We start from the raw sequence: 61,887 nt of genomic DNA, 5'->3' as shown, positions 1-61,887 counted from the left end.
GAGAGTGTGAGAGAGAGGAAACCCATTGACAAATGAAAAATCAATTCTGCCCTTCATTATGTTAATAATGGCATACGGATTGACGGAGTTACTGATGGAGTGTACGTATATGAAATACATTTCATATTTGATGCACCAAAATTTATGTTTTGGAACTTGCTTAACTAAAATTTGTAGTGACCCTTACTTTGGGTACTATTCATGAATTTTTCCCTATTTCAAGTGTCAAACTTAAATTTTTTTGTTCCCCGCCTTGTTTTAATCTCCAAAAGACTTGGCCGCTTCACGAAAACAGGTTCCTGCAAATTTTAAAACAAAAATTTGAACACTGGTCATTTTAAGAACTGATGTCAATGATATATATTCAAATCGGTATTTTTTTAAAAGATGTTAGCTCACTTTTTTATATTATGTGCAAGTCTGACCGATTTAAATTAAGTGATGTTTATTAACATAATTCTAGTAGTGACAATTTTAAATACAAATATGTTTTTGACATTATGCTTTACAAATGTGTAAAAATCTCGTACAAAATCTTGTATGTTGTTTATTTCCTTAGAAAGCAACAAGTTATCCACCCAAAACGATGGAGCTAGCTCAAGGATACCTCCCAATTCTAAAGAGAATCAGAGCTACTCAAGTGGGCACAGAGGAGATTGAGTCCACATGACCCAAAGGCCAACCCTGATGCCAACCTGCCACTAGCAGACGATCTGATGTAAGATGAGCTGCACATCTTACTCTTATTTGAACTGAATGCTATTAGAAATTGCTTTAGACTAAAATGAACTTGGACGTCAGAGATTTTTTTATTTTTTTGAGTTAATTACACATAAGTGCATCTTTGATTGCTTTTTTAGCCATAAGGCCACCAACTAGTTTTTTCCCTCATAAGGTCACTAGACTAAAAAAGGTGTTATATTTTGGATATTAAAAACCTACATATTTACATAAATGTCACTAGAGTACAAAATCAACAATCATTCTCTCTCTCTCTCTTCTCCGGCGAGGTTTCCAGCCAACTCCAGCAAGTCTCCAGCGAACTCCGACCAACTTCCGGCGAACTCCGCGCGACCACAAAAGCTACTGTGGCTAGCAACAAAAACTACTCTGATGAGATTTCCGGCCACCTTCGGCGAGGTCACAAAAACTACTGTCACTACCAACAAAAGTTACTCTAGTGAGATTTCCGGCAACCTCCGGCGAGATAACAAAAGATACTATCATCAACAACAAAAGCTACTGTTATTAGCAACAAAAGCTATGTATGTGAGATTTTCGCTGAGATCACAAAAGCTACTGTCACCAGCCACAAAAGCTATGCTGGTGAGATTTCCGACGAGATCACAAAAGCTACTGTCACCAGCAACAAAAACTACTGTCACTAACAAAAGCTACGCTCTCCAAAACCAAAAGCTACTATCCATACCAACAAAAACTACTGTCACCAATATCAAAAGCTACTCTCACCAGCAACAAACACTGTTGTCACCAACACCAGAAAGTTACTCTCATCAGTAACAAAAGCTACTCTCACTATCATCAAAAGTTACTCTCAATAACGCCAAAATCAATAAACAAGAAGAACAAAAGCTACTCCTAGAGATTGAGGTCCAACAATGATATAATTATGTAAAAAGCTACTTTCATAGTTGTAAAACGCCACTACTATAGCTGTGAAAATCTATTACAATAGTTGTAGAAAGCTACTATCATTTTTCAGATGACCACCGTTGACGATTCTTATTGTCAAGCTCTACCACAGTACACTAACCATAGACATTATTTTGCCACCTGCAACAACAGACTTCATTTCAACCTTTTTCTGGTTGGTCAAATGATCTCGTGGTCAATGGAGACTTCACTACCCAAATTCACATGATTTTCAGAATCTACTACTGCAAATGCAAAGGGAAAGAATTCTGCAAAAACAAAAATACAACAAAACAATCAATCTTTATCAACTAGATAATCAGAAACAAGCAATCTAAAATATACTAAGATAAATACATAAAGCTACTATGACACATGTAGAAAGCTACCGGACCAGTAGTAAAAAACTACTGAAATTAATACTAATTGCAATAAAACCAACAGATTATCTATGTTGATAGTGTAACACAAATATCAAACGAGGAATGCTAGAGATACAAAATCACAACAAAAAGAAAACTGAATTTCATACAAAATCTTGATTTTTCAATTTGCTAAGCTATTGACAAAAGACAACTTAAAGTCAATCAAAATGCAAATGAAAAAGCTACTGACATCAGCTTTAAAAGATACTATCATAGGCATAAAAAATTACTATCATTTTGTTGCAAAACCATTATAACAGTTATAGAAAGTTACTGATTTGTAGTCAATCAAAATGGAAACTGAAAAGCTACTGATATCAGCTTGAAAAGATATTAACAAATCCATAGAAAGCTACTAACACTGTGTTGAAAAGCAAGCCACCCAAAACAGAGAGTGAGCAATTCTTACCAAGCAGTCAAGCACACTTGACTCATCTTACTCGATATCAACAGTTCGACCAAAGATATAATTGATATCTTAAAGTGCCAAAGTTCATGAGCACATAAATCAGCTTAAACCAAAAGCATTTCACAGTATTAAACTACCGCATTTAACTATAGCATTGTGCATAGAAAGCTATTACCAAATTCCAACTTCTACAGACAAGCCTCAAGTGCTAATGCAACACCTACCAAATTTCTTTGAATTAACCCTAATTCCTAAAACATATAAAGAAACATCAAGGAAGTTCAACTAATTCATCTATAGAAACCAGCTAATTCATAAATCAATTCAAAACTCTCAAGAATTTCATATTAGAAAAAAAGAACAAGTAAAAAATAAATCAACATGAAAGTAGACAAGTTACTAACATCAATTTGAAAATAAGTAACATAGGCATGAAGGAAAACTTCTGTAGTAATAGATGCATTTAGTCTGTACAAAGCTAAAATCAACAAAATCAAATTCAGTAGTGGAAACGGAAGCAGCATCAAATCAAAACAACTAAATTCAATTCTGTGATTGCACTAAGCTCCCTAATCACCTAACCAATCAGATTAGGTATTAATGAAAATTGAATCTCGTTCACCATCAGATCAATTTTGCATTTCAATTAAAGTATATAAAAGAAATGAATTTCATGGTACAGATCAAAGAGTGAAGAAGTTTACTTGTACAAGATCGATTACTGATCTAACCGAGTTGAGAGAATTCCATGCTTGGCGGTGGAGGGATCTCCGCAGATGACCCCGACTCTCAGAACTCTATAATTCTCCTTCTCCTTCTCCTCTTACTTGATCTCCTCCACCACCGCAGCTGCGTGGAACTCTGACACCGAGCCACTGATCGACGAAGCATGACTTCTGAGGCTCAGATTCACAATTGAATGCGACGGAGGTCATCAGGAAATGATTGGCGAGGAGAAATAAGGAGTGAGTGAGGTGGAGTGGTAAAGAGCATTGCCAAATTTAAGTTATTGTTCCAGATCGGCAATGCCGGAGAGAGCCGAGTGACGACGGCGACGAGAAGCGCGAAGCGAGAGGGAGAAAGCATTCTCAGATAAAACTGAGAAAAACGGGAAAGGGAGAGAGAGGCCTTATGATACCGAGGGCAAATTGGGCATAGCATAAAAAAAATCTTATGTATTTTAGCTCTAAAGAGGCCTTTGAGCAACTCCAACAACTTCCCTAAAAATGAGATTTTTCTCTATTTTAGGGAAAATAAGCCTCTTTTGCTCCAACAGATTCCCTATAACTATCTCTATTTTAGGGATAGTGAGGAAAGAGAAAACAAAATTCCTTAAATTTGCAGCAATCTCTAAAATTTTAAGGAAGAATTATGAAGATTTTAGAGATTGCTGTAAAGTAGGGAATCTGTTGAAGTTGGAGAAGAAAAATTGCTTAAAGATTTGGCTTTTGCTTCCCTATAATATAAAAATTATAGAGAACTTGTTGGAGGTGCTCTTATGAAGACAAAAACGATTAAGTGGCATTCTGAATAATTAAAGTTTTAAAATGACACTTCAGTGTAATTTTTTATTCTTTTTTTTTAGTCAAAAAGTAAAATTTGTATTAAATGACTCAAATGATCCACCACAATACAAAAGACCCTACAAAGTAGAGGCACATAGGCCCAACAAATAAGGCACATAGGCCCAGATAACAATTCAGGCTAATGCAACAATTTTAGAAATTTGTAACAATTTATCAAGGGTTATTATCACAAATGGTACCTGAACTTATCATCTATTTTATTGATGGTACCTGAACTTCAATTTTGATCACAATCAGTACCTGAACTTTTCGATTTCATTTTAAATGGTACCTAATGCCACATTCGATCACCATTCCGGCCAAAAAAGTCAAATCTAAAAAAATAAAAAACAAAAAAACAAGTTCAAGGCAAGTCTATTACAAAAAAATCATCACTATATATGATCGCAACCCTTGAAATCATCAAAAATCATCACTATGATCGCCTCCCATGCCGTTTTTAGTCGTAATAGTGATCGGAGGTGGCTCTAGGTACCATTTAAAATGAAATCGAAAAGTTCGGGTACTGGTTGTGATCAAAATTGAAGTTCAGGTACCATCGATAAGATTGAGGTATGGTTCAGGTACCATTTGTGATAATAACTCATTTATCAACATACATCAGGTTAACAATTTGCAAGCTAGTCCAAAGAGACATGAATCAAGTAAGGAAAGAAAATTTGGTGAACATGAGAATTTGGGTCCCCATTCCAAGTATAAGTGCAGGGGTTGATCCTCTTGAATATGGTAAATCTTTTGAAATAAAACCATTTTAAATTAAGATATGTTTCTTCTAACAACTATTTTCTCATGATCAGATTTTGTGTCCTTCAGGTTAATATAAATTACTCCTCATTGGCTACGTTTTTGAGTATAAAAAACAATGGCTGAGAAAGGAGCTCTCTTGTTTTCTTGTGCTATCCCCATTCTCATAGTTAGTATGAGCTTCATGTCCAATCCATCCTCAACCGCTGCTCCCAAGGCCAACTCTTCCAAGCCGTCTCCTCCCTCGACCTCTTATTCCGAAAAGGGATTCTCTTGCCCACCAAGACTCTCGCTTTTCTACTGCAGCACTGTGGAGACGCTCGGTCCCTCAGAGAAGGCAAATGGGTTCACTTGTATTTGAGGCTCACCGGATTCAAAAGCCCGCCTTTGCTTTTGGCTAACCATTTGATTGGGATGTACTTCAAATGCGGCGATGAGGTGGATGCACGCAAGGTGTTTGATAAAATGTTTGTGAGAAATTTGTACTCGTGGAACAATATGCTATCTGGGTATGCAAAGATGAGGAATCTGAAGGAGGCCCGGAACTTGTTTGAGAAAATGCCTGAGAGGGATGTTGTGTCCTGGAACACCATGGTGATTGGTTATGCCCAGAATGGGGATTGTGATGAGGCTTTGAGGTTTTATAGAGAGTTGCGGAGATCGTCGGTTGGGTTTAATGAGTTTAGTTTTGCGGGTGTTTTGACTGTGTGTGGGAAGATGGGGGAATGGGAGCTTATTAGGCAGGGTCATGGGCAGGTTTTGGTTGTTTGGTTTTTGTCAAATGCGGTGCTTATGCCCAGTGTGGGGAGATGGCGGATGCTAGGAGATTGTTCGATGAGATGGCTGTGAGGGATGTTCTTGCTTGGACCACACTGGTTTCGGGATATGCCAAATGGGGTGATATGAAATCAGCTAGTGAGTTGTTTGATCGGATGCTTGAGAAGAACCCAGTGTCATGGACATCTATGATTTCGGGGTATGCTAGGAATGGATAGGGGCATGAAGCGCTTGTATTGTTTGCAGAGATGATGCTGTTTCAAGTCAGGCCTGATCAGTTTACCTTTAGTAGTTGCCTTTGTGCTTGTGCTACTATAGCTTCACTTAAGCATGGTAAACAAATTCATGCCTCTTTAATACGAAGTAATTTAAGACCCAACATGATTGTTGTGAGTTCTCTTATCGACATGTATTCCAAATGCGGCAATTTGGGGGCCGGAAGGCAGGTATTCAAGCTCATGGGTGATAAGCAAGACACTGTGTTATGGAACACAATGATGTCTGCCTTAGCACAGCATGGTCATGGTACAGAGACATTGCTGATGTTTGAAGACATGGTCAGTTCAGGTGTAAAGCCGGTTAATACCACCTTTGTTGTCATTCTAAATGCTTGTAGTCATTCTGGTCTAGTTCAGGAAGGGCGTAGGCTTTTCAAGTCCATGACTGATGATTATGGCATTGTTCCTCATGAGGAACATTATGCATGCTTAATTGATCTCTTGGGTCGAGCTGGATGTTTTGATGAGTTGATGAACCAGCTCGAAAATATGCCATGTAAAGCCAGCGGTCAAGTTTGGAATGCATTACTTGGTGTTTGTAGAATCCATGGAAATACATAGCTGGGAAGAAAAGTGGCTGAACACCTTATTGAGTTGGAGCCTCAATCTTCTGCTCCCTATGTTTTTCTTTCGAGCATATACGCTGAAGAAGGTAGATGGAAGCTGGTAGAGAAGGTGAGACGGCTTACGGATGAGAGACATGTGAGGAAAGAGCGAGCCATTAGTTGGGTAGAAGTTGAAAGTGAGTGCATGCTTTCACTGTATCAGACCGGCTGCATCCTCTGAAAGAGGAAATATACTTAGTTTTGAAACGGTTAGCTGACCAGATGGAAGAAGATGCTTCAGTAACTAACGCCGAGAATTAGAAGTTTGATGACTTGTTAATTTGCAAGTTTGATGACTTGTTAATTTGCAAGGTGGTAAGGAGAGCAAGTGATAGTCTTTATCCATTCAAATTTTAAAATTTTGGAACATGATATTCTTAAGCTACAATTTCAGGTTTTTTTAGATTTGAATCTTTAGAATGAAATACATGTGATGTTTTCCCAATAATAAAAGAAAAAAGAGGAGAAGAAGCACATTGTGGTGTGGATAACAAAATTAACAGTCCATGAATAGATAAATGTATATTGTTGTTGAAAGGCAGTCTTCCTAATCTGAGTTCGTGACGACATGGAGAGTCCTGTCGTCGGTCAGGAAGAGATCTTTTTAATTTGGTCAAAGTACTTTGCTAGCTAAAGATGAATTAATCACGAAGAAAACTTGAAGACTAGTGCGTATTGCACAAAGAATTAAAGAAAATGGATTGCTCAGCTAGGACTTCTATCATCACCATCGATCTTCATATATTCAAATGAGATTCTGGATATAAATGAGTTTCTGGATTGTTAATTGGATTAAACATTTCTAACCTTCTCTTTTGCTTTCTATGTTTTTCTTTTCCGCTTCATGGATTTGCTTTGCCATGGTATAAAACATGATTTTCCCAATGAATGTGGGCATTGTTCTTGACGAACTTCATTGGCCGATTGGGAGATTTGGCTGAGTTGCATCAAAGTTGTTATTTATTTATTTATTAAATTTTTTTTAAGACTTATGCTTCTCATGGTTATTGCAAAACTAGGCAGGTTTTGAACAATTTGGGATTTATCTAGTGCAGCTGACGCAGGTAATTCTGTTCTTTCAATTTTAATCTAAATTCAAACTTCTGTTTTTCTCTCATCTACAAGAGTACAATTCAATTCATATCCATTTTTGCCATATTTTTCAAATAAATTTCTCGCCAAAGAGTAGGCCAAATGATATTGCAAAATTTATATATGACGGAATCATTGGCTAGTATAATAATTGAAGTTGAGGTTTGGTCATACGACTTAGCATGTGAGATTTGTTGGAGTGAGTCATACTTGCCTTATTTATGTAGATATTCTGTAATATTATGTGATTTGTAATATTCTGTAATATCTGTAGTATTATTAGATTTACTACTTGCCTTAGGAGTAGTACTTGCCTTAGTAGGCACAATTGTAATTTGTATATAATTCCTTCTTGTAAGGTGAATGATATATAAAAGTTATTCAGCCAAAATTATATATGTTAAAGTAAAAATGGATTGGAATTGGTCTACTCATTTCATTTCATAACCCCTTTATATAGGGAGAGAATTACAATGGAAAGAACAATTACAATGATGACATTAACTACTGATTGGTTCGTAATCCATGCTGATTGATGTTAATCGGTAATTGCTTGATTCTCTCTCCGTCAATCACTTTGACGAAGGCACACAATATGTTTTTCCTTTAACACTCCCCCTTGTGCCAAGTCAAAGACGAAATGGTGTATGAGTTGTTGCCTCACTAAAAACCTTGCCAAGTAACAATAAAAACCCTGTGGGACAAAAATACACCTTGGTCGAAGGAAAAGAGCACAACGCACCTTTTACATTTGAGTATGACATGTGTGTGTTAGACTCCCCCTGACGTCTACATCTCCCCCTGATACTTACATTAATCTAGGGAGCTTGGAAAGTCTTCGCATTCCTATGCTTTTCACATGTTTATCAAATGTGTCCTTAGGCAATGATTTGGTGAACAAATCTGCCACATTCTCCTCAGACCTTACTTGATTCATTTGAATCTTGAGGAGAGTCTGTTGTTGCTGATTGTAGGACAACTTTGGCAATATGTGTTTTGTGTTATCACCCTTAATATAACCTAGCTTCATCTGTTCGATGCAAGCTGCATTGTGTTCGTAAATGCAAGTAGACTCTTCAGTGGTAGAACTCAAACCACTAGTCCCTCGAATATGTGCAATGATAGTTCTTAACCATACACACTCAAGAACCGCCTCATGTAGAACAACGATCTCTGAGTGGTTCGAGGAGGTAGCCACAAAGGTTTGCTTGGTTGATCTCCAAGATATCGCCGTGTTCCCATTGGTAAATACATAACCAGTTTGGGAACGATATGTGGGTCAGATACGTATCCAGCATCAGCAAAACCGACCAAAACGTCATTTGACGTTTTAGTGTAGTGAGTGGCGTTTTCGCCATCAACATTTCCTTTAGGGATTGCAGTTCCATCTGCGGTCCCTCTTGTCTCTCTGTAGGGAAAGAACAGTCCCAAGTCAATGGTTCCTTTTAGGTATCGAAAATGTTCTTGATACCATTCCAGTGACGCTGCGTTGGCGCTGAGCTAAATCTAGCTAACAAGTTCACTGAGAATGCAATGTTTGGTCGAGTAAATTGGGCTAAGTACAATAATGCGCCTATTGCACTTAGATAGGGAATTTTAGCTCCCAACACTTGTTCGTCATCTTCCTTTGGACGAAATGGATCTTTCCTTGCATCCAAACTTCGACCGATCATGGGAGTGCTAGCAGGATGTGCTTTGTCCATGTTATATCGCCTGACTTTTGGACATATGTAGACTGGTGAATTAATATTCCACAAACTCGGTGTTCTAGTTCAAGACCTAGATAGAATCGAGTTTTCCCAAGATCCTTCATCTCAAATTCGGATTTCAAGTAGCTCGCGGTTTCTCTTATTTCATCAAGAGTACCAGTTATGACATATACTACTACAATTTGCAAATCCGGAACTTGTTTTCTTTATGAATACGCAGGGGCATAATTCATCGTTCTTATATCCCTTCTAATCAAGTAGTCACTTAGACGGGTATACTACATCCGTCTGGATTGTTTCAATCTGTAAAGTGAGCGTTTCAACTTAATTGCAAAGGCACTCTGTGGTTTAGAGTTACTTGACTTGGGTAATGTAAGGCCATTAGGCACTTTTCATATATATCTCTGAATCTAGATCCCCATAGAGATATGCAGTAACCACATCCATGAGCTACATTTTCAGTCCTTCAGAAATTACTAAGCTAACTAAGTAGCGGAACGTTATAACGTCCATTACAGGAGAGTATGTCTCCTCATAGTCAATTCCAGGGCGTTGTGAGAAACCTTGCGCCACAAGGCGAGCCTTGTACCTCAGGACTTCATTCTTCTCATTACGCTTTCTGACAAAGACTCATTTATGTCCTACATGCTTTACACTTGGTGGGGTTAGCACTACCTGACCAAATACCTGTCTCTTTGTCAGAGAATCTAATTCTACTTGGATTGATTCTTTCCATTTAGGCCAATCTGCTCTTTGTTGACATTTTTCAACAGAGCGTGGTTCGATATTATCGTGCTCTATGATTCCTTGAGCAACAGTATATATCATCAATGTGTATGGAAGATCTTTCTATCAACTCATAAGTACTCTCGTAATCCTTTGAGATTTCTTTGTTCTCTGGAATCATTTCAAACATCGGAGCGTTCTCCAGTATTGATTCATGGACATAACTATAATCAGAGACAATCTCATAAGAGGGATTCTATACATTGATGATTGGTTTGTGCCTTACTTACCCTCTTCTTCCTTGGGTGAGTGTCAATCGAACCAAGTGACCTCCCCCTCTTCCTTGGGGAGCCACGGCCTCAACCACACCTCCACTAAGTGCGGTTACAGTGCCTCTATCTACGGCACCGTGCCCCTTATTGGGGACTTATAACCTTGCAGGCACATTTGCAGCTGGTATATGTGATCTCGTCACTTTTACGATATCAGTAAACGCATCAGGCATCGAATCTGCTACGTTCTGAAGATCGATTATTCTTTTCACTTCACTTTCACTTTATGAAGTGCGAGGATCAAGATGAGACAGAGTGGGGACAAACCACGACAATTCCTGTCGTTCCCTTGGAAAATCCTTTTTCCTATCTCCCCCTAACGACGGGAAGACTGTCTCATCAAAGTGACAATCCGCAAATCTAGCGGTAGAGAGTTCGCCTGTCAAGGGTTCCAAATAGTGGATAATTGTTGGGGATTCGTATCCAACATAAATACTTAATCGTCTCTGAGGACCCATTTTGGTGCTCTGTGGGGGCGCAATAGGCACATATACTGCTCAACCAAATATGCGTAAGTGTGAAGTGTCAGGCTCATATCCAGTTACCAACTGGTACGCAGAAAATGGTTGGCTAGCTGTGAGTCTTAAACGAATAAGTAAAGCTGCGTGCAATATTGCATAACCCCATGCAGATATAGGCAGGTTGGTGTGCATAACCAATGCCTTAGCCACCATCTGTAGCCTTATGATGGTGGCTTCTGCGAGACCATTTTGTGTATGCACATGGGGTATAGGATGCTCTACATCGATCCAAATAGATATGCAATAATCATCAAATCCTTTTGATGTAAACTCTCCAGCATTATCAAGCCTTATAGACTTGATAGGGTGATCAGGGTGGTGAGCCCTTAAACGTATAATCTGTGCTAGGAGTATTGCAGCATTTCTTGTGGACAATAAAATGACATGCATGTGACCAGATTATCGAAGCATCCACCAGAACCATAAAGTACTTGAATGGTCTGCATTCTGGATGGATAAATCCACAGACATCTCTTTGTATCCTTTGTAAGAATGGAATGTTTTGTTTTGTATCTTTAGCATAGGAAGGTCTCGATCCTGTTTTTGCTAAAGAGCAGGCTTTGCAAAACGAGTGATGTGCCTTTGAAATAGTCAATGAGGCATAATGGGAGGGAGGTAGTGCTTCTGGTACTTCAGAAGGCAATGACTGCATTTGAGCAATACTAGAACCGACACCTTGCAGTGTGGCGGATTTTTCTCCCATTTTTCACTCGAAAGAAGGGATGTCCGTATGAGTTCTTGAAAAATACGGATCATCATGTCACGACCTCGGTGCCATAGGCGGTCATGCAAAAGCCTGTATGAGTCAGTGTCCCACATTTCATTGTTGGTGACAGTATAGGATTCAATGATCCGAATCGTAGTGAGGTACAGTCCACTAAATTGACTCATAAATTTCTCTAAGATGTGTTTCCTTCCACAGTCATTAGATGTAATATCAAGGTATTCAGTTCCATTCTCACGGTGTGTTTTTACATGATAACCGTTGGCACAAATTGCTTTGAAACATTAACAAGGTTCGATTAGCTCTTAGTGCATATAGAGCGTCTGTGACTTGAAATGTTGCGCCATTAGGCAGCAAAAATTTGGCAGTTCCTCGCTATTTTATTAGTTGTGATAATCCAATCATCGTAGTCACAGAGGAATTATAGGCTATTAGTTCAATAAATAATTACCTATTTCTTAATATTGTGTGGGTAGTCCCACTATCATCTAAGCACTCAAGTTCTCCTCTATTCATTCCTATAAATAAATGGGAGGTATTTAGAAAATATAGCTCATATTCTTTAGAGTATTTCTATTTGCGTAGAATGGTATTCTTTTCATTCTAATAATTTTTCTCTAGATGTATTGCTTTACATCTTTATAGTGCTATGTCGAACCATGTAAATATGTGTATAGTAAATAAATTTGAATAAATTCAGTGCTTCAGAATAAAATTCAAAATTTATTAATAAGCCAACGATAATCAAATCAAGGTCTTGTTCAAAATTCTTATTCATCAATCCATGATTGAAAATAAACTTTAAGACGAAACAATAGTCTAATTAAAAATGAGGCATTATGCCTTCACAACTGTCTTTGGAAAATAAAATGAATAAAGTAGATCAGTCAAGATTGAGAGCATCCATTGACTTAGCAAGTTCCTCTTTGCCATTGGAGTCTGCAACTGTAAGGTTGACGTCTAGGTCATGACCTCCTTCTTCTATATAGTGAGCCACTTGTTCTTTAGACTCTCTATACCTTTCGTAATTGGCTGCTACTCTGTTGCTTGCTTGGCAGTTCTTGTACCAATGTCCAATGACTCCACACCTATAGCATGGTTCATTGTCAACTCTTTCCTTTTGCATCTTGTTTCCATGATCCCCATGTCCCTTTCCATGTGGTGCATTGTTGCCACGTGGGTAGGGATCAGCACGTCTAAACCCCCTTGCATTGGAGTTATTTCCACTTTTCATTTTGCCATAATTAGCCTCGGGAATTTTCTTTATCCCAGTGGGCTTGGCATTGTTATTCAAGAGAATCTCATTTTATCTCTCAGCCACTTGCAGTAGCCTTATCAATTTATTGAAGGTTGTGATTCTTTTGTTGTCATAATCCAACTGATACTGGTTCGCTAGTATAAAAGCTGAATTAGGAAAAGTGGTAAGAGTCTTGTAGATCATATCATCTTCTGTGATTTCCCTTCCACAGAAATTGAGACGTGCCTTTAAGCGCAACATGTCCTTGTTGACGTCATTGACCTTTTTATAGTCAAGCAAGCGGATTCCATTCCACTGAACAGCCAGTCCTGGGAGCAAAGTATCGTGAATGTTCCCAAAACGTCATTTAAGGGTATCCCACAGTGCTTTGGGTGTCTTCAACTGAAGGTACTCCCAGCGTAGGCTAGGATCAATATGTCGCCTCAGAAAAATTAAGGCATCTGCTTTCACCTTATTAGATAGTTCATCATCTTTGGGATCAGTAATGGTGGCAGTGTAGTCTTTTGCCACAAAAGCAGTTTCCATATCGGAAACCCAACGATGGTACTCAAGTCCTTCTGAGTCCAAAATGTCAAACTCAGGTCGAGTTGGATTAGCCATCTACATAAAACAAGAGGGAAGATATAAATTACGCAGTCATAAAGACATCCACGTGAATTATTTTCCAAAAATATGAATTAGATTTCAAGACCAAGATTCGTAATGGTCACATTTTTTCGATGCTATGTGACAATACTTTATCACAGTAAGTATGTATTTATAATGCGCATGAACTTTCATTATCATGGCAATACACAATTCTTTTTGTATGGCATTCTAAACAAGTAATAATCATAGCACGTAATAAAAAAATAAATAAATAAATCGTAGCATATATTAAAATAAATTACATGGCATGCTCAAAGTTCATAAATATACAACAAATTATATACTACACATAATCATAGCAAATTATATAATAATAGCAAGAATATATCATGCATAAATTAAAATGTAAACAATAGTAAAGTACAAAGCATGCGTAGACATAATTTATATAAGCGTAAATAAAATAAAAACATGCTCAAAATTTCATAAATAATATATAACAATTTATATAGATATATATGGCATGCTCAAAAATCAAATATATAATCATGGCTTAAAGATAATTGTATAAAGCATATAATCTAACTAAACATGCTCGAGAATTTTATAATAAAAGCATATATAATAAAATCTAAAGCATGCTTAAAAATAGAAAAGATAAATCAAATTCACATGCTTGGTTAAAAAAAATAAAGAAAACATACTTGATTTCGATAAAACAATCCTAGCGCACGCGCGCGCAGCGATGTTTTTGTGCTTGAGAAAAAACTGGGCTGCTTCCTTTTTTTTTCAGCAGTGGGCCTTTTTTTTTTTTGGGCTGCAGGCCTACTTTTTTTTTTTTTTTCTTTGTCTGGGCCGCAGGGCCTCTCTTTTTTTCTTTTGTTTTTTTTCTGGGCCGTAAGGCCTGTTTCTCTCTCTTTTTTTTCGTGGCCTGTTTTTTTGTTTTTTTTTTTTGGATTGTTGGCCCGGGTCCTTTTCTTTGGGCCGGGTCACTATTTTTTTTTTTCTTCTCGTTGCGTTTCTTCCTCTCTCCTTCTTCCTCCGTTCTGGTTTTCTGTCTTCCCTTTTTTTTTTTTTTTTTTTTTTTTCTGGTTTACAGATGGTGCAGGTGGTTGGGCAGCGTAGGGATCTGCGGCCGGTGGCAGGGACTGGGTCGAGATCAGTGGATCTCAAGGGCGGCGTCGGTGGTCTGGGAAGCCGGTTGATCGAGTGGGCCATCGAGGTCGCCGGATTTCGATTTTGAGCTGAGTCAACGTTGCGGTCGAGGTGGGGTCTGATGCGCGCTGCTGGGATCAATGGACTGCTGGAGGAGAGGCCGGTGTGGGCTGTGATGGAGGTCGGTTTGGACGGGGCCGCGCCGGTGATTGTTGGGTTGCTGGAAGTACTGGTGATCGACGCTGAGAGACGAGGCCGGAGCCGTGCGCTGCTGGTGGGAGCCCGGACTCAAGTCTGGAGGCTGAGGCAGGGTGTGCAGCGCTGGACAGAGGCTGGGGGCGATCTGGGTTGAGGTAGAGATCTGAAGGTGAAGGCCGGTGTAGGGGAGAGGACCGGTGAAGGCTGGCGGCGGGGCTCTAGCCCGATCTGAAATTTTTTTTCTCTTTTTTCGACGGAAAGAAAATAGAAAATAGATTTTTTTTTTTTTTTTTAGAATTGTTGTTGTTTGTGGCGGCAGAAAAAGAAGAATTTTTTTCTTCTAGGGTTTTGATTTGTTTTTCGACGGGAAGAAGAATGAAACTAGAAAATTAGATTTCTTTAGCTATTGGCTCTGATCGTGCTGATAACGTGTTAAAGTAAAAATGGATTGGAATTGGTCTACTCAATTCATTTCATAACCCCTTTATATAGGGAGAGAATTACAATAGAAAGAACAATTACAATGGTGACATTAACTACTGATTGGTTCGTAATCCATGCTGATTGATGTTAATCGGTAATTGCTTGATTCCCTCTCCGTCAATCACTTTGACGAAGGCACACAATATGTTTTTCCTTTAACAATATCTTGTTTTTCATTATATTTGACTTGGTATCAGAGCAGAGATCCGATCCTGGACTCTGACTCATTGTTCTTTGATCCTTGACCCTTGTTCTTTGTGCTTGGATTTGTTCCTTGTCTTTTGATCATTTCATCACCGTTGCCTTCTTATATTTCCAAGTATTTTGTTGTTTTTCCTTCCGCTGCGTATTCACCATGGTGAAAGCTCCTACTTCTCTGCGTCCCTCTCCTCAAGGTTCTTTCCCCGTGTTCTCCTCAAGTTTGACTTGTAACTATTGCAAGAATCCAGGCCACATCAAAGCAAATTGTTACAAGTTGGTTGGTTTTCCAGCAGGCTATTTTGATAGGCCCCAACCTCAGGACAACAAACCCAAGGGAAAGACTGTTGGTCATCTTGTTCAAGACCAAGATTACTATGCGGTGACAGAACCAAATCACACCAACTTTGCTGGTAAGGATACCGCATCCGTAAGTTGCAGTGGTAATGGTAAGATTGGAGTTGCTTTAAAAATTTCTGGCTTTACTGGTGGCAATACTTAGATAATTGATTCTGGAGCATCTGACCATATGACCTATGATCTTAGTTTCTTTCTTTTCCTCAATCCACCCTCTATTTCCTCTGTTGTCAATGCCAATGGTGATTCTTTTCCTGTTTTAGGAATAGGGTCTGTTCGTTTCACCCCTTCTTTGACACTACATGATGTTCTTTATGTCCCTGATCTCTCTCATCATTTTATATCTGTGCTTCAGCTTAATACTCAATCTCGGTGTTCTGTAACATTTTTTCCGTTGTATGTGATTTTTCAGGACCTCCTCACCAGGGAAATAATCGGCAGGGGTTATCTGAGGGGTCGACTATTCCATCTGGATTGCATGTTCGCTGGAATCAAGTCGGAGAAGGCAGTCCAAGAAGCTTTGATTTCGACTGGGGTTACTAATCAAGTGGAAGAATTATGGCTATGGCATCGGAGATTGGGACATCCTTCCTTTAGTGTCATGAAGAAATCTATGCCATCCTTGTTTCTGGGCATTGATGAGTCTAAGTTGCATTGTGAGTCATGTGTCTTAGCTAAAAGTCATCGTACTAGTTATCCTTTGAGCACTACTAGGAGTTCTTTTCCTTTTGAGCTTATTCATTCTGATGTCTGGGGACCTTCCCATGAGTCAACCTTGTCTGGCAAACATTGGTTTGTTTTGTTTATTGATGATTATACCCATCTTACTTGGGTCGCTTTATTGAAACACAAATATGAAGTCTTCTCTGCTTTCCAAGAATTTTTTGCGCTTGTTCAAAATCAATTTGGAGCCAATATTAAAGTCTTTCGTTCTGATAATGGGGGGGGGGGGGGGAGTTTATCAATTCTCAGTTTCACCAATTCTTTCATTCTCATGGGATTATTCATCAAACTACTTGCCCTCAAACCCCTGAACAAAATGGGGTGTCAGAAAGAAAGAATCGTCATGTTCTTGACATAGCTCAGTCTCTTCTATTTAGTTCTCATATGCCTAAGTATCTTTGGGGAGATGCAATTCTCACTGCTTGTCATCTCATCAATAGGCTACCTTCCTCTGTTTTCAATCCCCTATGCTGCCCTTTCAAATCATGTGTCTGTCCCTTCGTTTTCTAATCTCCCTGCTCGTGTCTTTGGGTGTGTTGTGTTCGTCCATGTTCCTAAGAATCAACGGTCCAAACTCGATGCCAGGGCATTAAAGTGTGTATTTGTGGGCGATGGTGTTCATCAGAAGGGCTACAAGTGTTTTCATCCTCCTACACAGAAAGTTTTTGTTACCATGCATGTCACCTTTTATGAGGATGCATGTTATTTTTGTCCCATCAATCCTTCACTTCAGGGGGAAAAACACACTTTTTTGGAAGAGAAGTCTTGTGGAATTAAAATTCAGCCAATTGAAGCCAATGACACTCCTGCAGAAACAGAAAAGGCAATTGCCGAATAGAGCATTGCGAGTTCCAAAACAGAAAAGGCAATTGCTGAATCGTCTACCCTTCGCCATGCAACTACCGAACAGAGCGTGCGAGTTCCGAATCAAAAAATACAATTGCCGAATCGTCTACCCTTCAAGAAGAAGCTCATAATCACTCAGTCTCTCCCTTTCCATCAGTGGTGTCCCCTGTTCAATCTTCATCTGAGAATGCCAGCGAACACGACATCCAAAATTTAGCAGTTCAAGAAGGCCAAGCTCCTCCACCCCTCTTAGATACAGATAACCCTTGTCAACCAATCCCTGAGGAGTGTCCCAATCTTGAGGTTAGTGGTGTTTCTTCTAACTCTGATAATTGTGATAGTGTGTATGTTTTGCCTCCTAGGTCCACCCGTGGTAAACCACCTCGTCAATATGAATCAAGTTTAGATGTTAAGTCTAAGTATGCCATAGCTAACTTTGTATCCACCCACCGGTTATCCAAATCCCATGCTTCTTTTGTGAATCAAATATCCTCTGTATGTGTTCCCAGTAAAGAGTAGGATGCTCTCAAGTATCCCAAATGGTCTCAAGCGATGAATGAAGAGATGGAGGCATTGGAGAAGAATAATACTTGGGAGTTAGTGCCACCTCCACAAGGAAAGAGAGTTGTTGGATGTAGATGGGTGTTCACTATCAAACACAATGCAGATGGTTCAGTGAACAGGTATAAGGCAAGACTTGTTGCAAAGGGATATACTCAAACATATGGCATGGATTATGAGAAGACCTTTGCTCTAGTAGCAAAGATTAATACTGTTCGAGTGTTGATGTATCTAGCAGCTAATCTAGATTGGCTTTTGCAACAGTTTGATGTAAAGAATACTTTTTTACATGGAGAGCTATCTGAAGAAGTCTATATGGATCTACCACCAGGATATGAGGCAAGCACAAGAGGTAGATTTGTGTGTAAGTTAAATAAGTCCTTGTATGGACTCAAACAATCACCACGAGCTTGGTTTGGAAGATTCTCTCAAGCTATGCGTCGTTTTGGGTACAAGCAGAGCAACTCTGACCATACATTGTTTCTGAAACGCCGTGAAGGTAAATTAACTGCCTTGATTATTTATGTTGATGATATGATAATTACTGGTGATAATTCAGAGGAGGTTGAAAGATTAAAAGATCTGCTTGCATTAGAGTTTGAGATGAAAGATCTTGGTTCTCTTAAATATTTTTTGGGGATTGAGGTCGCCAGGGGGAGTTCAGGAATTTTCTTGTGCGAGAGAAAATATGTGCTTGATTTGTTGACAGAGACAGGAATGCTAGGGTGTAGACTTGCTGATACTCCTATTGAGCAAAATCATAAACTGGCTGAGTACCCTAATCAAACTCTGACAGAGAAGGCTCGCTATCATAGGTTAGTTGGCAGATTAATTTATCTCTCACATACTCGGCCAAACATTGCATATGCAGTTAGTGTTGTGAGTCAATTCATGCATAATCCAAGTGAAACTCATATGGAAGCTGTGATCCGTATTCTGAGGTATTTAAATTCCGCACCTGGAAAAGGCTTGATGTTTTCAAAGCATAATCATCTGGATTTTAGTGGTTATACAGATGCAGATTGGGCAGGTTATGTTACGGATAGAAAATCCATTTTTGGTTACTTCACTTTTATAGGTGGTAATCTTGTTACTTGGAGAAGTAAGAAACAAAAGGTTGTGGCTAGGTCAAGTGTTGAAGCAGAGTATAGAAGTATGGCTTAGAATTACTTTGGTTGAGAAATTTACTTCGCGATTTGGGATTTAAACCCAAACGAGCCATGGATTTGTATTGTGATAATAAGGCAGCGGTGGATATTGCTCACAACCCAGTTCAACATGACAGAACTAAGCATGTTGAGGTTGACAGACATTTCATTAAAGAGAAGCTTGATGCTAAGCTTATCTCTTTTCCGTTTGTCCATTCAGAAGAACAGTTAGCTGATGTTCTCACGAAGGCAGTATCAAGCAAGGCATTTCATGACTCAATTGGCAAGTTGGGCATTCGTGATCTGTATGCGCCAACTTGAGGGGGAGTGTTGGCGTGAGTCATACTTGCCTTATTTATGTAGATATTCTGTAATATTATGTGAGCTGTAATATTCTGTAATATCTGTAGTATTATTAGATTTACTACTTGCCTTAGGAGCAGTACTTGCCTTATTAGGCACAATTGTAATTCGTATATAATTCATTCTTGTAAGGTGAATGATATATAAAAGTTATTCAGCCAAAATTATATCTTGTTTTTCGTTATATTTGACTAGATTTTCCAATAAATGTGATGATATAGAGACCCTTCTAATCAATGATCCAGTATATGCTTTGTCAAATAGATTATGGTTCTCTGTCCTTCTGCACAGCTCTAGATTTGACAAAACATGAATTGCAAGCAATCCTTCGACTGGTGATATCAATGGAACCCAAAAGTCAAACAAATGTTTACTTCAACTTGGCGAAGCTTGAAACTTTTCAGGTCTACCAACATGGTCCATATATTTGCAAAGCCTTGTCAACTACCAGATTTGAAGGCATAGCTGGAGTGCAGCCTTGTTGGTAGTCAACTTCAATCACCAACCTTTCAGATAGTAAATGACAAACGGTGGTACAAAAAGAGCAATCGGATTTGGACACCGCAAAATGGTCTAGGGAAAAACCTATCATCAGCAAACTCAAGCATGTATCCATTAATTCCAGGTGCAACCTTGGACTTATTAGGGATTCACAGTCTGTCCCCAAGGCATGGGAAAACACAACAAGTGGTAAAAAGTTGAAAATAGGGTGAAGGTGGTTTCAACGATTTGATTAAGCTAATGAAAGATTAGATTACAATTAAAAACTGTTGTCACTCGATTCAGTATTCATGTGTTTACAGCTACTGTGAAAATGTTACTATATGCTCTTCCTAATGAATTCATGCCCTTTGCAAAGTCTGGATTGCTGGCACTTTCAGTGATTTGGTCTATCAAAGATATCTTGGGCCAAAAATTATATCTATACATGCAAGTACGTTGACAGAACTTTGATGCTGTCGTTGGAGATACGACAATTAGTACAAACAGGTCCTGTATGCTGACTTTAGTATGCCACATTGAATCTGATGTCGAAATGGTTTTGCAAGTTAAAGACACAAGGAGTGTTTCTTGTGAAGTCTTTAACATGGGGCCTTTGGCTGACCATTGTGATTTGGGTTCTTGAACATCAAATAAATGAAGAGATTTGTGGCTGTCCCTCAAACCAAGTTGGCACCAGCCTCTGGTTCCCTGCATTGTGGAGGGAGAGAGTAGTTAGCAACTTGGCTAGATCTGTGATCATGACTGTACGTTATGCAGCATATACTGCTATATATAAAGCCGCTAACCATAAGGAACTCCCTCTAGTCTAAAGAAGTATCATTTCAAGATTGTACATTGCCAGTCTTACAGCCTTGCTTGTCCACCTGTTTGAAACAGTTTATTGCATCCATTAATCCAAATTGTACTCGTAATTTTCCTCTGTTTCTATTTCTTATGCTTGTAGCAGAGGGACTCATCTAAGCTGAGCATTTCTTTTAACATCAGATTTATTCTGTTTTTCTTTTACAATCTCTCTCTCGAATACTTCAATATTATGTGGAACATAATTGATAAAGAACAAAATAAAACCAAAACGAAAAGTACGTATATCTCTTCAAATACTATATTACATCCAACCAGAACTTCATGCAAACTGGTGAGGAAGATGTTAGGCAATACACGTATTATGTCCAGCCAAAAGATGCCAAACGTATATGCACAGACAGGACCATGTCGCAGGTAACTTCTATGAACTTCTAGCAGTTGATTCCACTTTCAAACCAACATCAAACCATATTCCCCCTTCTTCTTGATGAATTCAAGTTTCATTAGTGGAAGTGTAAAGTGGAAAGTAACCCGATCAAGTCCACTTGAATTTGCACTACTCAAGGAAAGTTGAGGTAACCTTTATACTCATGCACTGCCTAGACCCTCACTATCTATATCAAATGGAATACCTTGAACATGCAGTGAGCATGAAGAAAAGACTTATACAATCAACCTGGCATGTGAAAGTCCTTATTGCCAGAAAGATCACCAGAATATAATGCAGAGGCAATGGCCATTCATGATCTGCAGCTCATTTCCAACCACGGAGAAGGTCCTTAATTAGGGTCTTTCAGAGCGGCCAGTGGTGGATCCCCTATATTTCTGCCAGTTTTACAATTCTTCAAGCATGCAAGTTCTGTTACCAATGCCACTGGTTTCCCCAGCAACTGGAATGTCAGAACCAAGCAATATATCCTTATAAGGAGACAGTCTACTGCTTGATTGAGTGGTTATTTGGTTAAACTGTTCCACATCTTGCTCATATATCAGACGGACTCCACACTCCTTCACCTTCAGACCCGGCCCTCTAGTTTCAAATAAGAACTCAAACTGACGGCAACTGTTACGCCACCACTCTGTACCAAAGTATTTATCACGAGATACACACAATAGCCACAGGTGATCAGACTCAACCTGGCAAAATTCTTCACTAAAGCGAAATGCAGGCTGTGTGCCATATTCTCTTCCATCGAGCTTCAGGCAACATACAAGATGATGTGTTGCATTAAAAGTCTTGAATTCATCTATATAAAGCTCATCCACCCGATGGTGCTGATGAAGTACAAAAACAGCACACAAAGCAAATCCCAAAAACCGACTGTTACACCAATCTGCAGGTAGAGGTACACTTAATGAACACCCAACACTCCGACGGCTGAACCACTTAGGAATATTATTTCCAGGAATTACAATTTGAAAAGTTTCCCTCTTACTAGAGATTCCCTGTGCAAGAAAAGAAAGGTTGTTAGTTGATTAATGTCCATAAGTATATCAGCAGAAACGCGTGCACACACAAACTTAGAGAGGGAGTACCTGATACATGAATGTCTTCAGCATTTCAAATGCTAAGTTATTGCATCCTTGATTGCCATTCAGATTGAAGCAATTGATGAAATTGAAATATGATTTATTTAATCTGTTCAAATTTGATGCATCAAACAAGTATTTCAGTGAAGTACAACCATCTGCCCTTAAATCTAGTCTACTATTTGATGGAAGGTCTGACAACTCTTGAAGTTTCTTGCAATTCTCCAAGTTAAAGTTCTCAAGCTTGGAAAGCAATCCAATGCCTGAAGGAAGGCGAACAAAATTGTTTCCACTTAGATTCAAGGTCACCAAACAGGGAAAGTAACCAAATTCATTGGCAAATGCGCCATCACCAAGATTGGAATTACTCAGGTTTAGATATGTTAAATTACACAGACCAGATATAGGCAAACAGAAACTCATTGGCTCTATATTCACTTTTTGCACCAATCCAGAAGGCAAGCACTTATTTAAAGATCCCCAACCTACTTTGCATCCATGAAAGATCGAACCTCTCACATATTTTATGCGATCACGGGTAGATGACATTTCTATTGCTGACCCACTATGCACATCAGTTTCCTCAAAACAGTCCATCTCCCCCACATTTACCTGATGTTTGCCGAGTTTCAAGCATCCAGAAATATCAAGATTTTCAACAGACTTCAATTGATTGATGGTGCGTGGAAGACTAACAAGATTTCTGCAGTTTCTTAGATTCAATGACACAAGGCCAGTCAGCCGTTCAATTGAAACAGGCAGTTCCTCAATGGCAGTCTCATCAAGACAAAGCACCAAGACACGTTCCATATTTCCAACAAAATCAGGAATCTTCTTAACTTTTGAGCATTTAGAAAGAATTAATTTTTCAAGAGATTCCATTTCAATTCTGCTTGGCAGACTCTTGAGCCTTTTGCAGTCTTTAAGATTCAGGAAAATAAGCTTTTTGAGAAATCCAAGGGATTGATGGATTCTTACCAAATGAGAACATCCTTCAAGATCTAAAGTCTCAAGATTCTGAACAACTGTGAGGTCCGGGGTCTCCACAATGTTTTAAGAATGGCAGAGTTTGATGAACTTCAACTTGTCGAAATTCTGCTCAAAAAATCGAAACAGTGAGCCACCACACAGAATAAACAATTTGATTCATAGAGATAAACAAGTAGACTATACTAATAGCCGTACCTTTGTTCCCTTCCAAAGCTGTTTAATGTTGCTTAGGCACAAGTTAAGTTCAATAAGTTCATTTGCTTTAAATTTGTTTGGGAGAGATCTTAAGGGACACCCAGTCCATTCAAGGAGTCTCAAGGAATTAGAAAGACAAGTGAGACCTTTGGGAAGATCCACGTTACGAATATGGAGAAGACACAGTTGAGACAAATTTGAAAAGGCTTCTGGATTCCAATGAGCCACTTGTAATTTAGTCAACTCCATGACCATGCCTCGGATTGAATCTGTTCCCTGATAATGAAAAACAAGAAGAATAGCTTAAGTATAGAACACAAAGAATACCAAGACCTAAGAAGATTACAAGTAAATCTGCCTTATTTATTTTCTACACAATAATTGAAGTGCAGAACACAAATAATAACAAGCTTATCTTTTACTTGATCAAACTCTTACCTTATCACTCTCCAGCACATTGTTGATGTCTTCATGAGACCATAATCTACTACGTTTGCCTGGATATGTAGGAGACTGTTCACGAACAATTTCCCAGCCCATTTCTTGTAGCAAATCATGCATTGACAGTTCGTTGTTGGAGATAGTTATGAGAGATCTATCAGCAAGAACACTTAAACCAATGACAGGGTTTAGCTGGCAATAGTCTAGTATTTGTGTCACACGATCCTTATCCTTCCCCTTGTAAAAGCAAGCAATATGTAGGAATATTTCTCTGTCTTTTTCCTCCAGTCCATCAAAACTAATCCGAAGCACCTCAATAATGCGTCTATGTGGTGTGTTCTTTAGCCTATCCATTACACTTGCCCATTCATCAGTTCTTCTACCAAATAGAAAAGAACCTAAAACCACGAGAGCCAATGGAAGCCCCTGAGCATACCCTGTAATATCGTAGCACAAATGCAAATAATCTTCTGGTGGGGGACATCTCTTAAAAGCCTTCAAACTCAAAAGTTGAAGTGCTTCATCACAGTTTAAGCCGTTAGCCTTGTATGTAGCATCAACACCATGTGCCTTTAACAACTGAAAATCTGTGGTGGTTATGATTATTCTAGTGCCTGGACCAAACCAGTTGCGACTTCCAGCCAATTTCTCTAATTGTGTCAACTAATCCACAACATCAATAACAACAAGCACCTTTTTTCTACACAACCGCCTTTCTATCATAGCAGCTCCTGTGTATTCATCCTCTATATTTTCAACTTTTGCCATCAGGATTTTGGAAAGAAGTTTTTCTTGTAGAGAAACTACGCCGTTGTTTTCAGACATTTCTCTAACATTGGAAAGAAAGCAGGTTCGGTCAAAATCCTGAGAAATTTGATCATGGATAGCTCGAGCAAGTGTTGTCTTACCTATGCCCCGCATGCCATGGATCCCTATAAAACGCACCCCACAAAGCTGTGGACATATGTACTTGCCCATTAAATCATCAACACGGGAATCCATTCCTATGAAGCCCTTGTCAACACTTGAAGATGTATACACGGACTTCTTTAGTATATGATTAACAATTTCCTCAATTATTTCTGGATCATTTCTGAGAAAATTTAGATAAAATTGTGAGTTAGAAACTTAGCAATGTCATAAGCGGCAAAAACATATTAGCATTTGGCAACGTTAAGTAAATTTGAACATCTGTCAAATTTACTGGATGTTCATTACTCTCCATTCGTATCCATCCCTCAATCAGAAAAATCAAAACCAACTTAAATCATAAATAATAGTTGATTTTAAAAGGAAAAGATTATCTTGCTCTGAAAAGGATGGTATGAGTAGTATGGAGGGAGGAGACTTACGAAAATCTCTTGGAATGCCAGCCAGAAAGATTGGCAACCTGTGTCAGAGCAGCTCTCCAGGCATTTATTCTGTCCTCATTCTTGCCATAAACTTCTTCATGTTCCCTTACTTCTACTTCTACTTGGCGTTCCCATTTGAGCTTAAACCTTCCCCTTTGGTGCCCCACATCAGAAGGATCCACCCACATGAAGACGGGGAGGACTTGTTGGCCCATCTCTTTCATGCATTGAATAATTTTGACGAGTTCGTCCAAGCACCATGACGAAGAAGCATAGTTGGGTGAAAGAATGACAATCGCAAATCTGGACTCCTCAATTGCAGCTAAAAGTTCAGGGCTAATGGATTTTCCTTTCTCAAGTTCTGGGTCATCCATGAAGGTGAGAATTCCTCTCCGGTTTAGTTCAGAATACAGAAGACCGGTAAAACTCCTACGGGTATCTTCCCCCTGAAACTTAGAAAAACATCGTATTTCCATTGACGACGAGAAGTGGTTGACGCCATCGATCTCCTAATCGGAATTGAATCAGAGTCGCCTGTTGTGTTGTTCACGGAAATAATCCAGCTAAAAGGAAATTGACATGGTATTTTGAATATCATATTCAACATTGTACTTTGAATATAATATTCAACATTGTTCTTTGAATATACAAAATTCTAGGGCTAAATACTGATTACTACCCTATAGTTTGGGTCCAAAATCAATTCAGTCCCTGAACTTCTAATTTCATCAAAAACACCCCTGCAATTTCAATTTTGATATAATAGGTCCAATTTGTTAGTTTTCCAATAATTGAAGTTATTTAACTTGTTAACGTGGCTCATATATGACCTATGTTTTATGATGTGGTGTGGAGGTGACCTGCATAGTCAATTTAGGAGTGAGTCCTACTATAAAATAAATAGTTTTTTTAGCAAATAATCCAACTATAACTTGAACTCATAACAGAATATTAATGAATTGGACCTATTAGATCAAAATTGAAAGTGCAGGGGTGTTTTTGATGAAATTAGAAGTCCAAGAACTGAATTGATTTTGGACCTAAACCACAAGGTAGTAACTAGTATTTAGCCCAAAATTCTAACATGGACCATGGTCCAGGTGGACCACGGTTATAATGGGGAACGCACACCATGCGCGGTCATCTGGCGAGTGAAATACTTATATGAAGAAATCTGACGTCGTGGGTCCCACTGCTTCAGTTAACGCGTCCGATTTGGGTCCCAATTCCATCCTCTTCCATCAAACCAGCACCTGCTCGATTTCAAAACCATAAACAGAGGTGATGATCTTCCCTATCATTAGCTGTCCAATCCATGTAAATCAACAACCCAGGACTAAACAACACACACCTAATCAGAACTAAATTGATTGGAAATTAATAGAAAAATTAGGTCGCGGAGGTGGCGCGAGAGGGTGAAGCGGAGGAGATCACAGCCGTCGGATTCATGGTGGTTGTGATGGCGACGATTGTAAATCCGGTCAGGCAGAGAAAGGGAGTCGAAGCTGAGATCGTTGTCGAACTGAACCGACAGGAGATGCAGGCGACGTTCTAGGCTGGCGGCGGCGACGTGGTGCTGTTGTAGACACATATGAAGTTGACAGAGAGACGAGGAGAAGGAAGATGGAGAGAGAGAGAGAGAGAGAGAGAGAGAGAGAGAGAGAGAGAGAGAGAGAGAGAGACCGATCGATGCGAGATCCACTTTTAGGCTGTACCCAACCCTATCACGTGCCTCCTATGTGGAGTATCCATCCACCAGTTACTGTTACTCAGCATAAACAGTCGCGGTTAACTAACCACGCGTGTGGCACACATGTCGAATATCAGCTTGGTGTAGTTGGACCTTGGTCCACAGAATACTCTTCGATGAATATAATCTTCAACTTGTCTATATCTTTTGTCACAATTTGTATGGATTAATTGTATCAAAAAATTTTGTATGGATTAAACAAATCATTGGAATTCTCAAAGTGATACATTTTCGAGGAGCTGTATATTCTTCTGGCTGATGAATGATTATTACTAGGGCTGGTCTCGGGTAAGCCCGGCTCGGTTTTGGGCCTAACCCGAGTTTGACCCGTATCTGTCAGTTAGGCCTAAATCTGAACAGAAAACTAGTTGTAAATAGAGTGGGCCGAAAATTCAGTTCGGCCCAGTCCAGGTTTATCTTAATTGGGCTTTTTTTTTTTCAACTTTATCGCCCAATTTTTACAGTTATATAAATCAATCAAAACATTTAAAACAACACCTTGAACATAAACAAACAAAAATCCATGGCTCAATTGGCCCAAATTGCCTGGAAACAAGTTAAACAACCATAAACAGTTTGGAAATGCAAAAAGCCAGAAACCTAGATCATTACAGAGCTTGACAAATCCGAAACAGTTAATCACTTAGTCCATTACAATCCGAAATTCAACAAACTTAGTTCTTTACAGATCGAAATTGAACAATAAAAGAGTTTCAAACTTTAAAAAAAGTTCTTGATCTCTTCACAATTTCTTCAGCTTCATTGCTTGGAGCTTCAGTTGAGGCACTAGTAGGAGTAGCTGGTGTACCAAGTTGAGGAGGAGGCATGAGAAGAAGCCCTGGTTGAGAAGACTCCGTCAGACTGGGTCTTGAATCTGGGGTCTGCGACGTAGACTGAAAAATGAACATAAACTCAGTTTTCTTGCAACATGAATTTCCAGCAACAAATTTAGAGTACCACAAAAACACTAAAACAAGGCAACACATAAATTGGTTCATAAACACGTAAGCTAGTTCGTAAACACAAAGACTTAAAATCATAAACTGGTTCATAGAGACAAACACATGTTGCCTCTGAAAATCACCTGGGCCTATACAGCCGAGGGATCAAGGAACAAATGTCCTTCTCGATGAATAGATTGTGGAGCGTGCCAGCACACGGCTAGAAGGCCAAGTGTGCAATTGTAGGTGTAGTGGATATAGATCTGACTTATCAAGCAATTGTTAGCCGAGGAAGGAACTTATTCTCGGCTGCGGTTCGATGCCTCTAGATTAAGGACTTGGTGGCTGAAAGTCGGGTGAGTTAGGTGCGGTCGTGAGAGTATGAGTAAATATAAGGTTAATAGCTACTATGCGACTATGAACAGTAAATAGCACGATCAAACAAGTAAAGCATAAAGACAATAAGGAGCAAATAAAAGTTAATAACAACGAAACTGAAATTTGGAATGGCTGAAAATTATCAACTATTGTTTGAAAGAAAACAAAGAGAACAATTCAAAATCGATACTAGGCTACAAGGAAAGTAAAGTAACTGAAATTGTAACTAGCAGAGCAAACTAACTAAGGAACAAGAGGAAATTCTACCTAAGAAAAAGGTAAGACGAAAACAAGAAAAGCTTGATGGCTTGAGTTTCTGGAGTTGTGTGTGTTGTCTTCTGTCAATGCGTCTATTTATATTGGCTTCTCTGTGATTTGAACTGATCTCTTGACTCTTTGAAGTTAAGTGAAATTTGGCCTCCTCTTGGCTTAGTGACTCTATCTTGCTTCGGCTTCAATACTTATTGTCGGCTGACTTGATCCTAGACTTTATCCTTATTGGCTTTGATGGACGTCATCAACGGCTGCAATTAATCTTGAAATAGACTAACTTGGATTGAACTCTCCTTATTAGATGACGTGAACTTCAAGTTGACTGAAATACTAACTCGATCAAATTTCATCTTTATAGCTTATCGGCCTCTCTGACAATCAACCATTATCTTTCTAAGTTGAGTTCGGATTGGAAACCAATTAGAGTATTGGCCAATGGGCTTTTAGAAAATAAACCAATGACTACGGGCCGGCCGATAACCAATGGCCTAACTTTTGAAACCCTTTATCGGCCTAGTTTTTATGTGACTTGTCTTGGACCAGATGAATTGTCCAATTATTCATCGGCCAACATTTCTGCCAATCGACCCAATTACTTGTTGAGTGGCAAACTGTTACTAGAAATCATTCAATAACTATGCACATTAGCTACGTCTGAGTGGTCATGCAAATGTAGGTACAAACATTGCTCCCCCCCCCCCCCCCCCCCCCAAGTTTCTTAAGCATCGGCGAATGTCACTGAGTGGTTGAGAAATTTAAGTCAACTTGGCCCCCTAATCGACTTCTGAAAACTCATGAGTATATGTCCCCCTTGACCTCCCCAATGATTGGAATATATTTTCCTTGTCGAATGAGCTTTCGGGAAATCAACTTGAGTGTTGAGTGAGTTGTTCATGAGTATGCCAATGAACCAACGAACAAACCAATCTGAGTAGAACAACATGTGAATGTGGCTTATGGTGGCCAACAAGTCAATAGATACAAGGAAGCCAATGAATATTAATATTCAAATCGGCCAACAGAAAAATAAATAAGCAAATCGGCTAACGAAAGCCAACAATTAAGTTACTCGAGCGTGGCCGATGGATAGAACTAGAGCTGGCCAACAAGTGAGAGTGGCCCATGGAAGCCAACACATGAAAAAATACCAAGAATTGGCCAACTCAAGTGAAGACACTACAAGAAAGCCAAGTTGTAGCTCATGTTGGCCAACACATGAAAAAGTCTCAAGGAAGCCACCAACGCTATTTTGGGTAAGCCAACACATGAAAAAGTTCAAGTTGGCCAATAAGTTCAAGTGAGGGAGAGTAGGCCAACAAACGACTTCAAATTTTAAGTTGGCCAATAAGTAAGAAAATCCAAGTTGGCCAATGAAAATAAAGTAAGCCAACAAGAACAAATTTTGAGTTGGCCAACAAAGAGAGAGGGTCAGCCAAGCATGAAACAAAATTTCAAGTTGGCCAACAAAGAAAGAGTCAACCAACTTAAGAAAAGCCAACCATTGAAAAGAAAAGTTGGTTAGCCAACTTAAAGAAAAGTTGGTCAGCCAACGTGAAGAAGAGTTGGCCAACTCTAATAGCAAAAACTTGGCCAGCCAATTACCCGTTCCCTTTTTTTTTTGAAAACTAGAATCCAATTTTATCCACTTCAGTTTTATTTTTTTTATTTTTATTTTTTATATTTATCCCTTCTTAGCTCCTCACGACCACACATGAAATTCCTCTCCTCCTTTCCAAACCATGAAACAACCTCTGTGAACTGAAGACTTCGAATTTACACTTCATATTTCCCTCAGACTCGACAATTCCTTCATTATGTGAACTGGGTAAGGAGGCAAATGGATCATCATGACCACGAAAGGTACGAAAATTTTTTAATTTCTTTTTTGACATTGAAAACCAGAGAACTCAGATCTAACGGATCTGAGAAATCTCCCTTTGCAGTTGTCGAACTTTGCTTCGTGTAGTCATCTCTCCTTTCGCAATTCTGGGTTAATTGCTTCTTCTCCCTTTTATACCCATTTGGTTGACTCAAAATTTAGTGGGTTCACATTCATTTGAACGAAATTGCAGGTGTAAATAGAAAACTCTAGTTTTCTCAAGCCATTTGGGTATCCCGCGATTGCGGACTGCTCAAGAACTAGCAACCCGTAAGTACGGCATTTGTTCTGTCTTTGCTTCACAAGTTCATGATTGAAAATTGGTAGAACTTGGCAAATCATGAAGTCATAATTCTCAAAGTTAATTATGTAATTTTGGCTTTCTGCACTTGAGCTTCTAATTTCCCAGAAAATCTACAGTATATCCCATGAACTAAATAAATGAGTTCATGCTTGCAATTAAGCTTTCGTTAATCCAAGTACATCCCAATCTGTTCTGCTCATAAGTTTGTCGGTTCAATAGTCAATGATAGGTACTGCAACTATATGATATCCAATATGTAATTATATGAATTGCTCTTTCTGTCAAGCTCTCAGACTTCGTTTAATGCCATTCTGCAAACAATCGCAGCTTTGAAGTTAATTATGAACCTATACATCTTTCACTTGTCTCAAGTTCCCAGATTTTTCCATTAATCAAAGATGACTTTTGACTTTTTTTTTTTAAAGACCATAGTCAAAGAATGTAGTCAGATTATAATTAATGCCACTTTGTGAACATGGTATCTTTTGACCAACTTCTCCCAGACTTGCTTTAATGCAATTAATCAAACATATTTTTTTTTTTAACATTGTATGCCCATGATGTCAACAAGAAACCAACGTGCAGATCTCAAAGCAGGCAAATTGTGAACATGCTTATTTTCTTCACTCAAGTCGGCATCATGTTATGGTTTTTGTGCCATTCATATTGCTTATAATCGTACATGGTCAGCTTTATTTTCCCTATCAATTTATTGTTTGCTTCATTCTGCATTTGTACTTCAATAAAAAAATTATCGACAATATCTTGGCTCATATGCATGTAATTTTTATCAACAATATCTTGACTCATATGCATGTAATATGCCTTTGCCCCCCCCCCCCCCCCCCCTAAGTGGCCAAGTTTCTTGATTTTCGGCGAATCGCACCGAATAGCAAGAAACTTGGTGTATACCGAGAAACCTGATGTGCTAACCAATGATGCTCCATATCTTGTAGGACTGGGTTGGCCAAGCAATGGCTGCTAAAGGAACCGCAGAAGAAAATTATGAAGGCAAACAAAAAAGTATTACCAGGCGCTCATTTGCATTCGCGGAGGCACTAAGTCAAGCCACTGAAAAGAATGCTTCGGCCTTCATGAATAGAATAACACAATGAGTTCTGAATGAAGGTGGGGTACGTCAACTTGGTCCAAGTTGCCATAGTGAGATACCGGCCGATGTTGAAAAAGTTTTGAATCAACAGGAAGTAGATGATTCTAGCTATTTCAGTGAAGGAAAAGCATGGGGAGCATGGGGGACAAAACCAGGAAAGTGGCCTAGTGAAATAGCCAATTGGATTCCTTGGGTAGAATGAGTTGAGAAATGATTTGGGGATGTATGGAAACGACTTGGGATTTACGACGCCATCAAGCTTTCCACCATTACTATTCCCTGTGATCGCCCCTTGCTGGCTGCTGCTATGTGTTTTTGGAGTTCGCAAACAAGCTCTCTGGAGCTTCAATTTGGTGCACTTAGTCCGACCTTGATTGATATAGCGGCCATTATAGGCCTGCCGCTCCATGGGCAAGTGGTGGACATAGTATTTGTAGAAAGAAAGTTTGACATTGATCGTAGTGGTGAGCTAAGAGATCGAAGTAAGGGCAGACCAGCCGTTGCCAATTTTAATACATGGATTGAGGTGTTTAACAACGGCTTGGTGAGGAAGTCACCTGATAGTAATGGCAGCCCGAAGGAGAAAGAGGAAAGCTAATATGAGACAATGGAAGTTACTCCTGTAGAGCATGCTGCGTTTCTTGCCTTTTGGATATGTAAGTTCTTAGTGTGCACAACTTCTAAAAAAGTGAATGTGGAATACTACAAGTTGGCTGAAGCATTAGCAAGCAAAGAAGTGCAAGAGAGTGATCCGCCATTAGCTCTTGGTCCATTTGTGCTCACCCACTTGTACAGATGTCTTCATCATTATGTGACTGAAGGAGTGAACCGAAATTGGCCTGGGCCATTATGGATTTTTCAGTTGTGGCTTCATACTTATTTCCCTGCATTCAGACAGCCAGGTATAGCATTGGCCGCAGACACCACTCTTGGACAACAGTTGGGTCCGCTTGAGTTATTACCTCATTAGGCAGAAGAGTGTTTTGAGATTTTGTTCAAGTGTCCAGAATTCTCTGCAGAACAGTATGCCGTTTGTTTCAACAGGAAGTATCCATCCTACCTTATCGTAGATATCAGCCAACACGCCTAAGAAAGCGAGACGAGATGGGAGACTGCGTGTTCAACTTGGAAGAGTACAATAGGTATGAGGGATCTCTTCTGGGGTGCCTTGTCTGGTAAAACACTCAAGTGTGGAGTGGAGTTATATGCACCATCCTATTTTAGTCGTCAGTTGGGATATTATCAAGCCATACCTACTCCGGTTCCAGAATCATCAAACCGATATAGTTCATTACGAGCCGTTTTTTCCAACGAGGATGACATTGAGCAGAATAATAAGGCGTTTGTGTACAACATGAGTTTTCCCATGAAGACAAGAGTAGCAACTAGCAAGAGTTCCTCCCAGTTCAGAGAGTGGTGGGCAAAACGAGTAGGTAGCTGTTTTAAAGATGGGTTGGTGTCAGCTAGGCGATCGGCTTTTGTAGGAAATCCATGGGCACAAGAGAAGTCGAAAGCTGTAAGGCGTGGTAAAATAACAAGCAAAGTTGCTAAAGAAATCCCAACTATAAGTAAGTTGTTGCCCCCCCCCAAGTGTACTTTCATTTATGCACATGTTTTTAGTTTGTTCACCAACTTGGGGTTTGTTGATTGTAGGTGGCCAAGAGTCTTTGATGAAGTGTACTAAAGGTAGTACAAAAAGAAAGGCCATCCATAGTGCGGCCACTGAGGCGGCCAAAGGTAGGCCGAAATCAATTTGAATTGCAGTCGGCCATTATGTAAGGAATCATGGCCGATGGCTAATGGCGTTTCTGTTTTGTCTCCTTTGAATAACAGATGGTGCCACCATGTCTTCAACGTCTCAATCTCCTCCAGCGAAACAATCGGCAAAAAGCAATTCTCTGAAAGTGAAGAACAATTGTGCGTGACCAAACGAAGCCCCTGGAGACATTCAAGGTATAACACAGCAGCATAGTGAATAATTGGCTATTAGCTTGAGTATAAATATGACATACTTTATATGATGAATTTGCAGAAGACCAACATCCAAAATGCCATTCCTAGTGAAACAGAGGAATCCGTGGAACTAACCACTGATAAAGATGGCCAACCAAGTAGTGACGAACCTGTGGGGGAGATAATTTTTTCTGAAAGAATGGCCAAAAGCAAAGTTGTGACAATGAATATGGAGGAGAAACTTGTGCTCACTCAAACTTCAACGCAAGCCAGTATTCCCTCCTCGTCGCTTAGTGAGAAGCTGGTGTTGGCTAACGAACTAGTAAGTATGTACCAAACATGTTTTGTGATTACTTCCCTTCTATTATGCTGAAGAACTGATTGTTAGTGGCTGACATTGTAGGAAGGTAATCAAGGGTTTGAAGCCGAACTTCAGGCTTTCATGAGGGCATTTTCGGCCGATGCTCTAATCCAACCAGAACGCTGCTCGGTCATTTCGCAGTTACCGACCGCTCAATTGACATCAAGGGAGGAAATTGATGGGGCTCTGAAGGTGGTAAAGGAAACGTTAGGGCAGCCATTAAAAGAATTTGTGGAAACAGGCCAACTATCAAAAGTGAAAGTGGCCATAGATTTGTTACTTGGAGCCAAATACTTTGCCCCTCCCAAGGTAGCCCTCATTGGTGAGAAGCTAGAAGTGTTGACCCAACAAACATCCGGTGTAGCTGGTTCGTACTAAGAAATAGAAAAAAGGAGACAACAAATCTTGGCTTATGAGCAAATGAAGAAAGCCTTGGTTCTTGAGTTTGGGTGGTGTATGGAACAAAAACAGGTTGTGGAGTCTCTTGAAGGCAAGATAAATGAGTTGGAAAGACAATTGGCGTCCTTGAAACAAGAGAGACAAGAAGTGGGGGAAAAGCTCCTTCAAAGGAGTAAGCAGTGTTTCCAAAGCCAAGGACAACTGAAAAAGATAGAGGCTGAATTGAAAAATTCCGAGCCTAGGTGTATGCAACTTGAGAGTGACCTTCAGGACAATGGTTGTACCTTGGGAGCTCTTGAAGCTTTATAGCCGAGTAATGATAATTGATGTATGTGGCTCTTTTGTCAGCCATTGGCCGGTGTTTGTAAACATTTGAAAGTTATGGGCCGATGAAAAACTTAATTAATTATTTGCTTGCCGGTAGATTATCATAAACATCGTTGGGTCATGGATAGATAATATCTTGTAGTAGTAAATACAAGTGAAGTATAATGGTCAAGCAAACAAACCGAAAATCTGATAAAAATAATCTTTTCGGCTTAATCGCATCGGCCAGAATCAAGATGGCCTAAACATATATACATTATAAACTAGTGGCCATCTTTTGGTTACACCATTATTCAGTAGCTCGCGCTTCCCACATTGTGGGATAATATTTCTTTAGGTTTTGGCCAGTAATGGGCATTGCGTGTCGTTTGCCATCTTTATCGCGCAAATGATATGCTCCTTTGCTGAGAACTTTGTCAATAATAAACGGACCCTCCCAATTTGGTGACCATTTTCCAAATCTGGGAACCTTCGTGCCGATGGGTAACACTGCTTTCCATACCAGCTCGCCTTCCCCAAAACTCTTGTATCTGCTCTTTTTATTGTAAGCACGGGCGACAGCCTTCTTTTGAGCTTGAAGCCGATCATATGCATCCAACCTTGCCTGGTCAAGATCCTCTAGTTCTTGAAGCATTGCCTGACTATATTCGTCGGCCGTGAGATTGTTTTGCATTGCGACTCTTAATGATCTGACTGTCATTTCCATTGGTAAAATTGCGTCATGTCCATAAGTTAGAGCAAAGGGAGTTGTTCCTGTAGCTGAGCGTTTGGAGTTCCGATAAGCCCATAAAGTTTCTGACAAAAGAATGTGCTAATCACGCGGATTTTCCTGAATCATCTTTTCCACAATTTGGATGAGGACCTTGTTTGTGGCCTCAGCCTGTCCATTAGCCTAAGCATAATAGGGTGTCGATTGTTGCATTGTAATCTTATACTCGGCCATTCGTTCGATGACGGCTTCGGCTATGAATACCGATCCTCGATCAGTTGTGATAGTTTCTGGAATACCGAATCGGTGAATGATATGCTGCTCAATGAATCTGATCACCTCGGCACTACTTGTGGAGGTGAATGGAACGGCCTCAACCCATTTTGTAAAGTAGTCTGTGGCAACCAGAATCCATTTGTGCTGTTTGGAAGATGGGGGAGAGATTTGGCCAATTATATCCATTGCCCAGCCCCGAAAAGGCCACGGCTTTACTATTGGATTCATAGGGAAAGATGGAAATCTCTTAATGGACCTGTGAAGTTGGCATGGGGCACAGCCTCGAGCATACTCAATACAGTCTTTAAGAATAGTTGGTCAGTAGTAGCCATGCCTCCTAATTAACCACCTCATTTTTATCCCAGCTTGGTGTGCTCCGCAAATACCCTTATAAACTTCAGCCATTATGAGTTGGGCATCTTCAGAGCCAAGGCAACGAAGAAGGAGGTCATCATCAGGACTTTTTCTTAGCAGTTCACCATTTTTAATAGTGAATTTGCTAGACAACATTTTGATTTTTTGACTCCCACCTCCATCAGTTTTCATCAAAAGGTGTTGGATTATGTAAAATCTCCAATCACCAAGTGGCACATCAAGCTCAAAAACATCAGCCGACATACCTCTCTCGGCCAAAGATGGCAACGATTTCCTCTCAATTGTGATGACTTTGGTAGTTTGGCCTTCTGGGATGCAGACACCAGAAGCAATCTGAGCCATTTCATTCGCTTCTCGATTGAGTTCTCGTAGTAAATGGTGAAATTCCACATCATGAAAACAACTAATCAATTGTTGTGCTGCGGCATAACAAGTGGCCAACGAAAGATTTGAACATCTAAAAACCTGGAGCATTTGATTGATGACTAATAGTGAGTCCCCAAACACCTTAACTATTGTTGCTCCAAGCTCTTCCAATACTTCCAGGCCAATTATTAAGGCTTCATATTCAGCCTGGTTGTTTGTGCAGTTAAAGTCCAGTTTGAAGGCATATTGATGCTTTTGGCCAGTTGGAGATTCAATCACTATTCCTGCCCCGGCGAGGTCACTAGTGCTTGAGCCATCAAAATATAGTAGCCAAGGCTCGTGATACATCTGGCCGACTTGTGTAGTATCTATTTCAGCGTTCTCCATATCTTCAATTTCAATAGAAGGGTGGTCAGCAAGAAATTGAGCCAATGCCTGGCCTTTGATTGACTTCTGAACCAGGTATTTGAAAGTAAATTCAGAAAGCGCCATTGTCAATTTTCCAATTCGGCCTTTGATGATTAGCGGAGTCAACATATATTTAATTAAATCCATTTGTGAAATTATATGAACAACTGATGGTAACATATAATGTCGTAATTTAATCGCCGAAAAGTAGAGCACGAGGCATAGTTTTTCAATCGACGAATATCTTATCTCAACAGGTGTGAGGATTCTGCTCAAATAATGGATGGCTTGCTCCTTTCCTTGATCATTGTCTGGAGCCAACATGCTCCCAATTGATTCAGCTGTGGCCGCTGTGTAGAGCTTCAGCGACTTTCCTTTCTGTGGAGGTACTAACACTGGGGGTTGTGTTAAATACTTCTTGAGTTTGTCAAAAGCTTGTTGGTGCTCTAGCTCCCACTTGTATTCATCTCCAATTTTCAACTTAAGTAGAGAAGAGAAAGGCCGAAGTTTACCGGCCAAGTTAGAGATGAATCGTCTGAGAAAATTAACTTGACCAAGGAATGATTGTAGCTGTTTTTTATTAGAAGGAGCGGGTGCATTGATAATGGCTTTAGCCTTATTCTTGTCGACCTCAATTCCCCGCTGGTGAATGAGAAAACCTAGAAAATTCCCCGCTGATACTCCGAAAACACACTTCTTGGGGTTCATTTTAAGTTTATGTTTTCGCATATGTTTGAATGTCTGCTCAAGATCGGCTACATGTCCTGATCGGGTTTTTGATTTAATAACCACGTCATCTATGTACACCTCTACGGTTTTGCCAATTAAATTATGAAAAATGGCATTCATGGCCTTTTGGTAAGTTGCTCCGGCATTCTTTAAGCTGAAAGGCATCACTACTCATTCAAAGGTTCCAACAAAGCTTGGGCACTTGAAGGCGGTTTTATGGACATCCTCTTCGGCTACAAATATTTGATTATAGCCGACATGACCATCCATGAAACATAATATTTCATGTTTGGCCACTCCATCAATTAAGAGATCGGCCATTGGCATAGGATATTCATCTTTTGGAGTTGCTAAATTTAAGTTTCTGAAGTCAACGCATACTCTCATCTTGCCATTTTTCTTTCTTACAGGTACAACGTTGGAAACCCATTCCACATATCTAGCAGGTCTAATAAATTTAGCATGTAGTAATCGTTCAATTTCCTCTTTCATTTCAATTTGTACCTCAGCGGAACATCGCCGAGGGGCTTGTTTGTAAGGTTTACAATCATCTCTAAGAGGTAATACATGTTCTACTAAGCTTCTATCGAGCCCGGGCATTTCATGGTATTCCCATGCAAAACAATCCTTATATTCTCTTAATAAAGCCTCCATCGCTGCTCGCAATTCTGGATCGAGAAGTCTACTGATAGAGATCAGCCGAGGGTTATCTTCATCTCCCAAGTTGATTTGGTCTACATGATCTTGAGTTTCGGCTTCAGTATCTTCTAATTCGGCCGGGGCTGAGCCGATATCTTCCAATTGCAGTTCTTCTTCATGTTGTTCTGCAATATATTCCATCAAGTTGATGGCCGAGTTAGACTTGGTAGTCCTGTCGGCCCAATAGGCCAGCAAACGTCCTAAAATAGATCAGACTGCGGCGTTTCTTTCTAGAGACCTTCGGTCTCTAGACATTGATATTGTCCTTGAAGAGGTCAACTAAGGTTGGACGTTCTGCATCTTGCAAAACATCCTCACTCCCTAGGTTGACAATTTTCTAGGCCGTAACTTGGGTAGGTCAGCCCTTGCTATCTCGTCCACTGAAAGTGAAATAACCAATATCGTCCTCAAAAAACCTTGCTTCTACTACATTGGTGGATGCTTGAAATGGATTATTGTCTGCTGGAATGACCTCAATTTTGTCTCCATGCCAGAAGATCAAAACTTGATGTAGAAAAGAAGGTACACATAAGTTCTGGTGAATCCAATCGCGGCCAAGCAACGCATTGTAATGAGCAAATAAATAGACCACGAAGAAAGCTGTCATGTTTGTCTTTTCCCCCACTGTGACATCGAGTGGGAGGATACCTCTTGGCCTGCTCTTCCCGCCAGAGAAGTTACTCACTGTGATGTCCGAAGGTAACAAATCGGATTCAGTTCTGCGTAATTTCTTCATAACGGCTGTAGGTAACACATTAACTGCTACACCATTGTCCACCAAAACTTTCGTTATTGGATATCCCTCTATGTAAGCCGTGATGTATAACGGCTTCAAATGTTGAGCCATTTTGGTCGTTGGTTTTGTGAGTACCACACGGCCGTCTTCATCCTTCAACTAGGCAACGGCTTCATCAATCTCAAATTGAGGTTGTTGATCGGCAACAAAGTCGCTGATCAGTTCATTTGACTGACCTGGTTGAGCTTTGAGTTCTGAAGGTAGGACATAAACCATGTTGATGTCCATTGTATTACCTTCTCCTTTTCCAAAGGCGGCCTCGTCCTTGTAAAATGGGGATAAGGTTTCCATGTCAAAAGCTGTGTCATCTCCTATGTCGTAGTCAATTCCAGCTTCATTATCATAGTCACCTTGTTCGTCTTCTTCCCCATAATTGACTTCCTCATCACCCTCGTCTCCAAAATCGTCTTGCTTACCATTGTTCGTGGTAACACCTTCTACCATTTCCTCATCCTTCAACTGCTGATTGAGACTGGCTTGCTCTTTCTTCAATTCTTCAATGGCCCCAGTTGTCAGCTTGGTGGATGCCTTCTCTGTCTCTGCTTGCCACTAGATTGAACGAGCCCGCAGGTATTTGGACAAATTATCTAGTAATTTGCTCTCGGCGGACGTGAATCCATAAATCTCAGCAGCTGGATGTTGTTTATGGTAGGTGCGGAGGTAAGTCAGGTCAGCATCAGAAATAGGTAAGTTATCAGTATTGGCTTCCAGCTTACAATTCTCCATCATTGCCTGATAACTGATTTTTAAGCCGATGCTAGAATCCTCAGTGATGAGCTATGACTCTGAAGACAGATCATTTTCCAACATTTTCATCATCGAGCTTTCCTCCTCAGTTAGGCCATAAGTGGCCAATGCTGAATACATCCTATGATATTTTTTCATCATCCCCAGATCTTGATTTGAGAACGGCGGATCCTATCCTCTCAGTACTCTTATGGTAGGGACTTTTCCATTTGGCGTCTTATCCATAGCCGCCTTCTGTACTTCCTTCTGTTGTTCAATATCCTTAGCTTTGGCATCGGCTTTCACTTGCTCTTCAGTTGTGAAGTCTTTCTTTTCTAAATAATCATCAAGTTCCCTTGCGAGCTGGACCTCTTCTGGCGTTATGCCATAGGTTTCCTCAGCCAAGTGACTTCTATGAAAACATCTAAGGAAATGAAAGTCGGCTTCTGAAACTGGAATTTGAGCGACTATATCCTTCTTTTGGATTCCTTTGCGATGTGCTTGATACAAAGTTTTTAAACCAGGTGTAATGAATCAGCTATGGAAACCCTGCCGAATTAGAGCATGATTGGCATCAGAATTTGCTACTATTGTATTAAGAATATAGTCTTGACTCCTTGGAAGCCTATAAATTGCAAGGGCTGAATGTTTCTGGTGAAACTTTCTCATTGTTTCTAATTCAGCCAACTTAAATGGAGGGTTGAGATGTTTGAAGACCTTAACCCCTCCTTCAGTAAACCGTAGATGGGGTAGCTTTGGGAAGTTAAGGACATTTTCAAAATGGTCACCGATGGTCTCAAGTTCTATAGGTTCTCCTGAATCCTCATGAAAGTCCTTTCTTATTATAAGGGCTTCTTTGTTATCTGCTTCAGTTGAGCGTTTGACTTCCTGCCCTTCTGACCCTTGCTGCCTTGCGGCCGCCACTTTCCTTTGCATACGTCTCTTTTGAGTTTTTGTCAAAGGGGAAAATGGCTGATCTCTGGCCGCTCAGCCATACCACCTATTATCATGAGTAACTAGTGGCCGATATGTCCTATAAGGTCTACGGCCTCTATTTCTTGCAAAATAATCTTGGTCATAAAATCGATCATCTTGGTCAAAACCTGATCTTCGTCGGCCATTGAAACCGTCAGCAAAATTTCCCTCAAGATCATCATCCTCAAAAGTCAACCTTCTCCTCACCAAAAGTCATCCGCTTTCGGCGTTTTCATCCTCTTAAAAACACTATGGGAAGTTTACTGTCCCTGATAAAATCCCTTGGGACTATGAGGGCCAAAGAGGTTAAGTACTTCCTTCTCAGCCAAATTGGCCATGGGAGTCCCCAATTCATTAACAGCATGTTTCCTTCCTGTGTCTTTCTTCTTACCCTCGTCACAATTAGTTGGAGCTTTTAACTCAGGCTTTACCTGTTGGTCAGTAGCTAACTCTTAGTTTTTGATTTGCAGAAGATTACTGAGGGTTACTTTGCAATTGTAACGGCTGCGGAGAATCACAGCACTGGCTAGCGGTGCTTTTGAAGTAGACGACGATGAGGCCTTCAAAGCCGGTGGAATAGTCATGTCATATGCATCTTCATCTTGACTATCATAAACTGGTTCCCTCCTCTGGTCACCAAACATATACCTCTTTCGGGCCCTAGGATCAGATAAGTTCATATTAGGCTAATTCCTCCTGTGACCTCTTGGGAAGTTGACGTACACCATGTTGACTGGAAAAGGGTCAGTATTGACAAGCTGAGCTGGTTTGCTCGTCTCCGGAAACTTCAGCTTTCCTTTTTCGATGAGATCCTGCAAAATATCACAGTAAACCACACAATTGTTAGTAGAATGCTTCCATGAATTGTGAAATTTACAATAAGACTTATTTCTAGTCTCATCGGCCTTAGGAATAACATGGCCGTTTGGCAATTTAATTACTTTCTCAGCAAGAAGTTGATCAAAAATTATGTTAGCCTTTGTGATATCAAAAGTGTATGTGCGGGTAGGTGTCAATCTTAAAGGTGTCCCATCTTTGGTATGGTAGGTTATCGGCTGAGATTTATCCTTGATTGGGTTTGTTGGCTTTGCAAGGGCTTTACAAACCCCTGGCTTATTTATAAAGAATTCAGCAACATTGATATCGGCCGAATCTTCTTCCTCGACCTTCAAACCTTCGAAATTGGCCTCCATAGCATGAACAGTAGGATTCTTATAATAAGTTCCCTTTGAGGTTGATCTAGCTTGAGTTTCTTCTCTGATGATTTCCTCGTATCTAGCCACGCTAGTGGTTAATTCAAAGATGTCCCTAATATCAACTCCTTCATATTTCTTGCGCAACTCGTAATTTAGACCTTGTTGAGCTATCCAGACAAACTCTAGCTCCCCCAAATTAACTCTGCACTTGTTTCTTGCGGCCTTAAATCTATCCAAGAAATCTTGGGCCGATTCATGTGCTTCCTAATACATCTTTGCCAAATCAGCAATTGTGAATTCTGGTTCAGCACGATAGAATTGCTCATGGAAAGCTTTTTCCATGTCGGCCCAGTTTTGAATAGAATTAGGTGCCAAGTTAACGTACCACGCATGTGCAGGGTCGGTCATTGAGTTTTCAAACCACTTCAGCTTCAAGTCATCATCTCTAGAGTGTTCGGCACACTGTACTGTGAACCGGGAAATATGTGCTATAGTTGATTGGTAATCATCTCCACTGAAGAAAGGAAAGTCAGGAAATTTGAATCCCCTCGGATAGTCTCTGTTTTCAACCCTTTCCGGATATGGTTTGGTGTATCTCGGCCTGGCCTTTCTTCTAGGAGCCGGTCCTATAGTTTCTTCACAGATTCTCCTTATTTCTTCGACTGTCAACCCATTCCTGGGTGGGTTTGGCCCTCCTAAACCGTTGTTGTTATTTATCGGCTGTTGCACATAATTATTGGCCATTCCAAATTGGGGTTGAGCTTGAAATGGCTGTCCACCAATAGGAAACTGAGCCTGTGGCTGTGGAACATAAGCATGAGCTTGCTGCCATGGAGGTTGAAGTGCTTGGTTGAGTTGGCCTTGTTGATTTTGTATCAGCAAGGTTTGCAAAGTGTTCTGACCATTCACCATAGCCGCCATTGTTTGGTTCAGTTGCTCAAGAGACGTTTGCAATCCTCCAATTGATCGGTTAGTATTCTCTCCCAAAATAGTAGCTACCTGATCTACCAACGTTCTATAGTTGATTTCTCCTCGGGCAGCGAGTTCATTCGTCTGTAATTTAAAAACCTCATTCAATGCTTTGTACATATACTCGGCTGACACTCCGGCCGGTCCTAAATAATCAGCTTCCATAGTATCTCTAACTCTACCATCTTGTGCTGCATAGATGATAGCACCGGGAGTAGTTGCACTATTCGAGGCACTCTGAAAAGCATTAAGTGGTGAGCCTCTAGACTAACTTTCAGTAGATTGCCTGGCCAAGGCTGCGTCAGCGGCCGCTCGTCTCATGTCTTCTTGCCTTGCAGCGGCATCAACTGCCGCTGCTTGTGTAGCCTCCTGCCTTGCGGCTAGTTCTGCTGCTGCAGTCTTTGCTGCTTCTTGAGCTCTACATTCATCGGCTGATTGCTCTGCTGACGAAGAGTCTGAAGTCCCACTTGACTCAAGTGACATTATGATTGGAGTAAGATCGAGCTTCGGCCGTGATGGACAAAAAGTTGAATTATGTCCTGACTCTCCACACCGAAGACACTTCTTTCCCCTGTTTACACTATATGGGTTATCTTGTTTTTGTTGACTAACCTCCTTCCCTTGCATTCAACCTTACTAAGAAAATAGTAATCTTGAGTCCCACTGGCGTGCCAAAAGATGTTGCCTCTGAAAATCACCTCGACCTATACAGCCGAGGGATGAAGGAACAAATGTCCTTCTCGATGAATAGATTGTGGAGCATGCTAGCACACGGCTAGAAGACCAAGTGTGCAATTGTAGGTGTAGTGGATGTAGATCTGACTTATCAAGCACTTGTTAGCCGAGGAAGGAACTTATTCTCAGCTGCGGTTTGATGCCTCTAGATTAAGGACTTGGTGTCTGAAAGTCGGGTGAGTTAGGTGCGGTCGTGAGAGTATGAGTAAATATAAGGTTAATAGCTACTATGCGACTACAAACAGTAAATAGCACGATCAAACAAGTAAAGCATAAAGACAATAAGGAGCAAATAAAAGTTAATAACAACGAAACTGAAATTTGGAATTGCTGAAAATTATCAACTATTGTTTGAAAGAAAACAAAGAGAACAATTCAAAATCGATACTAGGCTACAAGGAAAGTAAAGTGACTTGGATACAAATTTACGCAAGCGTACGTATCATTGTCAAGATAGGGAAATATTATGCCCAAAGTTTATCGTACCACGGGGATTAGTGGCTAACCCACAATCCTTGGGTAATCGGAAATAAAGACACTTAGCAAACAAAGAAAAGAAAAAGAAAATAAATAAAAATGTTAATCTAAGGCACCAAGCCCTAGCAATGCTCGGCTTTGGTTCTCACCAAAGCCTAATCAAAACTAAGAGCCTAGTGGTGGATATGCACAAATGAGTGGAAAAGTTCAATATTTTGAGAGTTGATTTTAGATTAACGTAATGAAATGTAAAGCAATTAATAAAAATGCAAATAAACTAATAAAAGTGTAACCAAATAAATGGGAATGTCGGGTGTTAGGGAGGCTCCTTCACCCAAATTCTATGTGTCGAAAGCTAATATAATGTAGATGCAAGTCTCCTACTTTGGCGGTAGTCGTATCCAAGGCGGTTCAAGGCTCAAGGACCGAAATTCCCTTTCATGGTATTCCTACTCCGGTTCAAGGGTCGTAGGAACTCACTTGACATAAATTAGAGCCGGTTCAAGGGTCCCTAATTCATATCAAGAGGCCTAGAGATCGAGGAATTAGACTACTAAGCGACCCGCCCGCGCAATCACGCAACGGGTGTAAATCACCATGCTTATAACCCCTCGAATACGAAATTGAAGGTTTCTAGCTTAGGAATTAGAGGGGGTCAAGCCCCTAACTCCATCCTAGACATGCTCAAAATACACACCCTAGAGTTGACTAGGCTCTTAGACATGCATTTTAACCCAACAAAAATAGATATAAGCATCCATCATATGAAAATTGCATCATTACATTAAATTAAACATCTTTTACACAAAATTTGGGTTAGGGACACAACCCTAAAACCCAACAAGAAAATTACTCACAACTCATAATTATAGACATCAAAATTACAAAATTCAAATAGAAAAGAGTAGAGAAGTGTAGGAGAAAACAAGAAAAATCATAAATAGCTAAAAAGCTAGCATGACTAGTCTTGAATTACAACTCCCACAAAATACCCAAATATTGAATCTTGTAGAGGTTGATCCCTTTGATAGATCCTTGAAGGTTTGGGTGAGTAAATTCTTAAAATCCCTAAAATAAAACTAAAGAAAAGAGGAAAAATGGAGGAGAAGGAGGAGAGAGAGAGAGCAGCCCAAAGGACTGCCTCTGTTTTTGGTGGTGCGGCAACTGTTCTAGCTAGGGTTGTTCTTCAGGGATGGATATGAGAGGGTTATATATATGGGTGGTGACTGATGAGGATAATTGATAGTCTGCACGTGCTATCTGCGCGGTTGCACTTAGAGAAAGAAAAGGGGTATCTGCCATGTGGCAGCATGTGAGTGGCTGAAGTCAATTAAGCAAAGCATGGCTTAATTGCTGCTCCTTGCACGTGATGGCAGTGATGGCTAACTCAAATGATCAATTAATCATTATCCAATCATGTATTAATCAAAGCAAGGATTAATTAATCAAAGTGATGATTAATTAATTAAAGTAATGATTAAACTATTTCGTAATTTTGCCAAAAACTCCAGTTCACTCCACTTTGCACAATTTTATCTCGATTTCCGCAACTCCGCTTATTTCCTATAAAATATACAAAAATAGATTAATTACATAATAATTGACTTGAGGATTAGCTTAATTATAGTGTTTTAGATACGATTACATGCCTAAAAATGCGTGCAATCACACCCCCACACTTGAACTTTGCTTGTCCTCAAGCAAACTAAATGAAATCTAAATAACTCACAAATATAAAGATAGTGTAGTATTAGCCTTTCCAACCATAACCCTCGGAGAACTAATTATATAAATGATCATGAAGTAGATGTAAGCACAACATAAGATTCTTGAATTTGTAAGACAATTAAGATGCACATGCGAGAAATGCCCAAGTATATGCATGTGATATCCATTTGTCAAATCAATCCACCATAATCAAATAGGCACATAGAAGATCCGATATAACCCACTAAACTCACAAAGGTTCACTAAATATTACCGCTCAAGTGTTTTAGGGGTTACATGTATTTCACTCAAAGGCAATTTCACAACACGCGCCGCCATATGCTTGCTCTTCGATCTCATCTCCGCTAGGTAGCCCACAACTTTCAAGATCAAGAGGTCTTTTATTTGGTTGTAATGGGGCTAAGGGTAAGTGGCTAATAGAAATGAAGGATAGGGAAAGACAAAGTCCATGAAAATCGGTGAAGCAACTCTCTCTTGTAGAGATATATGACTTTGTTTTCAAATGCTAACTCACTCACTCTAATCCCAATGTACAACCCACATTATACTACGTAATACTCCTTTTCTTTTTTTTTTCTCTTTCTTCACACAATTTTTTTTCTTTCTTTTTATTTTCACAACTACTTCTTCTTCTTCTTCTTCTTCTTCTTCTTCTTCTTCTTCTTCTTCTTTTTTTTTTTTTTTTTTTTTTTTTTTTTGTTTTGAGAACTTTCTTTTCTAAACACACACTCACCCCCACACTTATTCTTTTGTAACCTCACACTTTTGATTTTTTTTTATTTCTTTTGAAGCACTCAAACAGAAAGTCATTCTCTCGAATCGCTTCACTGACTACCACAGAAGGGTAGGATAAAAGTGTATAGGCTAGGTAGGGATTTGTGGTGCAAATGAATAAAAGGCTAAATATATAAATAGGCTCAAAGTGGCAATCTAGTGGTAAATATTTTTGGGCACATGCTTCTTTGGCCATGGTGGTGTTAAACCTAATTGTCTCAATCCTTTCTATCCCGTCATAAGCTAAAAGTAGCCTCGAGAGGTCTCAAGCAAGTTCTAGATACGCAATGTCATGAAATTGTACGCACATGAAAGAATAAGTGAATGAACGATGCATACACTATAGATATAGGCACAAAAGCTCACAAATAAGGGCATGCAAGTCAATCAAATCATCTATATGCTTCTCTAATTATGATGAACCAACCTAACCATAGGCTATGTGCACACATATAGTCAAGCATAGGTCACATATGTACTCAATTACAAAATAAATTCAAAGTCCTAGATCATGCTCAATCTATCCACAATCATAACAAGTTAAGTCCATGGCTCGTCATTGGGGTTGGAAAAGGCATTAACCACTAAAATATAATTACAAAAATCTAATCTATTTTTTTTTTTTTTCATAGGGCACCCGAGCCCTCACCCCCACACTTAAAACCAACATTGTCCTCAATGTTGTAAAGTGAGCTTGAAAGCTAAAATCCGTGTCAGATTTAGGCATGAGAGTGAAATTCGGGCGAATGCACAAAAATTAACTATGAAAATGAAAATCTAAATGCGGAGAAAAGATACGGAAAACCCCCTTTGTAGACACCTCCATTGCTCACGACCCTTGGGGAAGACCAATATGAGACACCAACCTCAAGGCACAAGGCCTTGACTTCCTTTACGTATACTCCATAATAGCTCTAGATGCTCATGAAAAGATCGACTCCATTTAGAACATAAATGTTCTTGAGCAATGCGTCACACAACAACCACTTCAAAGAATAAGGACCAAGGTCCTCCATTAAGATCATGGCCTTGAACACATCCAACACACTCCACGACTGCCCATAGATTATCCTCCAAAGATGAAATGAAGTGCAAAGAAGTCCAATCACCCCGAGTGAACAAAACTAGTGAGTGCAGAAAACTTCCAGCAATGACCTCTATGTCTTCAAATGCCCATATCTCATACTCAGAAAAAGACAAAGAAGTGAGACCACTTGGAATGGAAAGTAGACTCAGATAGCTTTCTATCCATATAAACTAAGCCACCAATTGTCAGCTGAGAAGAAAACCAAAGCTGGTCAAAACTGCCAACCTATAATGAAGTCTGCTGCTGACCCTCAGTCACCAAAACTGCAATAAGTCGGGCTCCAGAGGTGCAAAGAGGGTGAGACCACTCACATATGAAACTAGACTCATAAGGCTACTTGATGGTAAAATTTCACTTAAATATCTGTTCTGAGTCAAAAATCGTTGGCCTCCAAACTCACTGATCTGTTCTAGAGTTTCTGCTGTGCCCCTGTTTCTGGCCTCTGTCACATGGAACACTATATCTGAAGCTAGGAAGATTCAAATTAAAAACTGTTTCTCCTGTATATAGAAGACATATGAAGACACATCTCTGAAAATTTTTAGCTCCAAGTTACTTGGGATGTAGAAGTTGTAGCTTCCCAAAGTCACTCTACAGTAGCTGTCTCTGTTCTGAACTTCATGCATTGACCACCAAATAACTGAAGTTCTAGAGACTCAAAATGACTCAAATTTTGGTACAAGATAGCAGACCCAAAGGATAATAGTTTCAGAAATTTTCAGCTCAAATTACCATGTATATTGAAAACTATAGTTTCCCAAAGTCAACTGAACATCTGAACAAAAACTGCTCACTGCCACACTCATTCTCCTTCACATTTCTAACTCCAAACACCTCCCATCCTCCCAAAAAAAACTTTATTCACTACAAAAAGGAACTACTAAAGAAGAAATAATACCGATGACGTGCTAGGGTTGCCTCCCTAGCGAGCGCTTTGTTTAAGGACTTCATTGCCGGTCCATATAGAACATGATCTTGTCAAGGTGGATACTTCTCAAGTACGACCACCCTATTGTTTGGGGCTAAGGGACTCCTCGATGTGTCATAGAGACAAGACCAAGAGCTATCCATGAATATTGCAATTGGTGACCAAAAGTGGAGCTTCTTAATCTTCCTCTTCTTCTCGATTTTTCTTCTAGGAATCAATATCCTTGCCTTCTCCTTCTCAAGTGGTTTAGAAATGATGCTCATTGGAACAATAGGTGGTAGAAGCTCTTGAGAGTGATGGGAAAGGGTGAGTGCAAATGCTCTATTTCCTTTCCAATCCATCACCTCATTGTAGAAACATTGACCACTTAATGGTGGATCGAGAGGTAAAAATACATTAATCTCAATCTTTCCATAAAGAACATAAGTGCTCAATGCTCTACTCTCCACCTTGGGAAGCTCATGATGGAACTCTTTGGATGTGGGAGGAGAGAAAGTCCTTGGCTCTTCAACTTCTTCATCATCATAAACCATTGCTTGACTCTCTTCCTCCTTGGGAACATCGGCCTCAATGAATAAAGGATTATGATATATGACTTGAAGCTCCGCATCCTCCTCAATGAATAAGGGATTATGGTATAGGACTTCAAACTCTTCATCCTCCTCATTAGACAAGCCATCCTCTTCTTCGGAATCATCTTCAAGTATCTCCCCTTCATTTGGAAGCTTAGATTGTACCCATTCCGCCGAAGTGTAGTCTCTCACCCCACTTGCATTGGAACTTTCATAACCAAGCCCACTTTCTTGTACATCAACATCACTATAATCATCTTCAATTTGCATAAACGACTCTTGCTCAAGATGCTTGACATGTACATTTTCTCTTGAAATAGGCTCCACTTGGTCAAAGAAAGATTCATGCTCATGAAAAATTGTGAAGGGTGGCTCTTGTGCAAGACTCGCCTCAAGTTGCTCATTGGAATGTATAAGCATCTCTTGAGAAGCTTGCAATCGAGCTTGGGAGGCTTGCAATAGAGCTTGGGAGGCTTGCAATTGAGCTAGTAGTCCTTCAACGAATTCCTTCCTAGGCTCATAAGCTTGATAACTTCCACCATATAAACTTTCTTGCTCATATCCCCATGGGTCTTCCCATCCATAGTTCCACCGATCCATAGCTCAATGTAATATAAAATAAGTACCTATGGATTCCCAAAAATGATATAAGTAACCAAAACTTAAAAAAGAAAATAGAAAAATAACAACACAAAACATAATAAACTATTTAGATAAACAAATATTCCCTTTTTTCAAAGAAACAAAAATATGCTAAAGTGAACTAAAGAACCGATTCACCAAGGGATTAAGGCTATTAAACCCTAATCCCCGGCAACGGCGCCATTGACTTGGATACAAATTTACGCAAGCGTACGTATCATTGTCAAGATAGGGAAATATTATGCCCAAAGTTTATCGTACCACGGGGATTAGTGGCTAACCCACAATCCTTGGGTAATCGGAAATAAAGACACTTAGCAAACAAAGAAAAGAAAAAGAAAATAAATAAAAATGTTAATCTAAGGCACCAAGCCCTAGCAATGCTCGGCTTTGGTTCTCACCAAAGCCTAATCAAAACTAAGAGCCTAGTGGTGGATATGCACAAATGAGTGGAAAAGTTCAATATTTTGAGAGTTGATTTTAGATTAACGTAATGAAATGTAAAGCAATTAATAAAAATGCAAATAAACTAATAAAAGTGTAACCAAATAAATGGGAATGTCGGGTGTTAGGGAGGCTCCTTCACCCAAATTCTATGTGTCGGAAGCTAATATAATGTAGATGCAAGTCTCCTACTTTGGCGGTAGTTGTATCTAAGGCGGTTCAAGGCTCAAGGACCGAAATTCCCTTTCATGGTATTCCTACTCCGGTTCAAGGGTCGTAGGAACTCACTTGACATAAATTAGAGCCGGTTCAAGGGTCCCTAATTCATATCAAGAGGCCTAGAGATCGAGGAATTAGACTACTAAGCGACCCGCCCGCGCAATCACGCAACGGGTGTAAATCACCATGCTTATAACCCCTCGAATACGAAATTGAAGGTTTCTAGCTTAGGAATTAGAGGGGGTCAAGCCCCTAACTCCATCCTAGACATGCTCAAAATACACACCCTAGAGTTGACTAGGCTCTTAGACATGCATTTTAACCCAACAAAAATAGATATAAGCATCCATCATATGAAAATTGCATCATTACATTAAATTAAACATCTTTTACACAAAATTTGGGTTAGGGACACAACCCTAAAACCCAACAAGAAAATTACTCACAACCCATAATTATGGACATCAAAATTACAAAATTCAAATAGAAAAGAGTAGAGAAGTGTAGGAGAAAACAAGAAAAATCATAAATAGCTAAAAAGCTAGCATGACTAGTCTTGAATTACAACTCCCACAAAATACCCAAATATTGAATCTTGTAGAGATTGATCCCTTTGATAGATCCTTGAAGGTTTGGGTGAGTAAATTCTTAAAATCCCTAAAATAAAACTAAAGAAAAGAGGAAAAATGGAGGAGAAGGAGGAGAGAGAGAGAGCAGCCCAAAGGACTGCCTCTGTTTTTGGTGGTGCGGCAACTGTTCTAGCTAGGGTTGTTCTTCAGGGATGGATATGAGAGGGTTATATATATGGGTGGTGACTGATGAGGATAATTGATAGTCTGCACGTGCTATCTGCGCGGTTGCACTTAGAGAAAGAAAAGGGGTATCTGCCACGTGGCAGCATGTGAGTGGCTGAAGTCAATTAAGCAAAGCATGGCTTAATTGCTGCTCCTTGCACGTGATGGCAGTGATGGCTAACTCAAATGATTAATTAATCATTATCCAATCATGTATTAATCAAAGCAAGGATTAATTAATCAAAGTGATGATTAATTAATTAAAGTAATGATTAAACTATTTCGTAATTTTGCCAAAAACTCCAGTTCACTCCACTTTGCACAATTTTATCTCGATTTCCGCAACTCCGCTTATTTCCTACAAAATATACAAAAATAGATTAATTACATAATAATTGACTTGAGGATTAGCTTAATTATAGTGTTTTAGATACGATTACATGCATAAAAATGCGTGCAATTATAAAGTAACTGAAATTGTAACTAGCAGAGCAAACTAACTAAGGAACAAGCGGAAATTCTACCTAAGAAAAAGGTAAGACGAAAACAATAAAAGCTTGATGGCTTGAGTTTCTGGAGTTGTGTGTGTTGTCTTATGTCAATGCGTCTATTTATATTGGCTTCTCTGTGATTTGAACTGATCTCTTGACTCTTTGAAGTTGAGTGGTGTTAACGTTAGTGATCCGTGGGATCTCTAGTTAGCTTTAGAGAGAGAGAGTGACACAAGATGTATAGTGGTTCATCTCCCGCCTTAGCGGGAAACTACGTCCACTTGAATGTTACACTAGTGTGTTGAGCCTTGCGGCCCAAGGGGATTACAAAAGATGTAATGGAGTTGTTTTAGTTGTGGGAGGAGGCATTCCTTTTATAAGTGAAGGAAGCCATCTCCTTTACATGGTTTTCGATGTGGGACAAGCAAAGATAACTATTCTAGTGTAGAAAGCATGTTTTGTGAAGGCAACATTGCCAGGCCGGAAAGGTGGCTTCCCGGCGACGGATTTGTGACTTCCGGATACCGTAGCGTAGCTTGAACATAGGGCTACAAGATGCAAGTAGCGGTTGGGCCTCACCATTGCTTGTGGGTGTCCCAAAGAGGGTGTTACTTATGCTTGGTGAGATAGCAAACTAGTGTCACTAGTAGAGGTATCTACAAGTCCCCGAAGTCCCCAAGTAAGAGGAGTTTCTTGGTTGGGGAGTTATAATCATGAAGTCATCAAGCATAAGTAACCGGGCGGCATGGAGCCCCGACAAGTCCCCGAACTCTGTAAGCAAGAAGGGACTCGTTAACCTGCACAAAAAAGACAAAAAACAGGCATATGTAGAATGCTCGTTGAATTGGGCAACGAATGTGAGTTGCATTGATATGCGTTGGCATATATGAACGTATGGGGTCCGTGATACATGTTGATGTATACACGCGAATGGTGCCGAGTACGATCAATTATGATGTATAAACTTGAGAACGCGTATGGTCGTGTGAGCATATGGATTGCATATGATAAATGTAAGTTGTATGAGCGCTGCGAAGGTAAGTGTTTGCAATTTCGTGAATGATGAATACGTGCATGCTTGTGTTTGTTTGGTTGTCGCTCGCACTAATAGAACGCGAAAAGAATTCAATTTGTCGCAAGCGACAAATGGTAGAAGAATTCAATGTTCCATTAACATGTGGTGTGTCGAGTAGACATGTGTAAAGCTCGAGGATTGCCGGGAAGGCATGAGCGGGAAACTCGGGGTTGCCGGGAAGGCATGAGCGGGAAACTCGTGGGTTGCCGAGAAGGCATGAGCAGAAGCTAGTGGGTTGTCTGGGAAGGCAGGAGCGGGAAGCTCGTGGGTTGCCGGGAAGGCATGAGCGGGAAGCTTGTGGGTTGCCGGGAAGGCATGAGCGGGAAGCTCGTGGGCTGCCGGGAAGGCATGAGCGGGAAGCTCGTGGGCTGCCGGGAAGGCATGAGCGTGAAGCTCAAGGGTACCGCGAAGGCATGAGCGGTAAGCTCGTGAGAGGAAGCTCGGGGATGCCGCGAAGGCGTGAGCGGAAGCACGTGGTGCAGGGAAGGCATGAGCGGAAACTCAAGGGAGCCGCGAACGCATGAGCGGAAGCTCGTGGTGCCGAGAAGGCATGAGAGGTAAGCTCGTGGTGCCGGGAAGGCATGAGAGCGGAAGCTTGGGGATGCCGCTGGGGTGAGAGCATGACAGCTAGGCGGTACCGCTGCGGCGAGAGCGTGAGAGCTCGTGGATGCCGCTGAGCCTAGAGCACGATAGCTCGGCGGTACCGCTGCGGCGAGAGCATGAGAGCTCGTGGATGCTGCTGAGCCGAGAGCACGACAGCTCGGCGGTACCACTGCGGCGAGAGCGTGAGAGCTCGAGGATGCCGCTGAGGCTTTAATGGGTAGTTCGAAGGTGATGCTCTAAGGCGTGAGCGTGACCGTTGCTAATTATGCTGGGCTGTATGTACAAGTCCCCGAAGTCCCCAGTCAAGGAGGGTGTTCTTGCGGGTTGATACCAAAGCGTAGCTTTGTGCCGTATATCAAGCATAATTAGTGCGAGTGCGTCGTCCATTTAGAATTGGTTGGAGTGAATGCTTTTGCCTTTTCGGGTGGGCCCCTGCTAGGCCCGCCAGGGAGTCCCCCACTCCCTAGCCACGACGAACCTCCAGATGGTCAGTAAATTGTTTGTTGAGGGGGAGCTGCACGGAGCAGAGGGTGTTGGGTAGCGAGCCCAATCTTTGGTACCCAAGCATCGGGGTTAACTGCCGGATCAATGGCTGCCGTGGGCTGTGTTAACTAGTCCCTTTACTATTTCTCGAAGGAGAAACTTGACTGCAATGCCGCGTAGTGGTCATTGTCATTATGAGTCGCTGCCTTACCGCTTGGCGGTGACCATAGACTCGTTAAGTTTGTACTTGTATGAAACATGACAAACAAATAGAGCAAGTAACAAAATTTTGTTCGAGTATCCCATGTTTATTTAATTGAGTTGCAATTAAAATAGAAGCATGGCATATGTGTATAGCATGTACTTGTAGTAAAGTTGCTAATAACATTATGTATTATTGTAAACTTGCTTAGAGATCGTTTGAGATCGGTATACGAAGCATGGCATATCTAGCATGTGAGGTCTAGAAAGTGTTTCCAAATCTACGAAATGTTGTTGGCATGCTCAAAAGTTTATGGAAGCATGTAAAAGCATATCAAGTGTGATATATTGTAGGCATGCTTAGAAGTAGTAAAAGCATGGCATTGGCATGGCACTAGCTCAAATTGAAATAGCGTAAAGGAAGATATAGTTACTTATCTTATGCCGAGTTGGAGGTTAGCGGAGTTGGAATTAGAATTGATATGAGTACCCAAATCATGTTGGAGTTGTCCAAGCATGACCGCTCCGTTGCTCCGGCGAAGTTCCTTAGTAGAAGGGTGATGATGTTTTTACCGCTTGAGGGGGTGATCGGTGATTATGCCCCTTAAAACAAAATAGGTGATTATTACACAAGCATGTAAAATCAACGCTAGTATTTTGTCTATATATTTTGCATATGTACTTTGATGAAATTTTAAGTAAAGTGTATATGCAAAATTGTAGTTGACAACAAATGGCATATTTGATTATGTGCTCTAATATGCATGTCGATTTGGCCATGAAATTATGAATTTTGATTTGGCCATGAAATTTGTTGACATGAGACATTGAACTTATAGACACAAGAAGCATGCATAGACGGAATGCATTTGTGTCAAAACATGCATGAATACCTAGTTGCTTACATGATGAAACAATGGTGAAACAATATTTGAATATTGGAGGTAAGTAATAATCATTGTCATGTTGACAAGTGATGAGCTGTAGCCCAAGAGGTATGCACTTTCAATTTGATGGTATGTACATAGAAGCTACACACAATTTTATGAGCTGCCAGAGTACTTTGGATTTATGAATGCAGACCATACGTCCTAGTGGTGCAGTGGGTTGTGCATAAAATATGTTTGAAGCAGCTAAAATGTGTGTTGTAGGTGTGCATACGTAGCCAAGCATATATATGAATTTTTTTTTTTTTTGGGTGCATGCGTGTCATCAACTTGGAGCATAGCAGACCACATGTATGATCTAACCCATGACAAGTGCACTCTATGCTTGCAGCAGCCATGTTACTTGTCAGTATGCATGTGATAAACTTGGAGAGATCGATATATGTGTGTAAACATGCTTTGACCTTGCGCAACAGTGAATAGAAGTTGAAAACTTATCTTGTTGTTAGCCAAAAGTTTGGACGTGCTGTTGTGCCGGAAGAGTTAGGAACTCATGTCCAATCGTTGAAGAGCACGAGAATGAGCCCAGGTGAATCTTGGGCGGAGAAGCAAGGAAGGCGAGCGAGCATTGCAATTGCTTGGCAAGCGCTGCAGTTGCCTGGCAGTGGCGCTGTTTGTGCTTGGCGGTGGATTGCCGCTGATTAAGGTTTAGGCCAGCGGAGCTACGGCCAGCGGCGATGGCCGACGGAGGATGCCAGCGGAGGGAATCCGCCAATGTCCTAGCAGAGGCCCTGAGGTCAGCGTTCCCTGGAGTTCAGTGGAAGCTTTGCAAGAGGAGTTGTTCGGCGGAGGTGGCTTGCCTAGAGCTGGAGGGCTGGTGGGCGGGCGCTGGGGGAGCCTAGCGGAGGTGTGATGGTTCACGGGCCGCAACTGATCGAAGCTTGGAGGCTCTTGGTGGTGCTACAAGCTGAGGAGGCTACCCAGCGGAGGAGGTTGCCCAGCGGTGCTGGGTGTCCAGAGCAAATGGGAGCCAAATTGTTATGCGGTGGCTCCTTAGCTAGTGGTTGCTCCTAGCGGCGGAGGACATGGTGCTCAACGGTGATGCTGGTTGGCGGAGCTGCTTGGTTGGTCAACGGATATTTCTCCGGCGGATATGTTTGTCCAGAGGAGGACGTCCAGCAGAGCTTGACTAGATAAGAGGCCCAGTGGAGGCTGTCCGGTGGTGCAGTCTAGCGGTGAACTTGCAGCAGTGCAGCTCGAAGGGGAAGTTCGGCGGTGCACTTCTAGCGATGGCCGCCAAGAGGTTCCTGGTTGCGGAGTGGAGCCTTGGGAAAATCAGAGGAGCCTGCCAGTGGAGTGGTGGCTGGCGGAACTTTGTTTCAGCAGCGGAGCAGTGGTGATGCCCAGCGGAGGAACTCCGCCACTGTCCGGCGGTGCAGCCCGGCGGAGGCTTGCTGGCGGTGAAGCTTGCTGGCGGAGGATGCTTGGCTGGCCGCTGAGCGCTAGTGAGTCCTGAGAGAGTTGCTGTTACAACGAAGGAGGGTGTCCTAAGCGGATCTCTGGGTGTCCAGAGAAGATTTGCACCCAAGATTTTTTTTTTTTTTGAGTGGGCGTTGACCACTTTGAGCTGGCGTTGACCAGAGTTGGCCAGCCTTGTTGGTCGTTGACCAGACTTGTTCGGCGTTGACTTGGCCGATGGCACAAGTTGCCGCTAAGGATATGTTGAGATGTCTTAACTCAATGGTAAGTGTGACGAAGCCCTTGTGTTGGCTTCCCACAGACGGCGCCAATGTTAACGTTAGTGATCCGTGGGATCTCTAGTTAGCTTTAGAGAGAGAGAGAGAGTTACACAAGATGTATAGTGATTCATCTCCCGCCTTAGCGGGAAACTACGTCCACTTGAATGTTACACTAGTGTGTTGAGCCTTGCGGCCTAAGGGGATTACAAAAGATGTAATGGAGTTGTTTTAGTTGTGGGAGGAGGCATTCCTTTTATAAGTGAAGGAAGTCATCTCCTTTACATGGTTTTCGATGTGAGACAAGCAAAGATAACTATTCTAGTGTAGAAAGCATGTTTTGTGAAGGCAACCTTGCAAGGCCGGAAAGATGGCTTCCTGGTGACGGATTTGCGACTTCCGGATACTGTAGCGTAGCTTGAACATAGGGCTACAAGATGCAAGTAGCGGTTGGGCCTCACCATTGCTTGTGGGTGTCCCAAAGAGGGTGTTACTTATGCTTGGTGAGATAGCAAACTAGTGTCACTAGTAGAGGTATCTACAAGTGGAATTCGGCCTCTTCTTGGCTTAGTGACTTTATCTTGCTTCGACTTCAATACTTATCATCGGCTGACTTGATCCTAGACTTTATCCGCATTGGCTTTGATGGACGTCATCAACGGCTGCAATTAATCTTGAAATAGACTAACTTGGATTGAACTCTCCTTATCAGCTGACGTGAACTTCAAGTCGACTGAAATACTAACTCGATCAAATTTCATCTTTATAGCTTATCGGCCTCTCCGACAATCAACCATTATCTTTCTAAGTTGAGTTTGGATTGGAAACCAATTAGAGTATTGGCCAATGGGCTTTTAGACAATAAACCAATGACTACGGGCCGGCCGATAACCAATGGCCTAACTTTCGAAACCCTTTATCGGCCTAGTTTTTATGTGACTTGTCTTGGACCAGATGAATTGTCCAATTATTCATTGGCCAACATTTTTGGCAATCGGCCCAATTACTTGTTGAGCAGCAAACTATTACTAGAAATCATTCAATAACTATGCACATTAACTACGTCCGAGTGGTCATGCAAATGTGGGTACAAACAACACATAAACTGGTTCATAAACACGTAAAATCAAAACCCATGTTTCATAAACCAGAAACCCTAAAATTGAAATCCTAATTTCAAAACCCGAAACCCTAAAATCAAAATCCATGTTTCATTACCAGAGACCTAAAACTGAAACCTCAATTTCAATTCCAGAAACCCAACAGCAATCAAAACCCACAATTGATTTCTACATTTTCCAACCCCACAATCTGGACGAAGTGAAACTGAAATCAAAACCCAGTTTTCTTGTAATTCTTTCTCTACAAAAGTGTATCTTGATAGGAGCACAAAGTGTGACGTTTTTAATATGTATTTTTCCTCATTTGGCTAAGTTATTCTCTTAAAATTAATAATTATAATATAGTTTATGTTTTTAGTTACTTCATGGTCGAAAATGGTGAAAAGAGGTAAAAAAGAGCATAAATGAGTCTAAATGAAGGATGAGTTATTTTAGAAACTTTCCTCTTTCATTTTAGGAAATATTTCCTATTTTGTTTTTGGGAACATTCTTCTTTTAAACTTTCCAATTTATGATTTTCTTGTTTTAAAGAGAGTCCATCCCATTAAAAACTCTTGAGTGATGAAATCAAGAAAAATTGAAGGATTAATCAGGAAGAATTCGAGGAGATAAAATGGATTGTTTTTAATCAATATTTATTCCTAATTATCTTATTTCTTATTGATTATAAACTCTAATTAAATTATGATTTTTCTTGATTGTGGGAGTTTATTGTGTGCACAATTCTTGGAACAAATTAGTGCAATTCAAAGGAGAGGAATAAGGGATGTATCTGGTCACTATTCAAGGCATATACAATGAGCCATTAAGGGGAAAAGAGATCAGAAATTTCATGACTTTGTCAAGTGAAAATCAAGGAAATTTGGAGGAGAAATCACCTCTAGATAAATGGCCATGATTACATCACAAGATAGGAGAATTCCACTATAAATAGCAGCCATTCTCAACACCAAGAGCATCACTTCCTGACCAAGATTACTTCCTAGCTTATCAGTTCCTAGCTAAAAATTATTCCATAGCTCTACCCAATTCACTTCTCAAACCTCCATCACCTACAAGACCGTGACCACCATCCTTCCATCAATCTACGAGTTCTTAGGCACTAAGTCAAGGATGCTCCATCACCATAGCGGAGACGAATTCATCACCTTGTTGCCAAGTCGCTAAGGAAAGCTTCAAAGTGTAACTATGACTCTACTTATAATTATTGTTTCGGTTTTGTGTGTTTGGATTTGTGAGTTGTGTAATTGGAGACATGAGATTTTCAGAATATTTTTATTAATATTTTTGAGATTTTCAGTTTATTATTGAGTTAATTTCGAGAATTCTTTGATGATGCATGTTATAATTTTATGCCCTTTTATGTGTTTAGGTAATTTTCAGAGTTAGGTTAATAAGTTTGCATGCTAGAATCACGCTAAGTATTCATGTGTGTTTGCTTAATTTTCCAAGAGTAATTATTATTTGTTAAGACGCTGAGTTAAACAAGTAGTAATTAGTTCTAAAGAGTGGTAAAAATCATGCTTTAATGATTAAACAATTCTGGAAATTACGTGTTAATTGCTATGAGTAATGGTTAATTTGTACGTGTGAGTTGATTCAAAGAACGGATCAGATAAATGGATTGGACCGTGACAGCTTTTCATTTGGGCTCTTATCTAGCATTTAAGATGGGCACATTTTTGTTGCATGTTGAAATGAATTTTCTGTTTTTACACTTAATAATTTCCGAGTAGTAGTGGTCTAGGTTACGAAAGTCGATCATTGTATATAATTTTATTTGTTTTGTTTTTGTTTTAAGTAGATTAGAACCAAATTTCAAAACCCCCCTTGTTAATTGACCTTTTAGAGCAAGTTCACCCGTTGGGTCACTAGGTCACCCACTATTCACTGCTTTTTAGTGTTAATTTCACCATCTGGGTCACAAGCACAGTGTATTTCGTGCCCTGGGTCACCTTGTACAGTGTTCTGGGTTACCATGGTGACCTGCACAGTGTATTTGGTGCCCTGGGTCACGGGCACAGTGTATTTCGTGACCCAGAGAATGAAAATATACACTAAAAAGCAGTGGATAGTAGGTGACCCGGTGACCCCTACAATCCCCGGACTGAACGATCACTGCTTATCCTATACTAACAACTACATTTTGCAGGGTTAAATTGAGTGCCTATTTTGGCCACATCATATCTCAACACCCTAATTTCATCTAAACAAGAACAAGAAACAACAAAAGAGAAAGATGAGTAAGGAAGGGTTCACCGGACTTCATACCGAGTCCATCTATAGCCGTTAAAACGGCGAGAGATGAGGCAGATCGGCGACAGATGAAGATATTTGGTTTGATTTGGTCGAAAGATGAGGCGATTTGGTCAAGAGATGAGGAAATTTGGTTGAGAAAGAGAGTGGGTCGAGAGCGAAAATGGCGAGGGAGAGTGAATGAGATACACTGATACGATCGTATAGGGTTAGGGTTTTTTTTTGGTGATCAGGTAAGGTCAAGCCCACATGTAACCTATTTTAAACCAATTAGAAAATGACACCTATTTAAATTTAATTAAAATAGATGTAATTTAATTAAAATTAATATATAATATATAATTAGACCGGTTCGGTTTATTCTGGTCAGTTCAGAGAAAGACACCGGTTCCTACCTGGTTCGACCGGGTCCGATGCGGTCTAGTACATTTTCCTTCACTGTTTCTCCGGTTCGGTAACCGCAACATATTATCCGAGCCGGTTTGGCTGGTTTTTGCTCACGGTTCGGTTTCTACCCCCACCCCCTCCCCCCCCCCCCTAATTATTACAATATCGGGTAATCCCGTCATATATTTTATTCCACCCATACCTTGAATATAATATTCAACTTTAGTCTATGTCTTTTTTGACTATTTTCAATTTTCCATCTCACTTGGAACCAATCCATTTTGCCTTTTTACGTCACGGTGGGTTGGCCATTAAGCAGTAACATGAGTGGGTTTACTATTCTCAAAGCTTGTCGTGGTTTTTACAACTTTGAAATACCGAAAATAATTCTACGCACCGACGGTGCAAGTGAACCATCCATTTATTTAATTATTTATTTATTTATTTTAAATCTGAACCGTTGATTGTATCTGGCCATTGGCCTACCGTTAAGTCTCTGTTAGTTAACCCCTTTTTTTTTTTTTTTTTTTTTTTTCTGAAATGGTCTATGTTAGTTAACTTTATGAGGTAAAAATAGATCAGTTTAGGCTTAGGTAACTTTCTTAAACAAATATTCGTCAGATATTGTGGAGAAGAACGACGCCGATTCCACCTCGGCCTTCTAAACCTAAGGCTAATCCTAAGCCAGTTGATGATGGAAAGAACAAAGTCGAATAAAGCAATACAAAGCTGGAGTCGTCTAAAATTGCCTAAACCTACCGGAAAGCTCGAAGCTTTTGGGATCTGTTTCGTCGCCGCCGCTCGTCGACTGGACAAACCAAGCTAGGATTCACCTCAAGTAGTTAAGGCGGCTCAAACTCCGAACAACGTGGAGGAATTTATCCACCAGTGAGTTGGATTGGTGAATCGGTAATTGGGTCTGGTATTAAAGCAGAGGGTAATCAGATCTGGTCCGGCGAATTGGTATAGTAAGTGATGGAGAAGAGGGTTTCAGATCGACATGCGTTTTCCATTTAGTTTTTACGTGTGTTCATATAACTATATAAGAATCAAAATCAATCACAACATAACC

At 40.3% G+C, this 61,887-nt stretch overlaps 1 protein-coding gene, 1 long non-coding RNA gene and 2 pseudogenes across 4 annotated transcripts; 2 read left to right on the top strand and 2 right to left on the bottom strand.

Annotated features, from left to right (window-relative positions):
* Window positions 1-4,708: 4,708 nt before the first annotated feature.
* Window positions 4,709-6,738, top strand: LOC112200859 (annotated as a pseudogene).
* Window positions 6,739-21,601: 14,863 nt separating this feature from the next.
* On the bottom strand, window positions 21,602-25,751 carry LOC112200835 (annotated as a pseudogene).
* A 4,562-nt stretch (window positions 25,752-30,313) lies between these two features.
* On the top strand, window positions 30,314-35,128 carry LOC112182864. Of its 3 annotated transcripts, XR_005806743.1 has the most exons (7): window positions 30,314-30,477; window positions 30,690-30,766; window positions 31,757-33,479; window positions 33,565-33,648; window positions 33,745-33,864; window positions 33,944-34,186; window positions 34,268-35,128. It is a non-coding gene; the product is annotated as an uncharacterized LOC112182864 (long non-coding RNA). The 3 variants fall into 3 exon arrangements; XR_002929593.2 differs by having other exon boundaries at window positions 33,565-33,864; XR_005806742.1 differs by having other exon boundaries at window positions 31,757-33,864.
* Window positions 35,129-35,843: 715 nt separating this feature from the next.
* Window positions 35,844-37,979, bottom strand: LOC112200825. The gene is made up of 2 exons (XM_024341836.1): window positions 36,286-37,979; window positions 35,844-36,192 (listed from the first exon to the last, which is right to left on the bottom strand). The coding sequence occupies exons 1-2, from the start codon at window positions 37,977-37,979 to the stop codon at window positions 35,844-35,846; spliced, it is 2,043 nt and encodes a 680-aa protein (XP_024197604.1).
* Between the last annotated feature and the right edge of the window lie 23,908 nt (window positions 37,980-61,887).

Source organism: Rosa chinensis, chromosome 1 (assembly GCF_002994745.2).
Source record: "Rosa chinensis cultivar Old Blush chromosome 1, RchiOBHm-V2, whole genome shotgun sequence".
Classification (NCBI taxonomy): domain Eukaryota; kingdom Viridiplantae; phylum Streptophyta; class Magnoliopsida; order Rosales; family Rosaceae; genus Rosa; species Rosa chinensis.
Note: the sequence above shows the minus strand (reverse complement) of the source record. Positions and strands in the feature narration are given on the sequence as shown.

What these genes read in the sequence shown, in the direction of transcription:
- LOC112200825 (XM_024341836.1), bottom strand. Translation starts at nt 37,979, where the DNA reads ATGCCTTTCAGCTTAAAGAATGCCGGAGCAACTTACCAAAAGGCCATG. An exon ending in CAAGCTGGGATAAAAATGAG is followed by an intron (nt 36,193 to 36,285) that starts GTGGTTAATTAG and finishes CCAACTTCACAG; the next exon opens with GTCCATTAAGAGATTTCCAT.